Below are 72,089 nucleotides of genomic sequence, written 5' to 3'. Positions count from 1 at the left end.
ATCGCCGGGGGTCGGCATGAATCCAGCCCCCCAAAATTTGCCCCGGCGGAGTCGCGCCGCCCCCTTTGGAGAATGGTGGGGTCCGGCAAGACTCAATGGGCCGCGGGGCTGACCAAATTCGCCGGCCCGCGATGGGCCGAAGTCCCGCCCGTTCTTTGCCAGTCCCGCTGGCGTAAATTAGTGTAGGTCCCTTACCGGCGGGACTTGGCGGCGCGGGCGGGCTCTGGGGTTCCTGGGGGGTCGCGGGGGGATCTGGCCCCAGGAGGTGCCCCCACAGTGGCCTGGCCCGCGGTCGGGGCACACCGATCCGCGGGAGGGCCTGTGCCGTGGGGACACTCTATCCTTCCGCACCGGAGGCTGTACCGGTCCGCCATTCCCGGTGCGGAAACGAAGCCCTCTGCGCATGCGCGGGATGACCCCCAGTGTGCGCTGGCGCTCCCGCGCATGCGCCAACTGTCGCCGGCTGGCGGAGTCCCTTCGGCAGCGGTTGGCGTGGGGCCAAGCACATTTCCCGCCGGTCGGCGGGATGCAAACCTCTCCAGGGCAGGCCTAGCTCCTGAAGGTGCGGAGGATTCCGCATCTTTGGGGCGGCCCGACGCTGGAGTAGTTCACGCCACTCCGTCCCGCCGGGACCCCCACCCCGACGGGTAGGGGAGAATCCCGCCCATTGTATTTTTTTTCGTTTCATGTACTTAATGATCTGTTTGAGCTGCACGCAGAAAAATACTTTTCACTGTCCCTCGGTACAAGGGACAATAAACAAATCCAATCCAATCCAGATACCTCAACAAAACTTATGAAAGCTATGATTTCAACATTGAGAGTAACAGACAACAAAGGGTAACTAAGCACATTGAATACACAAATGCAAACAGGCCCTTTAATACTATATCCATTCTTTCTCCAACTCTTTTCTAAATTCCAACTCGGAGCACTCCCACCAGATCTTTGCCCACCACCTCTTCACTCCAAGGGGTGATTGACTTTGACTGTTCCTCACTCCCTGACAGACGGCCGGCCATCGCCTTGAAATAGAAGAGAGGCCAGTGCTTTCTGACTCACCACTTCACATCCATTGAGATTTACCGAGGCAGGAGCTGGTGTTTTCTCCCTGGAGTGACTAGGGGAGCAGTCAGTCTGGAGCAGGTTGCTCTTTCTGGTTTTTGGGGCTGATCCTGGATGGGTTCTCCCCTCCTAACAGCAGAAGCAACTGAACTTTGCCTGATTAACTCACCTCACAGCCCACATAACGTTGTGCTGATTGCGACTAATGTGTCACTTGTGCTCATTAGAATACTCTCTCAAAGCTCCCCTCCCCTCTTCTCGCTCCAATCGCAACAACATTTTGTTTTGTCTGTATTCACCAATAGTGTCTGGTTGTGAAACAGGTTCTGTCAACATTTTTTCTCTGCCTTCATTCTTTGCTGTGATCCATGCAACACTGATAAGGGGCAAAATCCTCCGTCATCGGCGCAAAGTCCGCCGCTCGGCACCAAAAATGGCGCAAATCCGACCTTCATCACGCCGCCCCAAATGTCGCAAAGTCTCCGGCCCGGAATGGGCTAGCAGCGACGTGACGGGATCCGCGCTTGCTCACGTGCTTCACGCCGTGCAGCATCATACACACCGCACGGCGTGACGGCTCATCAGGACGCGCTGCTCCCCCCCACCCGACCGGAACACCTGACCAGAACACCCGACCGGATGGCCGCCCGCCGCTCAGCCCCGAGGTTCCAGTCACGGGATGTGGAGGTGCTCCTGGACGCAGTGGAGCAGAGGAGGGAGGCCCTGTATCCCGGACACGGCCGCAGAGTTGCCCCACGCCACAGCCAGCGTCTGTGGAGGGAAGTGGCAGAGGCCGTCACCGCTGTGGCCCTGACACCACGGACAGGCACCCAGTGCCACAAGAAGGTGAACAACCTCGTCAGAGCAGCCAGGGTGAGCCTCCCCCCCTGCCCGATATCCATATCCCCCATATCCCCCCTCCCCATATCCCCCATATTCCCCCCTCCCCATAGCCCCAATATCCCCCCTCCCCCATATCCCCCATATCCCCCCTCCCCCATATTGCCCCTCCCCATATCCCCCGACCCATATCCCCCATCTCCCATATCCACTATATCCCCCCTCCCCCATATCCCCCATATCCCCCCTCCCCCATATCCCCCATATCCCCCTCCCCCATATCCCCCATATCCCCCCCTCCCCCATATCTGCCTTCCCCCATTTCCCCAAGTGAATCCAGCCCTAACCTTAACCTCTGCAATACACGTGCAACCGATGGCGTGCATTCATATACCTGCCTCACACTGTTGCCTTTTACCCCTGCCACCACCCCCCACAGGAGAAGCGCGCACACAACACCAGGGAGCTTGTGAGGACTGGAGGAGGCCCCGTTGATGAGAGGCCACTGACCGAACACGAGGAAAGGGCCCTGGAACTGGCTGGCGGACCTGAGGACCGGGAGGTTGCTGATGCAGAGGTCGGGGGCGTACTAGCAAGTGAGCCACCGACAGCCCGTCCCCATATCCCCCCTCCCCTATATCCCCCTCCCCATATCACCTGCCTGCATGTCTAACCATGCATGCTTCATTGTGTATCGCAGGAGCAAACGTCGAGGCACCCATCCCCGCAGATGCAGACCGCCCGTATGATGCCCCTCAGAGGCCACGTGAGACGGAGAGACCCGGACCCTCCGGCATGCGACGCCCGCAGGATGCCCCTCGCACACCATGGGAGACGGAGAAACCTGGACCCTCCGGCATGCGACGCCCGCAGGATGCCCCTCGCACACCACGGGAGACGGAGAGACCCGGACCCTCCGACATGCGACGCCCGCAGGATGTCCCTTGGAGCCCACTGGAGACGGAGAGACCTGGAGCAACAGGGAGATGACGCCCCCGTCACGTGCGGGTGCGACGACGCAGGCTCGTATGTGACGGGGGCCTGTGGCTGCCCCTCTCGTCGCAGGACACCACTACCCAGGACACCCCTACCCGGGACAGCACTACCCAGGAAAGCGAAATACCGGACAGTGACACAGAGTGGATGGGTGGAGACGAACCCCCACCCCAAAGTGCCATGGACTCAGAGTGGGACAAAGAGCACGACACAATGCCACTGCTGTCACCAACACCCTCCACCATCGCAGAAATACTCACCTCGGTTGGGCACTTTAGTGATGAGGCATCTGGTACACTCACTGGTGCGCACAACACAGCCGTCCCGGTACAGCAGGTGGAGGTAGGAGCAGCAGAGGGGCCGGGCGGTCGGAGGGCAGCCCAGCCCAAGCGAACATCTGCCGCCCAGATGGATCCCGGGTTCCTGGAGTTACCACACCCACCCATAGATCCGATGCAACCACCGAACCGGAGATGAGCGAAGAGAGTGACGGCCGGCTTGCGGCGGCTGCAGTCGCAGGTGGAGGAGTCCACCCGCGTCCAGGAGCTGGGAGTGGTGCCGGTCATGCGTGCCACCCAGGCCAACACCGCACGGTTGGCATCCGCGGTGGAGGCAATGGGTGCGACGGTTTCAGACATGGGGAACGGTTTGCGTGGCCTGGGGCTTTCCGTGCAGGCGGCGTCTGTGGCCCAGGACATGGCTGCCCTCTCACAGGAGGCCATGAGCCAGTGCCAGCGCCAGATGGCAGAGGCGCTCAACGCCATGGCCCAGTCTCAGCAGGCCATTGCTGAGGGCATCGGCGCCATTGGCCATGTGCGAGCCGGCGTCGCACAGTCACAGACAGGGTTTGCCAATCCCCTGAGCTCCATGGCTGCAAACCTGCAGACCCCTGTCGATACCAGCACGGGCCTTCAGGACTGGCAGCGCCAGATGTCGGGGGGGCGTCGGATGGCCAGTCCGTTCGCATCCCCCACCCATGTAGAGGCCTGCGGGCCATCGGGCACCCCGAGGGAGGAGGAGGTGCTGTGGTCCATCCCAGGTCCCCCTGTAGGGGAGGTCCCGGAACACTGCGACACCTCGGACTCCCCCCCTTCCGTCCCAGGTGCATCGGGCAGGACAGGCTGGCAGCTCGCCATCCCAGTCGCCCGGGCCGCAGCCTGGCCCATCTAGGCCAGGACGCCCCAGGAAACGGCCGCCAAAGGGATCCCGTGTCAGAGGGCAGGAATCACAGGAGTCCACCTCCAGTTCTGCTGTGCCGTCTGGGGAACCACGTAGACGTAGTCAAAGGGCCCGTAAGGCCAAACAATTAGACACTGAGTAAGTTGGCACGGGTGCAGGGCACAGATGAGTTTTAGGGGCTAGGGCACGTGCATGAACTCCTTTGGTTATTAAAGTCAATGTTACACCTACAGAAGCTGCCTTTGTGCTCTGTCCAAAGCGTGTGGGGGTGTCATGTACGTTGAGCGCAAGTGTGTGTGTGTGTGAGGGGTGGTCTTACCTCAGCCCCAGGTGAGTCTGCCCCCTTCCCCCTGGGCCACCATCAACATCCCCCCGGGCAGAGGACGGGACCATGCGCTGCAGTGTCACAGCTGCATGCAGGGATGGTCCGGGTGGATGGTGGTACTGTGGCCATGGGTCAGACATAGTCCAACGATGTGGAGCCAGGAGCTCATCGCAGGGCGGGTTGTCATCATCCTCCATGGCCTGCAATAGACACGCGTCCACCCGCAACTGTGTGAGCCCGGCCGTTGTGCCGCAGGTGGATCGGCAATGGGGGGGTGGTGTGCATGCGGGTGGGGTGGGTGGAGTTGGGGAGGGGGGTGAGGGTGCTGGGTGGGTGGATGGGTGGGGGGTGCGGGTGGTCGGCTGTTGCCATGGTGTGCGGTCTGTGGCCATACTACCCGATTCCCACGCCCATCTAGTCAGTGAAGCGGGCGGCTATCAGGCTGTCCCGTGCCCGCTGGGCCAGCCGGTAACGGTGGACAGCCACCCGCCCGTGTCTAGCCCGTCTGCCCTGACCATTGCCCCCATCCCCCTCATCTGGGGAGGACTGCGCCTCTTCCTGCTGCTCCTCCACTCCGCCCTCCTCTGCCTGCGGCACATCGCCCCTCTGCTGGGCTATATTGTGCAGGACGCAGCACACCACAATGATGCGGCCGACCCTATCTGACCCCAATACTGGAGGGCGCCCCCAGAGAGGTCCAGGCACCTGAAACGCATCTTCAGCACGCCAAAGCACCTCTCTATCACTCCCCTTGTCGCTACATGGGCATCATTGTAGCGGTTCTCCGCCTCATTGCGTGGCCTCCGTATAGGCGTCATCAGCCACGATCGCAATGGGTAGCCCCTGTCGCCCAGCAACCAGCCCCTCAGCCGGGGATGGCGTCCCTCGTACATGCCGGTGATGTATGACCGCGACAACACGTATGAGTCGTGTACACTGCCCGGGTAACGGGCGCAGACGTGCAGGATCATCATGCGGTGGTCGCAGACCACCTGTATGTTCATCGAATAGGTCCCCTTCCTATTGGTGAACACGGCCCTGTTATCTGCAGGTGGCCACACGGCGTCGTGCATCCCATCAATCGCGCCCTGGACCATGGGGAACCCGGCCACGGCAGAGAAGCCCAAGGTCCGTGCATCTTGGCTGGCCCGGCCAATGCCACGCGGTGACAGGTGCGCCAGCAGGTGGCAGATGTGTGCCACGGTTTCCCGGCTCATCCGGAGTCTCCTCCTGCATTCTCGATCCGTGAGGTCCTGGTATGACTGCCGGGGCCGGTACACACGGGGCGCCCTCGGGTGCCTCCGTTGCCGTGGGGCCGCGACGTCCTCCTCCCACTCCTCGTCCTGTCGGTCAGGTGTCCCTCCAGCCTGGGCGGCTGCCGCCTGCCCCTCTCCGGCAGCCTGCGCCGCCTCTCTGGCACGCTCCTCCTCCTCCTCCTCATCCAGGGCATCATGGACATTAGCGGCTGCCGCCACGGCGGCCAACATCGCTGGATGATCGGAAAACATGACGGCCTGGTTGGGGGGGGGGGGAGGAGGTGGCGGGGGGGGGGGGGGGGGTGGCGGGGGGGAACGACGAACGAAGGAGGGGAATGTCATCATTGCCCATATCCCCTCCTTCCCCCCAGCCAGGTGGCATGGACTGCATGGGTCCAACTGTTGGAGGCTGGCACCTGGCCAGGTGGACCAACTCACTTGCCCCCCCATCCCCCTCCCCGGCACGGACCCCCTATCCTCCTCCCCGGCACGGACCCCCCATCCCCCTCCCCGGCACGGACCCCTATCCTCCTCCCCGGCACGGACCCCAACCTCCTCCCCGGCACGGAGCCCCCCCCCATCCCCCTCCCCGGCACGGACCCCCCATCCACCTCCCCGGCACGGACCCCAACCTCCTCCCCGGCACGAACCCCTCCCCCCCCCATCCCCCTCCCCGGCACGGACCCCCCATCCCCCTCCCCGGCATTGACCCCCCCCCCCCATCCCCTTCCCAGGCACGGACCCCCCCCCATTCACCTCCCCGGCACGGACCCCCCCCCCATCCCCCTCCCCGGCACGGGCTCCCCCCCCCCATTCCCCTCCCCGGCACGGTCCCCCCATCCCCCTCCCCAGCACGGACCCCAACCTCCTCCCCGGCACGGACCCGCCATCCTCCACCCCGGCACAGACCCCACTCCCGGCACTCCCCCGGAGCCCAGCCCACTCTAACCACCCCCCCCCCCCCGCCGCACACACACACGTACACAACCCGAGACACACCTCTCCCCACACATTCAGACTGCGGCCACGCCATCGCCTGTCCAGCGGCCAACCCCCCAGGCCGTCACCCACCTCCACGCTGGTCGGTGTGAGCCTGGAGCACAGGTTCACGCCGATGAAAAGGAGGTTTGATTTACGTCGACGTGAACAGTCATCACATCGACGGGACTTCGGCCCATCCGGAAGGGAGAATATCGGCAGGCCCAAAATCGGCTGCCTTGCGCAGACCCGTGCCATTCTCCGACGTCAGCGGCGCCTTTAACGCCCCGCCGACTTTTCTCCCTTCGGAGACTTCGGCAAACGGCGGGGGCGGGATTCACAGCGGCCAACGGCCGGAGAATGACGCCCCTTATTCCTACAATATAGAACATAGAACATAGAACTGTACAGCACAGTACAGGCCCTTCGGACCACGATGTTGTGCCGAACTAGTCTGAAACTAAGATCAAATCAACCTACTCCCAATCATTCTAGTGCACTCCGTATGCCTATCCCATAACCGTTTGAAAGTTCCTAAAGTGTCTGACTCCACTACCATAGCTGGGAGTGCGTTCCACGCCCCAATCACTCCCTGAGTAAAGAACCTACCTCTGACATCCCTCCTATATCTTCCACCATGAACCTTATAGTTATGCCCCCTTGTAACAGCTACATCCACCCGAGGAAAAAGTCGCTGAATGTCCACTCTATCTATCCCTCTCATCATCTTATACACCTCAATTAAGTCACCTCTCATCCTCCTTCGCTCCAATGAGAAAAACCCTAGCTCCCTCAACCTTTCCTCATAAGACCTACCTTCCAATCCAGGCAGCATCCTGGTAAATCTCCTTTGCACCCTTTCCAATGCTTCCACATCCTTCCTATAATGAGGTGACCAGAACTGCACACAATACTCCAAATGTGGTCTAACCAAGGTCTTGTACCGTTGCAGCATAACCTCATGGCTCTTAAACTCAATCCCCCTATTAATAAATGCTAACACACTATAGGCTTTCTTCATGGCTCTATCCACTTGGGTGGCAACAATGAACAATAAATATACAATCTACGCTCAGCTAATACCAATCTCTACACCATCTCTATAACTATATTCTGCTCTCACTCACACACTAGCTTTCTCCTGTCTCTCTCCCAGCCTTCTCCTGAACTCTCTCCCAGAAGCCTGAGTATCAGTGCTTTATATAGTTTTGCATCTAGCTCCATCTAGTGGTTGATTCTGATATGACATTAACCCTTTCTATTCTGTACATTTTCCATAATGTCACAGGTGTAACATCTTCTGTTTTAGGTTTGAGGAAGTTTGACCTTGGAAATTCTCAAAAAACCGGCCCACATCTCGCTTTGGATATAGACAACAAGATCAAAGTGGAATATTACGCCCATGGCAAACCAATCCGAATCGCCCCCATTGCGACTCAGGATCTGCCTTTTGTTGCAAACAAACTGGATGAGATTAAAGGAGGAAAGAGCACAATTATAGCCTTCACCATATGGTGTCATTTCAACACTTTCCCAGTGGAACCGTGCATCCGAAGGGTCCAGAACATCCGCAGGTCAATCCTGCGATTGCTGGATAGGAGTCCAGACACACTGGTTGTAATAAAGACGGCCAATGTCCAGGCCCTCCCACGGGATGTCAGTCTCTACAATAGTGACTGGTATTCCTACCAACTTGATTTAGTGATGAGAAAGATGTTTGAGGGCATCAATGTGGCGTTTGTGGATGCCTGGGAGATGACCATTGCACATTACCTGCCACATAACCTGCACCCTGAACGAGTCATTATAAAGAATGAAGTAGATGTGTTTCTTTCTTATGTGTGTCCATCCGAGAAAAGTTAAATATTGTTTTAGATCAAGCTTGGTAATGTGGAGAATTATATTGTGTGACAGAATGAAGAGATTAGCAACCTGAAGTGTTTTTGAAGTGTATCTACTATTTTATTTTGAATGTTGGTGCCCTGCAGACTACAATGTTTTTGAAATTAATCGTAAACCAAATGTGAAGAACGCTTTGTATCACATGTAGATTATTGTTTATTTATACTAAGTCACAATGCCTGCTGGAACAATACCTCGAGTATGCCGTGGGTGCTGAAGGTCTGCCAAAGCCATTCGATCGTGGCTCTCCCAGTGGCTGCCTTCATTTGGTGGACTTCTACCCACTTGGAGTGGGCATCCACTACGAGGAACATCAAGCCCTGGAACGGATCCGGCTTCAGGACCTTGGAGGCGGAACCAGGGCCGACCCGGCCATTCCCAAGGGTGGAGGGGCGCAGCCAGTGGCAACGTTTGATGCTCCTGGCACTGCACACATCACTGGGCCAACCACTCGATGTCAGCGGCAATTCCACCCACCAGACATAACTCTGGGCCAACATCTTCATTTTGGACACTCCCGGGTGTCCATTGTGGAGGTCCTGCAGGAGGGGGCCATGCCCATGTTCCGGAACCACGACTCATGTCCCCTAAAGGATGATACCATCTTCGACGCTCAGCTTCAGGACCTTAGTTGTACAGGCCTTTAGGTGGTCTGGCGAAGCCCGGTGTTGGGCCCCCTGGTGGATGATGTGCTTGACCCGGGTTAGTTGTGGGTCTGTCTGGGCCCAACCCGAATGCGAGGTGCCATCACAGGTAAAGTGTATAAAACGTAAAGTGGTGATGACTTCACCGGTGAAGAGCTGATGGAGATGATAGGCCAGGATGTTCAGAGAGAGATGTCAGCATCGCTCCAGCAGATCCACAGCTGATTGGAGGAGTCCCAGAGGCTACTGGCGCAGGGGATGGCGCCAGCAATGAGTGGAACCGAGGCTAACACTGCTAGGATGGCGGCCGCAGTGGGGAGAGCCTGGTGCACAATGTCGGCATCATGAGTGAAGGAGACCAAGGCATCACGCAGTAGGTGAAGGCCAAGGCTGAAGGCCTCAGCAGAATGTCCGACTCGCTGGGGGATGTCACCCAGTACCGGGCTGACCTTGATGACGTTCTGCGGGACATGTCCCACTTTCAGATGGGCATGGCCGAGGCGCAGAGCTGGTCCCAGTCGCAGGCGGGCATGGCTGAGGCACAGCAGAGCATGTCCTAGTCACTAAGGAGCATCGTTGAGGGTGTCAACATTATAGTGCGAAGGGGAATCACCAGGGCTGGCAGAGCCAGACGATGCAGGGGTAGCCAGGGCTCGAACAGCTGTCCCTCTGTCCCATGGTGAACTCCAGGGCCCTATGAACACCGATTGGGAAGAGGGGATGTTGAGTGCCAGGCTGGACCCATCCCATGGAGTGGCGACAGTGGCCACCAGCTCCCCCGAATTCCACCCCTCTGATAAGCCCGTGACTCACCGTCAGCACGTGGGCTCAGGGCGGCACGGCTGTGCATGTGACACCAACAAGTGAGCCAGGGCCCTCCATCCCCAGAGCCCCCAGAGGACGTCCGCCAGGGCAATCGAGGGCCACAGGTCCAAATAAGCAGCTGGCTGTCTCCACCTCTGATGTGCATCCTGGGTAAGTACCTAAACGTAGTGGTAGAGCTAGAAGGCATGTTGAGGATCACTGAGGGAACTGGGGTAGGGGGCATGGGGTGGGGGGGGGGGGATGGTAGATAGGGGGTGGAGAGGTAGGGTTTGGGGTCTGGGCAGTGGGAAGGCGGCACCACCGGGAGTGGGGTATTGTACAGCATATTAAACAACTTTTTGCACAATCCTTAGGATGCCTCTGGCACTTTCTTCCACAATGCAGGCTGACTCCCAGACCCTTTGCCCATCTCTCCAGGAAACCACCCCCCCCCCTCCCTCCCCGTGGCGCACACCCACCCTCCGGCCGTGGAAATGCACCCACAGCAATGTCCCATCCCCTGGGTGTTCGGATGTTGCGCGTGTGCGGTTGCCTCCCGCAGTGTTCAAGCACAGTTTCCAGGCATCAAGGTGTGATTGGGATGCTTGGCAATGAGGCCACATGCTGCATGGCACACCCACACATCCACTTGGCATTTGGCATGTGCTCACCATGATTGCCAATCCCCTATTAGCAATAGCCTTCAGCTGCATGGCCAGAGGCCTCAGCAGTCAGTGGGGGTATGGGTAATTGGTGGGGGAGACGGACAGGGACAAGGGTTGCCCCAGAACCGGTACACATGACCCAGTGGGTTGGCATGGAAGTGCTGCGAGCAATTGCCCCCCCTCCCTGGTGGGCCCCCCCACCCCCATGACGGCCCACTGCTTCAGAAGGTCCTACGCCACCCCCCCCCCCCCCCCCCGCCCCCCCGCCGAGCACTCGGGTGGCAATCCCAGCACCCCCGGGCTCTTTGCCTGTGAGCAAAGATGGCTACTCACCTCCTCGGTTCCCCACAGAAGCCCTTCCGCCCGGTTCACGTTTTTCAAAAGGGTACTAATCGGCGCCAACTTGAACACTTGCTGGATGACGAGAGGCCGTTGGATCTGTCGTTAATTGTATGGAAATAAGGCTTAAGTGGTGATAATTGATTCTTGCCATTGTACGGTGAGATCCTGATTTTGCCTAGGGGAGGGGGCCCGTTGCATCGCAAACTGTTTGCGCCCGGTGCGGATCTCTTTTTTTGGCTTCTCCCGCTATTCACCAACCTCGTTGCGCTTGAGCGAGAACGCAACGAGGCCAGAGACTCGCGCCTCCATCTTGTCTCCCAGATTTCTTGGACGGGATTCTCCATCTCGCCAGCCGGCCAATGGGTTTTCCCATTGTGGCCAGCCCCACGCCGTCAGGAAATCCCCCGGCTGTCGGCAAAACGGAGAATCCCGACAGCGGTGAATCCAGCCCGTTGTGTCCAGTAATAGCATCTGATAGATCTTGGCTGAAATCAGCAATAATCTACATGTGTTTAAATGCACCTGGGACACTGCAGTATTACATCCTGTGTGATGTATGCCAACTACTCATTTCAGGGGTAGAGGGCGACTCTGGGGTTTTTTGAATTTCTTCGAATTGAACTGAAAATACGCTTGCTACGTTTTCCCACTCTACCACCATTTGATAAATATTTAATTTCTACCCTGATGTACGATAGGTTTTCCAATTTAGTATTCCTGGCATGGAGTTTCTCAACTTGGAATCTGCATTGGGAGGCCATACATGATTTTCCACCAATGTACGGGGTACCTTGGTCTCGCTGTTCAAAATTAGAATCCGTAATCCTATCCTGCATCTGCAGTACCAAAGGCACTAAATTATACAATCTATTTATGTAACAGCCCAAGGATACGGAGTACTCTTTTCTCCTGCCTCTCAAACGTCATTACACCATTTGGTTCAAGAAAATTAGAAATGAGAGTGGAATGAGGAATAATCCCTCAAGATTCCTCTGCCATTTAGTACAATCGTGGCTAACCTTCAGTCTCAATTCTCTGCTGGAGGAAGGTTTGTCATGGAGTTGCCCTGAGATTCCTGAGATTGGTGGTCGAACCCCTACTCTTCTTGATGTATATTAATAACCCCGACTTTGGTGTGCAAGGCACAGTTTTAGAACTTGTGGATGACACAATTCTTGGAAGCACTGGAAATTGTGTTCAATTTCAAGATGACCGAGGTATGTTGGTGGAGTGAGTGGGAAATTAGCAGATGGAAATTAATGTAGAAAAACATTAAGTGATTCATTTTGGTAGGAGGACGGAGGAGAGGCAAAATAAAATGAAGAGTGCAGTTCCAAGGGGAAGGTAAGAGCAGAGGAGATTGGATAGAGATATTCAAAATCAAAAGGGGTCTGTAGAGAAAGATAAGGAAAAGCTGGATGGAAGAATCAAGAACCAGAGGACACCAATGCAAGATGACTGGTAAAATAAGCAGTGGTGACATGAGCAGGGACGATTCTCCGGCCGTATTGCGCCTGGCGCAAGTCCCGCCAGGTGGGCACTGCCAAGTAGCGGGCTCTGAAGGGAACTGGATTTGGGGCGAGGGGGGTCTGGTGTCAGTGTTGTGGGGGGGGGGGGGGGGGGGTCCATGTTGCCATTGGTTGGTAAGGTGCCTGATGCCAGTGAGAAGGAGGAGCGCCGGATGCTGGCGGACAGAGGAGGCGGACCTGTCCGGTTAGAATGTCGGGGGTGGGGTGGTGGTCTTTGCTGGCGGGTAGGGATGAGGGCTGGAGCTTTAGTCTGAGATCGGAGACAGAAACTCCAGAACAAGTTCTAAGCTTGAGTGTATTGCGATCTGCATTGCGACGAACCAACCGGCGGGAATCGCACCTCATTTCCCGCTGGAGACCACACTTATTATAGAATTGCAGAATCCCGACAGAGCAGAAGGAGGCAATTCAGCCCAGCACGTCTTCACCAGCCCTTCGAAGGAGTACCCCACCCAGGTTCACACCCCTGCCCTATCCCCATAACCCCACCTAACATTTGTTTTTGACACTAATGGGGCAATTTAGCGTGGCCAATCCACCTAACCTGCACATCTTTGGACTGTGGGAGGAAACCGGAGCACCCGGAGGAAACCCACACAGACACGGGAGGGAAGTCCACACAGGAAACCAATCCAAGGTTGGAATTGAACCTGTTTAGCACAGGGCTAAATCGCTGGCTTTGAAAGCAGACTAAGGCAGGCCAGCAGCACGGTTCAATTCCCGTAACAGCCTCCCCGAACAGGCGCCGGAATGTGGTGACTAGGGGCTTTTCACAGTAACTTCATTTGAAGCCTACTTGTGACAATAAGTGATTTTCATTTCATACCTGGTGCTGTGAGGCAGCAATGCTCACCACTGTGCCACCGTGCCACCCCTTCGAAATGTCTTTGGAGAATTGCACCTGAGGATTTTTTTTCTCTTGTAGTGAGCGGGTAGAATCTGGACTGCACTGCCTGAGGTGTGCAGGAGGCAGGTTCGATTGGGACTTTCGAAAGGAAACTGGATCATTATCTGAAGAGACAAAATATATCTTTGAGTTTTGGGGAAAAGGCAGCGGCACTGCACCAGGTGAATTGTTCTTGCACAGAGCCGGCACAAACACGATAGGCTGAATGGCTTCCTTCAGCACTGTAACCATTCCAGAATTCTGTGACACTATGCACTGTGTCACGACACCTCCATATCTGTAATGCAACTGACAGTTTTAGCACTTTGGATGGACTGGGTTTTGTGCTGCCACACTGCACATTGTGTCCAGTTGGTTAATTGTTTTTTCTGCACACTGAGCCCAAAAAACTCTGAAGACAGAAGATCGACTCAAGTAAAATTAGGGGGTGGATGTGGGTTGTATGGGTTGGTGTATAATTTATGTTCTATAATGATGGGTCATTAAGTTGTCATTATTAACAAAGTGAATCTGCTAATATTAGCTGCTCTGTTATGTTCCTCACACTGTGAAATAAAGCAGATCAATGATTCACAAAGAGCCTGGTCTTACCTCGTGTTAAATTGATACACATTTGAAGAGATCGGGAGAAACACAATGACGGACAGATGTCCTGGTCATTGCGGGTCAGTAGTTTGGACACCCCATGAGTCCGTTGTTTGGGTGATAATTGCTTTGCTACATCCACAATATGGCCTTTAAGAAATTAACTCACTTGCAAAGTTACACTGCGTGCAGAGACAAGGGTCACACCGGCAGCAGCGCGGGTCAAGTGTAGGAACAGACAAATGAGGAGCAGGAGCAGGCCATTCAGCCCATCGAACCTGCTCCGCCATTGAATAAGATCACGGTTGATCTGATGGTAACCTCAAATCTGCATCCTGCCTTCCCCCCAAAAACCTATCGCCCCCTTGCTTACCAAGAATCTATCCACCTCTGCTTGAAAAATATTCAGACTCTGCTTCCACAACCTTTTCAGGCAGAGCGTTCCACAGACTCTCAATCCTCTGACAGAAAAATTGTTTCATATCCGCTCCGCTTTAAATGGGTGACGCTGATTTCTAAACTGTGATATAAGTATAATCCACAAGTATAAATATTATCCACTTTCACCCCATTAAAGAAGTTAACAGAGTCCAACTGAGTCACCTCAACTCTGCAGCACAGAAAAAGGCCATTCAGCTCAGCTGGTCGAGGCTAGCGTTTATGCTCCATGTTCCCAACACCATAATGTTGCCAATGAGACAGATGTATGCAGCACAATGCTGAGCAATTGAATCATTGCATTTATTTTGGAAACCTTCAATTCTGAGCTAACAGGGGCAGAAGGTAACAAATCAACTTGTCTAATAATTGTGAAGTTGTTTCATACTGGAAAAATGTCACAGTTCATATCGTCTGTGATTATGGTGTATATCGCTCCTCATTCTTCTCAACCTCGCTACACAATTTGACACTGCTGCCCACAGCATTTTCCTTTAATTCGTACATTTTATTCTCCATGCAGTCCATTGGATACTCAGTATTTGGCCGCACTCTTGTCGCCATCTAAGATGGACACCTGCAAAGGACCATGGGAATTATGGCCAACCCAGGATTCAGACAGGTACTGAGCCTATGTGTATCTGAAACACAGGTAACCAGACCTGATCGAAACCCCCGCTCATTTGCATTTTAATGGCCCATTTTCCCAGGACAATAGAACTCCAATCAAGCAACCGGTACAGCCACAGACTGATCGGCGCCACTCCCCTACTCAGAAAGCCCAACTGCCAAGGTCAATGACCGCTGAGGACCCGCCCAGCCACCAAGGCACCCGCCCTGTTATTGGCCGAAGTCGAAGACAGTGATCAGAGCCCTGTCGAACTATTGGGTCCAAGGTTAAGGACTGCCCCAAAGAGCATGAAATCCCAGAGGAATAAAAGAGAGCACAGCCATGTGTTCTGTCTCTTTTGGATCCGGCCGGTGCCAACCCAATCGTTGCAGGTACAGCCAGCCAAGTTCAAGACCAACGATCGCTACCTGACGGATGAGCCCAGCAAAGACAGAGTCAGTTTCTTTGAACCAGCCAAGTGAAATCCAGATAAAGGCCTTATCCATTTGCACAGTGCCGGTCGCCCTAAAGTTAAGTATAGGTTATTGTAGCTGATAGGTGTAGTTGAACTCGTAGTAGATATTGTGTTTGCATGTCGAGATAACTCTTGTGTATGTAAATAAACCATCTTTTGAACTAACTAACTGGTTGTGTGGCCATTTGATCAATATAAGGGATGGCTTGGGGTTCACCAACATTATTAATAGAGCAACATTATTGGCGACCACTGAAGGGATTAGAAGTGACTTTGTCACTCCGAGAGAACCCACAAACTTTGAATCCAATTGCGAGAAAGAGAAAGAACCACAAGTCCAAGTCCCATATCGACCAAATAACCAAATTTCGGAAGTGTGTACAAACCCGCATGCATACCTAACAAGAAGAGTACGGTAAACTCGTTAGAATTGTGTACAACTATCGAGGGATTGTGAGCCGGAAGATAGCTTAGGCCATACCTGCTGTTCAAATCGCCGCCTTATTCCCCTGTCCCAAATTAAAAGTAGAGAAAGAGATAAGAGAAGTAATGGCCACTAAAGCAATGGAAAGATTGACGAATCCACAGGAACCCAAGGTCGTAGCGACCAACAGAGCAGAGCAATGCCCCATATCAGAGGAAAAGTTAAGCAAATACTTAAACGGGAAAGGATGGCCTCTTTGGTCGAATTTATGCGCTAATGATGAGTCAGGTCCAGGAAAGATAGGACAAACTTGGTGGGAGAACCTAAGCGAGGTCCAAAAGAAAAATATAGGGAAAGTCAGAAAGCTGATGGCAATAGTGTCCGTTTGGCACAGTTGTGAGGCACAGAGGAGGTTATGAAGACGCTCCGTAGGCAGTTAATTGAGAAGGGAGAAAAGAACGAGGGAAACAGTAACGGAAGCGAGAAGATAATTGAGCAACTCCAGGAATAGTTAGCAGCTAAAGATAAGGAAATGGCTGATGTAAAACGTGCACATCAATCTTGTCTAATTCACCTTAGTAGCTTCCAGACCCAGTACGATAAAGCCTACCAAGATACACAGCACGCAGTCCTGGTAAGAGAGGAAACAGAACAACAGGTCACCCAGCTAACTAGCAAATGCGCAGATTTAAAAGCAGCTTTGAGAGCTCCACAGCTCCACTAAGGAACAGAGGCAGAGTACCGTTGACCATGCTAAATGCCGACAGAAGATAGAAAGGTTACAGTCGCTACTCTCAGTACAGAATGGCTTCAGGTACACTTTTGGGCAGGATTTTGATGTGGAAGATGCTCCCGATTTAGTATCACTTCCTCGTTAGTATAGTGGGGAGTATCCCCGCCTGTCACGCGGGAGACCGGGGTTCAATTCCCCGACGGGGAGTTTGTCATAATTTTAAGATTGCAGATTTTGCGTGTGTGCTTGTGTATTGTTGAAATGGTGGAAAATCAGAACAACTGAACCTTTACATTGTTTGCCCACATTTTTGTACCACCCCAGTGGCCTAATGGATAAGGCACTGGACTTCTAAGCTAGGGATTGTGGGTTCAAGTCCCATCTGGGGTGGTGCAGCTTCAAAGTTGCCAGATACAACACTGTTATTTAAGGGCAGCACGGTAGCATTGTGGCTAGCACAATTGCTTCACAGCTCCAGGGTCCTGGGTTCGATTCCGGCTTGGGTCACTGTCTGTGCGGAGTCTGCACATCCTCCCCGTGTGTGCGTGGGTTTCCTCCGGGTGCTCCGGTTTCCTCCCACAGTCCAAAGATGTGCAGGTTAGGTGGATTGGCCATGATAAATTGCACTTAGTGCCCAAAGTTGCCCTTAGTGTTGTGTGGGGTTACTGGGTTATGGGGATAGGGTGGAGGTGTTGACCTTGGGGAGGGTGCTCTTTCCAAGAGCCGGTGCAGACTCGATGGACAGAATGACCTCCTTCTGCACTGTAAATTCTATGGTCTATGATTGGCAAGAATTAAACGAAAGCACCCAAAAATATGGGAAATCAAAATCAAGCCCCCCAAAAGAAAAAGCACCCGCACCACCGACTGCACAGGCAGCACACACCCCCATTCGACCCCCATGAATCCGGTCACCACACAACACAACATCAGATCAGGATGAGCCTGATATTCGGTTACACTACCCCATAATCCAATTAAGAGAAGCTTGCACTAAAATTAGTCCATTCCAGCCCACCGCAGACCCGCACAGCTTCTTTGAGGAGGTGCGCCAACAAAAAGCTATATACGGCCTAGATGAGAGGGAGGAAGTAAAGCTCATAGTTATGAGCCGTAGCCAGTCCGCAAGATCAGCTTTGCCAGAACCCCAAAATGTAACAGGAGGAACCCTACATGAAATGAAAACAGCCATATTAGATGCCATCGGGTATACAAAGGCGAGGGTTTAAATCCCTGCAGGCGAAAGAAGGGAGAACATCCGACCGCATTTGCTGGTCGTCTACGGACAATTGAACCACGCACACATAAATGAGGAGGACACCACTAAATGGTCTCGCATGCCACAGACGCAGGTCAAAAGGCTTGTGTAAACTATGACCCCGCAGACCACACACACAATGAAGTTTGGGTATTGAAACGACTTTCCAGAGCATGGGAACAAACCCTGCACCGACAGACAGATCAGGATGATATAGAAGCAAACATGCACCCAGTTAGGACTAGCCAGGACCCAGCATGGATAAACGAGGGTAGACACGAGGGACAGCACCCCAGAACACAGGCACCACGAGGTTGTTACAATTGTGGCCACATGGGACATTATGGCCGCGATTGCCGAAAACCCCCGAACCAGCAAGGATACCAACAACCAAACCCCTCACCTAGGAACAATGTTAGTCTATGCATAATGTTAGTGCCCACTCAGACGACTTAGCGTTTAACTCCACAGATTGACGGTGTTCGCACTCCCCAACTTGGGTCTGTGACACACGTTGGGACAAAACAGGCAGACCAGTAGTTGCAGGCTCAGTCCGGGAACATGCAGTCGATTGTCTTTGGGACACTGGAGGATCCCGCACCACTTTAAAGTCCTCCACCATGTTTCAACAGGACAAATGGCCCACCACAGACACCATCACCCCGAGTGGATTCACAAGCCACATGCAACAAGGATATATCACAGCTCCGGTACCCATTCAGATAGGGAACATTAGCACCAAAAACCCCATTGTTTTAGTTGACTTACCCCAAACCGCAGAGCACAGTTTAGGCATTGATTTTATGAGCTCGCATAACCTTTTGTTTGTCCCAGTAAAGAAATGTGTCTGGCGAAAGGCCAAAACAGCTAGGGCTCCCGCTGCACTCACAGTAGGGGATTATGAAAACAGGATTTGTTCAGTAGGGGACTATTCGTTTAATCCGCAAACAATTAGTGCAAACCACACGATTAGAGAGGTCTTCATAAAACACACAGCTTCATTCGCACAACACAAACACGACTGTGGGAAGATCCCAGGTACAGTAATAATTTCAGGTCACGATCCAAAGCCGCAAAAGCAATACACTTTCCCACAGCAAGCTGAGGGTGAGATTTCGAAGGTTATTAACAGTTCGTTAGACCAAGGAGTTATTCGACCAGAAGCGTCCATAAATAATGCCCCAATTTGGCCCGTAAAAAAGCCCGACGGATCATGGCTACTAACGATCGACTACTGGGAACTTAATAAGGTAACCCCTACGCAGCTCCCACTTTTGCCACAGGTCCCGCGTCCATGCTCAAACAGGGAGTACAGGCAAAATATTTCACAGTGCTGGACATCAGCAATGGCTTTTGGTCCGTCCCGTTAGACAAGGCCTCTCAGTATAAATTCATGTTTACATTTCAAGGGCAGCAGTATATGTGGACATGCCTCCCACAAGGATTCCATAACTCCCCCTCCATTTTCCACTGAAAATTGGCCAACGGACTTTCTAAATTTTCCCAACCCGAATGCCTAATACAATGTGTAGACCATCTGCCCTTGCAAACAGTCACAAAAGAGTATCACGTAGAGCTCTTATCGGAATTACTAGTCCTACTCCAAACCATCGGATGTAAGGTCAACCCCAAAAAGGCCCAGATTTTAAAGAAAAGGTTCTTTATTTAGGCACCATCATCACCCACGGGAAGAGAGAAATTGAGCAAAAACAGATCGAGTCCATCGTTAAATTGTCCCTATTCCAAAATGTCACTGCACTCCGGTCATTCCTAGGTTTGGTAGGATATTGTAGAAATCATACAGATGGTTTTGCCACCAAAGCAGCCCCACTCTCAGAGCTCCTTAAAAAGAACACCCCATGGGAATGGCTTCCACAGCACACAGACGCCATTGATGATTTAAAATGCACCCTAGGCACTCCGCTTTACAAGTTCCAGACCCTGACTTGCCCTACGCCATAGAAGTAGCAACCACCGACCGAACCCTATCAGCAGTACTCCTGCAAGATCGACACGATCACTTAGGACCCGTAGCCTATGCCTCAACAGTATTAGACCCCGGAGAGCAAGGATTCTCAGCCTGCGAACGGCACTTGCTTGCAGTCTTTTGGGCAGTACAGTATTTTGCGTACATCACAGGCCTTAACCCAGTCACGCTCTTTGCCGAGCACACACCCACGCAACTATTACTAGACGGTAGATTAAAGGACCGCTCAGTCAGCCAAATCAGAGCAGCTCGCTGGACACTACTGTTACAAGGCAGCGACTGATGTGTTAGGTGTTCTGGATCACATACAGATCACCAACACTTGAAGTAGTGCAACACTCTTTTATTAAAAGGTTAACTATTTAAACATACTTGAACTGTGGGTAAATACGATACCAGCTTTAACAAAAGACCTTGCCTTGTCCTAACCAGTTGATGCACTCAGCACATGGTGAATGTCTGTGTTGCAGGCTGTGAGCTCTGTGCTCCTAGCTAGCTGCTACTCGAATGAGCGGGATCTCTGATGCCAGTGTGCTCTCACTGGTGATTGGCTGCAGTGTTGTGTATGTTGATTGGTCCCACTGTGTGTCCATCAGTGTGTGTCTGCACCATGATATACTGGTGTATATTATGACATCCCCCCTTTTATATAAAAAAATGTGCCTGCGTGACAATAAATAGTGTGTGGTGAATGTTCCTGACTACGTGTGTGCGAAATATTTACAGGACTATGTACATAAAACTAAGCTATTTACATGGGAAGGTGTCTGGTGCAGAAAAAACAGTGTGTCACACAAATACCGAGATGAACACTATATACAAACCTCTTGAACGATTACACGGAAGAACTGAACAGACCAGATAGTCCATTGGAGCACAAAGTTCACAAAATAAGTCTCTGAGGTGGGTGACGAATTCTGGTTGACTGCCTCAAGGGTGGGTCAGGGGCCACCGGCTGAGGAGCGGGCTGGACTGTGTCAGAGTGAGGAGGATGCAGAGTAACCGGAATCTCCGCATAGTCCAGGTCAGGGACAACAGGAGGGCGTGGCATTGGCGGAGGATCACATAGCAAGCGCGGAACGAGACAAAGGGCATGTCGATTACGGCGCAGAATGGAACCATCCGGTAGATGCACCAGGAACGAGCGGGGAGCCACCTGCCGAAGAACCACAGCGGTTGCAGACCAGCCGCGATCCGGAAGATGGATGCGGACGTTGTCATCTGGAGCCAGAGCAGGGAGATCAGCTGCACGGGCGTCATGAGCCGCCTTGTGCTGTGCACGAGCCAGTTACATTCGTTGAAGGACCGGAACGTGGTCGAGGTCTGGGACGTGAATGGTCGGCACCATCGTCCTCAGGGTGCGACCCATGAGCAGCTGGACTGGCGACAGGTCAGTGGACAGTGGGGCCAAGCAATAGGCCAGCAGGACGAGGTAGAAGTCGGATCCCGCATTGGCAGCCTTGCAGAGGAGCCGTTTGACTATGTGGACGCCCTTCTCCGCTTTGCCATTGGATTGGGGATACAGGGGACAGGATGTCACATGCACAAAGTTGTACCTCCTGGCAAAGTTGGACCATTCCTGGCTTGCGAAGCAGGGGCCATTGTCTAACATCACAGTGAGTGGGATGCTGTGACGAGCAAAGGTGTCCTTACAGGTACGGATGACTGCAGACGATATGATGTCGTGCAAGCGTACCACCTCCAGGTAGTTTGAAAAATAGTTGACAATCAGAACATAGTCCCTGCCCAGCGTGTGGAACAGGTCGATGCCAACCTTGGACCAAGGGGACGTGACCAACTCATGGGGCTGTAGGGTCTCACGTGGTTGGGCCGGCTGGAACCGCTGACAGGTGGGGCAGCTGAGCACTGTGTTAGCGATGTCGTCATTGATGCCGGGCCAGTACACTGCCTCTCGATCCCGTCGGCGGCACGTTTCCACGCCAAGATGGCCCTCGTGTAGCTGTTCCAAGACAAGCTGGCGCATGCTGTGCGGGATAATAATGCGGTCCAGCTTCAGGAGGACACCATCGACTACCGCCAGATCGTCTCTGATGTTGTAGAACTGCGGGCATTGGCCCTTGAGCCACCTGTCTGTTAGGTGGCGCTTGACACGCTGTAGCAGGGGGTCAGCCGCAGATTGGCGGCAAATTTGGACGAGGCATTCATCCGTGGCCGGTAGATTGGAGGCCACGAAGGCCACATAGGCGTCAACCTGGCAGACGAATCCCGCTGGGTCACACGGGTGTTGACTGCCCTGGACAGAGCATCGGCTATGATCAGGTCCTTGCCCGGGGTGTATACGAGCTGGAAGTCGTATAGCCGGAGTTTGAGCAGAATGCGCTGGAGGCGAGGCGTGATGTCGTTCAAGTCTTTTTGTATTATATTGACCAGCGGGCGATGGTCGGTCTCGACGGTGAATTGGGGAAGGCCGTACACATAATCATTAAACTTGACGACACCGGTCCAAAGGCCCAGACACTCCTTTTCTATCTGCGCGTAGCGCTGATCCGTGGGGGTCATGGCGCATGACGCGTATGCAACGGGGGCCCATGATGAGGCCTCATCGCGTTGCAGGAGCACTGCTCCAATGCCAGATTGGCTGGCATCGGTCAAACCTTTGTCTCTTTCGCTGGATCAAAAAAGGCCAATACCGGGGCCGTGGTAAGTTTGGTTTTAAGTTCTCTCCATTCGCGCTCGTGGGCAAGAAGCCATTGAAAGTCTGTCGGCTTCCTGACCAGGTTCCTGAGAGTTGAGGTATGAGAGGCGAGGTTAGGGATGAACTTCCCTAGGAAGTTGACCATGCCCAGAAATCGGAGGACCGCCTTCTTGTCCTCTGGCTTTATCATGGCTGTGATGGCAGCCACCTTGTCCGCATGCGGCCGCACACCCAACCGGGAGATGTGGTCCCCTGGGACGTGAGTTCCGTCTGGCCGAAGGAGCATTTGGCTCTGTTGAGACGTAGGCCCTGCTCCCGTATGCGTTTGAACACGCGCTGGAGGCGACTGACATGCTCCTGCGGGGTGGTGGACCAAATGATTATGTCGTCGACATAGACGCAAACACCTTCAATGCCTTCTATCATTTGTTCCATGGTCCTGTGGAACACTTCTGACGCTGATATGATCACAAACGGCATCCTGTTGTAACAATATCTGCCAAAAGGGGTGTTAAAGGTACACAGGTTCCTGCTGGATCTGTCTAGTTGAATTTGCCAGAATCCTTTCGAGGCGTCAAGTTTGGTGAAGAGCTTGGCGCGAGCCATCTCGCATGTGATCTCTTCGCGCTTGGGGATTGGGTAATGCTCCCTCATTATGTTGCGATTCAGATCCTTTGGATCAATGCAGATTCTGAGCTCACCGGAAGGCTTTTTTACGCACACCATGGAACTGACCCAGTCGGTTGGTTCCGTAATTCTGGAGATCACTCCTTGGTCTTGGCGGTCCTGCAGCTGCTGCTTGAAGCGGTCCTTGAGGAGTGCTGGGACTCTGCGAGGTGCATGCACCACAGGCGTGGCATTCTGTTTGAGTAGGATCTTGTAAGTATATGGGAGCGTGCCCATGCCTTCGAAGACATTGCGATGCTGGTCGATGATGGCGTTGAGTTGCGCCCTGAAGTCAGCGTCCTGGAAGGCAGACGTGTCATCAGGAGAGAGTGAGTGAACTCTCTGAACGAGGTTCAGCAGCTTGCACGCCTGTGCGCCAAGCAGAGAGTCCTTCGAGGAGCCCACGATCTCGAAAGGAAGGATGGCTTTTCGTGACTTGTGCATCACTTCGAGTTGGCATGAACCGGTAGCAGGAATGATGTTGCCATTGTAGTCCAATAGTTGGCAGGCCGATGGAAGAATGGTTGGTTTGACACGAAGGCTTTGGAAAGCAGATCACACCATGAGATTGGCGGAGGCACCAGTGTCCAGGCGGAATCATATTTGGGACCGGTTGACCGTCAGGGTGGCACACCACTCATCGTCTGGATCGATGCTGTATACCGACAGCGGCTGGTGTCTTTGCTTCGGGGACAGCCTGTTTTTCATTACGACACCGACTCGAAAAGGCGCCTTCGGGTCCTCGGTGTCACTGCTGTGTGGGAGGTTGGAATCGGACAAGCGTTGAATTGCCCGAACATTCCTGCGGGGCTGGCTGAAGCGATATGAATCGGAAGGCTGAGCTGCTCGACAGCAGGCAGCATAGTGGCCAAGTCTTCCACATCGTAGGCATTGTTGAGATTTTACGGGGCATTGCCGCTTTAAATGGGCGGAGCCACACTTGCCGCACGTTGTGACGTCAGCACGTTCGCTGCGCCACTGCGCATGTGCGGCGAGGTCATGCGTGGTTCACGCCTGCGCATTACGTTCCTCCACGTCGCCGTCCCCTCGTTTGGTGTGTACAAGCGCGGGAGTCCACGAAAAGTGCGTGAAATGGCCGCCCTCATCCAGGCTGAGGCCCTGGAGGTGCTCAATCACTTGGACCCGTTCCGCCTCGTGGGGACCTTGCTGCACCGTTTCAGCCGCTTGTATATGGGAGTACCGACTGGTGGCATTTTCATGTAGGACACAGGTCTCGATGGCGGTCGCTAGGGTGAGTTGCTTTACTTTGAGGAGCTGCTGACGTAGGGCGTCCGACTGAACACCGAAAACGATCTGGTCGCGTATCATGGAGTCGGAGGTGGGCCCGTAGCTGCAAGATTGCGCAAGGATGCGGAGGTGCGTTAGAAAGGATTGGAAATGTTCGTCCCTTCCCTGCAAACGCTGCTGGAATACGTAACGTTCAAAACTTTCATTCACCTCTACGCTGCAGTGAGTGTCAAATTTGAGGAGAACCGTCTTGAACTTCGTCTTGTCTTCGTCATCTGCAAAGGTGAGAGAGTTGAAAATGTGGATGGCATGGTCCCCAGCCGTGGAGAGGAGACGAGCAATCTTTCTGGTGTCCGAGGCGCCCTCCCTGTCCGTGGCTTCGAGAAAGAGCTGGAAGCGCTGTTTGGAAACCTTCCAGTTGGCCCTGAGGTTGCCGGTGATGTGGAACGGCGGCGGCGGGCTGATGTTGCCCATGTTGCAGGATGACGGAATGCTGGCGGAAGGCAGATCACTTGCAGGTAGGTCTAAGAAGTGCTAGTATGCAACCACGCCTGGTATCATGATGTGTTGGGTGTTCTGGATCACATACAGGCCACCAACACTTGAAGTAGTGCAACACTATTTTATTAAAAGGCTAACTATTTAAACATACTTGAACTGTGGGTAAATACGATACTAGCTTTAACTAAAGACCTTTGCCTTGTCCTAACCAGTTGATGCACCCAGCACATGGTGAATCTGTTGCAGGCTGTGAGCTCTGTGCTCCTAGCTAGCTGCTACTCGAATGAGCGGGAACTCTGATGACCCCTGTATTTATAGTGCGTGTGCTCTCACTAGTGATTGGCTGCAGTGTTGTGTATGTTGATTGGTCCCACTGTGTGTCCATCAGTGTGTGTCTGCACCATGATATACTGGTGTATACTTTGACAGGGAAATTGCGGTAAAACGCACGAAAACCATAGACTTCTAGCCGATAATCTCCAATATGCAGGGACCCCACCTGAGTGCCAGGTCATAGCCGCCCAAAACCACACAGACCCTTTATCCCAAAGTCACTACACCCACGAGCAGGCAGTAAGACACAGAATTCCCAAACCACTGCGGATACTTTGAAAATTTATGCAGAAGGTTCCTTCACAATCAAAAATGGAGTTAGAATTACGGGTTGTGGAATTTACGTGGAAGACGCGCAGGGACGCCCACTAGAAGAGATCTCTTTAAAATTGCCCGGCCACCTAGGTCCACAAGCAGCAGAACTCGCAGCCATAGCTTATGTAATTCAGCACCCCGACTCTTTTCCAACTCCCGCAGACATACACTCGGACAGCCTGTATGTGTGCAACAGTTTCACAGAATTCCTATCCCTGTGGGAATCTCAAGGTTTTGTTTCAGCCGGTGGAAAACCCCTATCTGCCCCGTTGTTAAAGCACATTATCAAGACAGCCTCAGATCACACATACGGTCTTAAAGTAAGAAGCCATCATCGCTCCTCCTCACCCGGTAATGTAAAGGCAGACGCCTTAGCCAAAGCAGGATCACGCCATGGTCACTTCTGGCAGCCATCCGAAAGCGAACCAATACACTCAGTCCAGGCTTCCCAGACCAATATTGAGGATCTATCCCAAGCCCAAAAAGCAGACAACACCCTTAAACAGGTTTTAGATGGCAACTTACCAGCCCCCTATGACAAATGGAAGGACGCACTGACTGTACAGGATGGCATAGTTTTAAAAAACTGAATTTATGTGGTCCCCACCCAGGACAGAAACCAGCTCGTTTACCAATTTCATGACGGACATGGACATCAGGGGATAGACAATACCATTTGTGTTGGTGGCACGATTTAAAAAGCGATGTAACCCATTATGTCGAGAATTGCCTTATCTGTGCTCAGAACAAACCTTTTTTTTATATAAATGTTTTTTATTGGGTTTTTGAACAACGCTCAGAACAATCCTGAACGTTACTCAAAGAAAGGACAATTACATCACACCCTGTGACGCTTGGACAAATTTGCAAATCAATTACATTGGCCCCCTTCCCCCTTGCAGAAACGGTTTCAAGTACGTGCTGGTTGTCATCAACACCTTTACTAAATGGGTAGAAGCATTTCCCTCACAGACAAACACAGCATAGGTCACCGCTAAGATTTTGACCCAACAGATATTCACCCGCTGGGGTCTCCCCCGCAGCATTGAGTCAGACCAAGGTTCCCACTTCTCCGGCAGAGTCATGCAAAATGTTTCAACAATTTTGGGGATCAGGCAGAAATTCCAGAAAGCATATCACCCCCAATCCAGTGGCATTGTCGAGAGAATGAATTGAACTTTAAAAGCGACCATTAGGAAGATGGTGCAACAGAACAATACCATGTGGGACACAGTCCTCCCATTTGCTCTCATGTTTATTCGGAACACCGTTTCTAGTTCCACAGGTTTCACCCCCCACACTCTCATGACTGGACGGTCCATGAAAGGAATTGAATATTTATTAGGCCTCGATCTGGCAAGCCCCACAGTAACCGCCCTTACCCACGAAAAAGCCATCCAACAGATTACAGATAACATTAAAGCGGCACAACTCGCTGCAGCTGTCTGATTAGGCGCTAGAAGGAAGCAGAGTAAAGCCTGCTTTGACAAAACCGTCCGCCCCGTAGAGTACACAGTCGGTCAGCAAGTAATGGTTTCACTTTACAACCCCAGTTATTTCCTCTCCCCCAAATTTGCAGGACCCTATTCCATTTCGGACAAAGTGAGCCCCTCCATGAACAAGATAACGTACTCCAACGGTAAAACTGGTTGGTTCCACATCAACCAACTCAAAGCCTACGGATCCCAATATCGCCACTCTCACCACATCTCTCTGGCAATAGGAGACGATTACGCCCTGCCCATCGACAACCTAGTTCAACCCCTATGCCAACCCTCCCCCAGCCATGCCAACATTTATCCCTTGTCTCCGTCCACAGACCCGAACTTGTCTCCGCCCACAGGTATAGACTTCCACTTTGAACTTGACTCCGACGACAGCGAGAGCCTCCCAGATTTCATTACTATCCCTGAACACTGGCGCGATCTCTCTGCCCCCAGTCACCCCAGCCCCCGGAACCACGACTGAGATATCTTTGACCCCCTATATGCCCTCTCCCAGCCACCGCCACAGCCACCACCCAACCACAGTAACTTGCCCTCCACTCCCACCGCCCCTACGCCTCACGACAAACAAGCCCCTCTTTGGCACCGCGACAACTCTTGCAGACTAATAAGGCACGACGATTCGGACCATCCGACACCCACGCGGCCAAGGCACAGAAATGGCAGGCACGAGTCTGGCAACCGGGAGATGGTGATGATTCAGATACTGACTCTCGTTTCGGTAATGCTTTTACAACACTGTTTGGTACAGAACCCTGAGGTGTCCGGATGATGAGAAAGAGATACTGCCTAAGTATTAAGATGTCTAAGTTCTGATGGAGCCTGCCCGCCTTTTTCCTTCTTCTTTTTTCTACTACATGGTTTTAATTCATGTCGCCCAACACACAATTACTCTTCTGATTCGAGGGTACGATACCCAATGTCAGTTAAAGGCACAAGTTTGTCGAGAAACAGATCACGGTTCTCCCAGTCTTTATGCCAGTTTCCACGCAACCGTAAACTCTTACCGTCCACCCAGGTCACCCAGGTAGGGAGTAATGGCACTGATCCCCGCCCTACCTGAGGACCCCAAATTCATCCAGTTAAGCTCTGGTAGTGGAGGAATGGCACTAACACCCGCCCTACCCGGGGATTCCACCCATTCTTATCCTGCAGCGGCCCACACGCACCTCATGTTCCCGTCACTTCATACGCTCTGGAATGGTTCTCTACACTCTGCGTTGCCTTTGGCAGGCCTTAGTTTCACCTTCTCTACTCTCCCTTTAGTTGTGGTATAAAGAATACATTTTGCCACGTTCTGTATGCTCACACCTTCTTTCCTTTACCTTCTGTGACCCCCCTAGTCGCTCCCTACCTACTACTTACACATACGACACAATTGGTTGCTATACATGCTGCTACACGCGAACTTCCTCTGAACCTTGGAACAAAACTTGGAAAAATTCTCCGCACCTTCAGGGGCGAGGCCAACCCGGAGTGGTTGGCACCCCGCTGGCCGGCGGGATAGGGGCTTGGAGCCACGCCAACCAGCGACGAAGGGACTCCGCCGGCCGGCGCGAGTCGGCGCATGCGCGGAAGCGCCAGCACGTGCTGGCGTCATTCCCGCGCATGCACGTGAGGGTTCGTCTCCGCATCGGCCATCGCGGAGGACCACAACGGCCGATGCAGAGAAATAGAGTGCCCCCACAGCACAGGCCCGCCCACGGATTGGTGGGCCCCGATCACGTGCCAGGCCACCGTGGGGGTCACCTCCCGGGGCCAGATCCCTCCCGACCCCCCAGGGACCCCGGAGGCCGCCCGCACCGCCAGGTCCCGCCGGTAAGGGACCTACTCTAATTTACGCCGGCGGGACCGGCTACAGACGGGCGGGACTTTGTCCCATCACGGGCCGGAGAATTCAGGCGGCTCTGGCGCCCATTAAGTCATGCTGGACCCCGCCATTCTCCGAGACGGGTGGCGCGACTCACGCTGGACCGGTTTTGGGGGGTGGGAGAATTGGGAGGACAGCGGGGGCGGGATTCACGCCGACCCCCGGCGATTCTCCCACTCGGCGGGGGGTCGGAGAATCCCGCCCTATAAAACTGGCCGCCCTGAAATTCGGCTGGTTAAGATAAGCCTCAACCACCACTGGTTGCAAGTAAAGAAAAGACTGGTCGAAGAAATTGTCCGACCACTCCCCGCATCGACCACAAGCTCCGAAAGTCTCTGTACTTTCAAAATTTGCAATTCCTGTCTCTTCAGAATGGTATTTCGGGAAAAAAAATGAAGGAGCCACACATGGTGACAATCATAACGGGTAATTGGAGTAAGGAGGGGAAGGCTAATAAAACGAGATATTAACCAAAGATAATAACAGATACTATGCTTGCATCCCCAGGATCACCCGGAAAACAGAAAACACAGGATGAAGCAAGGACTGCTGACATGCGTTTGCATCATCGCTGGAGTTCTGCAACTGTGCGCGCAACGGACTGTTTTAACAAACCCCACACCAGCCCCGAACACTACCACACAACAGGCCCCCACCAGCCCGGACACTACACCACACATAAAGACAGACATCGAAACCCCCACTTGGTGCGAAAACATTGCCAAATGGAACCCCCTTTCATACAGAGTAGAGTCCCTTCTAGTAATTGCAATAATCTACAGTGTAATTCAGACACTCCAACTCCGTAAATGGCGAGCAAAAGCCTCCCGCTCCCCGATATATACAGTCCGATCCCCCATCTTTGGAATTCAACAAAATTAAACTCATGCACCCATCGCTGCTAAAAAATAAACCATGTACCTCTTTAACTTTATTAGGATTAGGTAGAAATGTGACACTGCTGTTTAAATTTTGTACTGTATATAAGTTCTTTGATATTCACCAGCAGCATGAGAGTAGCTTAGGTAGTGTTAGCTAGAGATCAACTGTGCGGATAAATTAAATGTTTTATAGTGACCTAAATTATCGTGACTGTTAGAGATGAATTAATTTATGGATGTATGAATGAAATATTAGGTAAATGTCCCAAACCATAAGATAGACTAGAGTAAAACCTTGCCTACTCTACTCACCTACTTACCTACCCTGTACATCTTTGGGTTGTGGGGGCGAAACCCACGCAAGCACGGGAAAATGATCTTGCGAATGCTCACAATGTTGAGTTCCATCCTGAATCGGGCTACTGCTGTTCCGCTTGTGCCCACCAGGTGGAATACTTGTGTTTCCATGCAGACTTGCCACAGCTGTATTTCAATGTCAATGTACCCGTGCATTGAATGAGATAGTTTGTTTGTGGTAGGCTGTATCATTTATTTTCAAAGATCAGGGGCGCGATTCTCCACTCCCACGCCGGTTGGGAAAATCGCCTGGGCCGCCAAAATTTCCGGGGACACCGGTCCGACGCCCTCCCGCGATTCTCCCAAGCGGCGGGAATGGCCTGGTCGAGTTTCGCGGGCCGCAGGCCGGAGAATCGCCGGAGACACCCAAAATGGCGATTCTCCGGCACCCCCGCTATTCTGAGGCCCGGATGGGCCGAGCGGCCAGGCCAAAACGGCGGGTTCCCCCCGGCGTCGTCCACACCTGGTCGCTGCAGTCGTGGGCGGTGTGTGAACGCTGGGGGGGGCGGCCTGTGGGGGGGAGGGGGGATCCTGCACCGGGCTTCACCTGGAAAGTGGGGTGGCCCGCGATCGGTGCCCACCGGTCGTCGGGCCGTCCTCTCTGAAGGAGGACCTCCTTCCATCCGCGGCCCCGCAAGATCCGTCCCCCATCTTTTTGCGGGGCGGACTTAGAGAGGACGGCAACCACGCATGCGCGGATGACGCCCGTTATGCGCCGCCGGCCGCATCATCTATGCGGCGCCGCTTTTACACGGGCGACAAGGCCTCGCGCGGGTAGATGACGCGGCCCCGATACTGGCCCATTGTCAGGGCCTGAATCGGTCGAGACCGAGGCCGTTCCGCGCTGTCGTGAACCTCGATGGCGTTCACGACGGCGCGGCCACTTCGGCGTGGGAGTGGAGAATCCCGCCCCAGAATCCTGATTTTCACACTCTCTCCCATGTCAATTTGTTTGTGAGCGTGATCTATGTCCCAAAGTCTTGCTCTCTCCCTTGCCGCTAATGTCCTGCTCGGCGGGAAACCTGCCACTGTTTGGAATCTTACCTCGCACAAAGGTTGTGGTGGTTGAAGGTCGATCATCTCAGTCCCAGGACACCACTGCAGGCATTCTTCAGCGTGTGTCCTGGGCGGCGTGGTGGCGCAGTGGTTATCACTGCTGCCTCACAGCTCCAGGGCCACGAGTTCCATTCCGGCTGGTGCAGACTCAATGAGCCGAATGGCCTCCTTCTGCACTGTAAATTCTATTATTCCATTATCTTTAGCTGCTTCATACATAAATGTTCCTTCCATCATAAGGTCAGAAGTGGGGATGTTCACTGATAACTGCACAATGTTCAGCATAATTTGCAACTCCTCAGACACTGAAGCAGTCCATGTCCATATGCATCAAGACCAGGACAACATTCAGACTTGGGCTGAAAAGTGGCAAATAACATTTGTGCCACAAAGATGCCAGGCAGTGGCCATCTCCAACAAGCAAAGATCTATTGCCTCTTTGCATTCAATGATGTGAAGATGCCGGCGTTGAACTAGGTGGGCACAGTAATAAGTCTTACAACACCAGGCTAAAGTCCAACAGGTTTATTTGGAATCACGAGCTTTCGGAGCGCAGCTCCTTCATCAGGTGGCAACGGCTCCGGCCCTACAGGTGTCAGATCCAGAACTCTCTTTTGCACTAGGAGTAATTGCCACAGATTCAACAATTGCAACGGTACTTCTGCAAGAATGCCATGGAAGATTCGGACCGGTGGCCTATGCTTCCCAGTTCCTAAACCCTGTAGAACAGGGATTCTTGGTATGTGAACAACACCTTGCAGTTTCTGGGCAGTACAACATTTTGCCTATATCATTGGACTCAATCCCCCAACTATATTAACAGAGCACACCCCTATCCAACTGCTACTGGGTGGATGGATGACAAAGCCGTGAGCCAGAACCATCTTGCACACTGGACCCAAATGCTCCAAGTCTGTGAAATTACAGTAAAACAGACCAAATTGCTCACCTTTTTAGCTGACAACCTGAGCTATGATGGAGAACCCCATGAGTGCCAGATAGTGGCAACAAATGATCCTAAGGGACCATTTGTGCAAAAAACAAAAGGTGGGGGGGGGGGGGGGGGGGGGGCAAGGAAGGCACAGTAGCCCTTAAATATCCTTGTAGATGTGTCCTCTATGATGGAGGATGGGAATAGGAAGACAAGGGGCGGGATTCTCCGACCCCCCGCCAGGTCAGAGAATGCCAGGGGGCGGTGTGAATCCTGCCCCCGCTGGCTGCCGAATTCTCCGGCACCGGAGAATTGGGGGGGGGGCGGGAATCGCGCCGCGCTGGTCGGCGGCCACTGGCAGCAGCCTCCCGGCGATTCTCCGGCCCGCAATGGGCCGAAGTCCCGCCCGTTCTATGTAGGTGCCGCCGGCGTAAATTGGAGTAGGTCCCTTACCGGCGGGACTTGGCGGCGCGTGCGGGATCCGGGGTCCTCGGGAGGGGGGGGTGCGGAGTAATCTGGCCCCGGGGGGTGCCCCCACAGTGGCCTGATCCGCGATTGGGGCCCACTGATCCGCAGGCGGGCCTGTGCCGTGGGGGCACTCTATTCCTCCGCGCCGGCCGTGTAAGCCTCCGCGATGGCCGGCGCGAAGGTGATCCCACCCCCCCCGCGCATGCGCGGGGATGACGCCAGCAGCCGCTGACGCTCCTATGCATGCGCGGACCTGCGCCGGCGGAGTCCCTTCGGCCCCGGCTGGCACGGCGCCAAAGGCCTTCCACACCGGCCGGCAGGGCGCAAAACACTCCGGGGCGGGCCTAGCCCCTGAAGGTGCGGAGGATTCCGCACCTTCGAGGCGGCCCGATGCTGGCGTGGTTCACGCTACTCCGTCCCGCCGGGACCCCCCGCCCCGCCGGGTATGGGAGAATGCCGCCCATCCTGTGGGATATATGCAGAGGAGAACCAAGGTCAACCCCTGGTGGAGTTAGCTTTAAAACGACCCAACAAAATGAGCGCTCAGGCTGCTGAAGGAGTAGCTGTAGCCTACGTGGCCAGCCACTCTGATACATCCCCCCACCCGCAGACATATATTTGGACAGTTTATATGTCCACATCAGTTTGACCGACTTTCTGCCACTGTGGTGAGCGAGAGGAATTGTCTCTGCAGATGGTAAACTCCTACCGTCTGCACCCCCGCTGAAGTAAATTTTCCAAACTGCTCAAGGAGAGGAATATGGGACTCTACAGGCCAGGGCGCAGCACAGATCGTTCCTAGTCAGGAATGTATGAGCAGATGAATGACCAAGCTGGGTGCCCTAGAAGGGCAACTCCTGATTAACAAACAAATAAATGCCGTCGCTGTCAGCCAGACAAAGATTGAGGATCTTACACAGGCTCAGAGCAACAGGAAGGAACACACCCGTCTCCGACAGTAGGTGGAGGGATTAATTACAGTTGAAGAACAGGCTTATCCTTCAAGACAGACGGTACGTGGTGCCAACATGGGACCATATTCAAATTATATATCAGTGCCACGATTCCCAAAGTCATCCAGGGGCAGAAGCAACGGCTGAACGGATTTAAGGGCTAATGGTTATGTTGGTGGCCAGGTATAGATAAATACATAAAGCACTATGTCGATAACTGTATTGTATGTGCACAAAATTACCCCAACACATGTGCACTAAGGGAGAGTTGAGACATACACAGCCAATATGAAGGCCCTTGGACAAACTTACAAGTCGATTATGCCAACCCTTTATCACCTTGAACAGGAGGGTATTAATACATTTTAGTCATAGCCGACACTTTCAGCAAATGGGTCAAAGCATTCCATACCCAGACCAACATGGACAAAATAACAACAATTAGTCTAACACAAAAATTATTCAGTAGATGGGGGCTCCCACATAGCATAGAATGAGATCAGAGCATCATTTCACAGCTCAAGTAATGCAAGACGTTATGATGTTGTTCAGAATCCACCTGGAATATAGTGTTACCCTTTGCGTTGATGCTGGTATGGAATACGGTAGCAAGTTCTATTGAATTGAACTGCCTGCCCTGATGACCAGACACCCCATGATGGGAATCGTAGAATCATAGAATTTACAGTGCAGAAGGAGGCCATTCAGCCCATCGAGTCTGCACCGGCCCTTGGAAAGGGCACCCTACTTAAGCCCATGCCTCCACCTTATCCCCGTAACCCCACCTAACCTTTTGGACACTAAGGGGCAATTTATCATGGCCAATTCACCTAACCTGCACATCTTTGGACTGTGGGAGGAAACCAGTGCACCCAGAAGAAACCCACGCAGGCACAGGAAGAATGTACAAACTCCAGTTACCCAAGGTCAGAATTGAACCCGCGTCCCTGGTGCTGAGAGGCAGCAGTGCTAACCACTGTGCCAACATGCCGCCCAAGGTTGAGAGGAGAGTGGATAGAGGTATTCAAAAAGCTCCAGGGCATATTGTCCTTTCCCGATTGGTCTTATTTCATCTTGTTTCGTCCACTTTTGTCTCTTCTCGTCTTTTCACCACAGCAAAGGAGTTTATTTTTTTCTTCTCAGTCAATTCAATTCATCTTAGAGCACAGCTTCCATGTCTGCGAAGCTCTGTCTGCTAACAGCTACCAACCTTTCCAAATTTACGAAGAATAAAAGAAATTGACCACAAATCTTCTTATCCTAAGAAGCAGCAAATTTAACATGGGTACATGACCACATAACCCGCTCGCGACTCTGAAATTTTGGGATAAACCCCTCAAAGAAAAGCATCCAGTCAGGCTCGACTTTCTTTATATCTGACACAATTGACATACAAAAATAAGAAGGGAAAGTGGGAAAATTGATTTTTTTTAATGGTTTTGGAGGAAAACTTGGCAGTTAAACACGGACCACCAGTACTTGGCATGACCAGAGGAAATCTCCACAAGCAGAGGAGGGATGGAGGGATGTTTCAGGTATTGATTAAGAATAATTACAGATGTGGTCGCGAGCATCATGACAGTTGTCATCGCAAGCTGGGTAACTGGGATACAGCCTTCGAAGGAGCCAACTGGGCAGGAACTTGCCTACCCCGGATATATATGGTTTACCCCACCAACACGGGCAAAGTGAGGATGGTACCTTATGGGCATAAGCCAATAAAAGGGTAACATTCGGATGTAGCAACCAGCGGGCAATGTGTAGGAAGGCAAATGGGGGCTCAGACTCCTGTTATCTAGAGCGTAAAGCCACAGGCAATTGGTGGAGATTCTCCAATCACGGGTGCACGGAGCTAGGGTGTCTCACTACCGGCCCAGAAAAGGGGTTGGAATTAGGACAATGATGCCCCGGAAAGGTCATACAAGGGAAACACATCCTGTATGAAATAAGGAATGGGCTGAGGGCAACTATAAGTTCACCCTTCCCCACTTGTCCTGAAGCCAAACCGGGTGGCCAAAACGGGTTGGTCCTGAAACACACTGGCAAACTATTATGATAACATTAACTACAAATTGGCAGCTGTGGTGGTGAACTTAGCTGGGACTCAAATGCCAGAGTGATGCCCTCCCCAACTAGAGAATCTATACCTCCACTTATCCCACAGCTTGCTGGGAAGTGTTATTGAAAATATGGAAAGATGTGTCATTTGAAACATGGACGTCTGGCAATATCTGGTCTGAGAGAAACATGAGAGGATACAGGGAAAGATCCCACAAAGGGTTAACTGCAGCTGCAAAGAGCAGCATTGTAAAATGCAGATATCCTTGGTCAAGCAGGCTTAGCAAACACACAAGATTTTGTTTGAAGGTAAAAACAATGGTTCACACTTTCATTGAAATTAACTATCTTAGTAAGCAGCTGGAAAGGAAAGGATGAGGTTCAGTGGAATTTTTAGTATAGGGGGACTTCTAAGAATAGTGGTGAGTTTTCAACAACAGATGGGAAATGGGAATTGGTGAGAGTAAAGACAGACCCAAATCAAAAGAACACAGAAGGAGAGACTTAATGAATGACATAGCAACAGCGTAGAAAGGGTGCAGAGGAGATTCACAAGGATTTGCTTGGGCTGGTGCGTTTCAGCTATGAAGAGAGGCTGTCCAAACTGAGGTTGTTTTCCTTGGAGCAGAGATGACTGAGGGGTGTCGGGGGAAGAGGGGGGGTGGGACGACACCTGATTGATGTGTCCAAAATTATGAAGGACATGAGGTAGAAATGAAGAAATGCAGGGTATCTACCGTCAAAGCCCTCAGTTTGACTTATTTGGGTGACAAATTTGACAAGAGACAATGATGACATCAAGCAAGACAGATCAAATATTTTCCTCAGCAGCAGAAAATACTTTTGTTTTTAAAACGATCCGAGGAGTGGTGAGTATGTTCTCTCAGCCTTCAGAAGTCCCCATTAGGTCGAGGTTGAGGAGAGGTCTAGGGTCTTTTTGTAAATTGTGTAATGCTAAGAATTTACGTTGTGCCGTTATAGTATTCTTTCCATGGCATAGTATTGTTGTGACTATGTTTTATTGACTTGAGTTTGGCTGAACTTATTCTTGAATAAATTATTTTTAAATTAACTTTGACTAGTCTCTCTCTCTCATCGTCCATCCTGGTGAGTCACGAAAAAGGCAGAAGTTAATTCCGGGGTACAGAACCATAAAGGGTGCAAACACTTCATAAACGCTCACTCAAGGGGGTCTACTGGTCAGGAATAAACAGTGGTGTCTCCCTCTCTCTCTCTTGTGAAGCTGTCCCAGTGTGGCACCTCTAGGTTGTATTTCAGTCTCTGCAGGAGCAGACATCCACAGTTATCAGTGGCACCCAAGACCAGTCTGTGTGGAGTAAAAGAACCTTCCACAGGGTAAATATTTCTTCATTTCTACCCTATGTTCTTCATCATTTTGGGCACATCAATCAGGTCCCCCCCCCCCCCCCCCCCTCCTCAGCCATCACTGGCCATGGGCACGGACACCAAATCACAACCCCACATTCCCTCACTACCCCTGCCTCCCCCCCCCCATAACCTGCTTTCTCCCCATAACCCCTGATCCCCTTATTAATTAAGAACCTATCTACCTCTGTCTTAAAGGCACTCAGTAATTTGGCCTCCACAGCCTTCTGTGGCAAAGAGTTCCACAGATTCACCACTCCCTAGCTGAAGAAATTCCTCCTCATCTCTGTTTTGAAGGATAGTCCCTTTAGTCTGAGATTGTGTCCTCTGCTTCTAGTTTTTCCTATAAGTGGAAATATCCTCTCCATGGTCCACTCTATCCAGGCCTCGATTGGCCTCAATGTGCAGGCCAAACAGTTGTTTGGCCTGCCTAGCTGTTAATCGGAAGAGATGTTAGCGTATGGTTTAAAGTGTTGAGTCGGGTGGAAATTTGGAAGATACCTTTTGTTTGAAACTTTGGTTTGGAAACTTTAATCTAGACTAATAAGGTTCCTTGTTACATAACGAAAGCACGGTCTGAGGTAACAATGGGTTTAAGTATCAATGGGAGAACCTGAAGAAACAAAGTTACGGAAAGTTGTCGAGTTGGCGGTTCTAGCCGAGTGAACAATGGTGAGGACTTGAGAAGTTTAATTTATATTTAGCACTTGGAGAAATCGGTTGGTGTCATTTGAGGCAAAATGGAAACCCACATTATAATAATGGACAAGGTCTGAAAACCTAAAGATTAATTCTAATGTTTGGGAACTCAACACATTTTAATCATTTCACAATGAATACTGACACAAGAACCAGAAGTGAAAGTAAATTAACATGCTGTGGTTGGAAACATTTCTTGAATTTTTAGTAATCTTCAGCGAAATTTGCATTAGATGTTGACGAAAGTGAGTGGGGGGTTTTAAAGTATGAAATACATATTTTAGAGCAATAAACGGCTTTGGAATAGGTCAAGTTAAGATCTAAAATATTTAAGGATTCAGGTTTAAGGTCTTATTTAATTTGTTGACTACCAAGCAATCAGGATGAGAGGATTTTTCTTTGGATTGAGAGGTATTTTGAAAATACTGGAGATCTGGGAGATATTATGGAGGGAGAAATAGGTTCCGTTTGTAATGTGTGTGGTTTGAAGCTCAGTTTTCGATGAGATAGGATGTGAACAGTTTGGTTCAATCTAAACCATTGATCCAGTGGGAGGTGGAATTGGTGACAAGAGTATGGATATTTTGGGCAATGTGAAGGAAATGGCTTCAGTCTTCCCAATGTTAGGGGTCATAATTTGAGGGGAAGGGGCAAACCTTTAATGGCTGAGCGGAGGAGAAATTTCTTCACCCAGAGAGTGGTGAATTTGTGGAATTCGCTACCATAACAAGTAGTTGAGACCAAAACGTTGTGCAATTTCAAGAAGGAATTAGCTATCGCTCTTGGGGATAAAGGGAGCAAGGGATATGGGGGGGAAAGCGGGATCAGGGAATTGAACTTGATGATCAGCCATGATCATAATGAATGGCGGAACAGGCTGGAAGGGCCGAATGGCCTCCTCCTGTTTCTATTTTTTTGTTTCTATGTTTAACTGGGGTGACATTTAACTCATCCAGGGTTGATGTCAAATAAGTGGACTGATTCTTCCATCCAGCTTTTCCTTATCTTTCTCTACAGACCCCTTTTGATTTTGAACATCTCTATCCAATCTCCTCTCAACCTTCTCTTTTCCGAGGAGAATACCCCAGCTTCTCCAAACTAACCACATGACTGAAGTTCCTAATCCCTGGAACCATTCTCTTGAATCATTGCTACATCCTCTCTAATGCCTTCACATCCTTCCTGAAGTATGGTGCCCAGAACTGACCTGATTCCATACCTCTATTCGGAAAATCCAGGATCTCATACGCTTAATTAACCACTCTCTCAAACTGGCCCGGCAACGTCAATGTACAGATATACCCACAGGACCCCTCAGGGGACTTGATAGGCTAGATGCTGGAAGGATGTCCCCTCTTAATAATAATAATCTTTATTATTGTCACAAGTAGGCTTACAATAACACTGCAATAGAGTTACTGTGAAAAGCCGCTAGTCGCTACATTCCGGCGCCTGGGGCGTCATTCTCCGCCGACGGGAGTCTCCGTTTTGCCGGCGCCCGGGGGTTTCCCCGACGGCGTGGGGCTGCCCCACAATGGGAAACTCCATTGACCGGCCGGTGTTACGGAGACTCCCGCCGGCCGGTCGGAGCAGAAATGTGGCGGGGCGGGTAGGAGAATTTCGCCCCTGATCCGGAACAGAGGGAGAATTCAGAATATCCAAATTACTTAACAGTGCGGGCAGGATTCTTCCAAAGTGGGGCTATGTCCCCACGCCGACGTAAAAATGCTGGCGTTTCACTCCCCAGTTTCCTGCAAAAAATAGAAGCCATTCACTTACCTGCAGGGGGCCAGCGGGGACCTGGGGAGCATCACGCAGCTTTGGCTGCGGATACGGGCCCCCGCACTTCCGGTTCCGAGTCCGCGCATGGCGGCGGCCTCTAGCAGCCGCGCCGAGGGCCTTGGCGGACTCGACCGCGGGCCAACACACAGAATCTAGGTCCCCCGATCGGCCGCATGCCGTTGCATTGGACCGTCCATAGGACCCCCCCCCGCCGGTGCTCGACCCCCCGCCACCCCCACCAGGTCGGCCGCGGACTGAATCCCGCATTCCATACCACATTAGTTCCGCGCCTTCGGGAACCCGGCCGGTCAGGAGCGGAGTATCGCTGGGAGGGCCTCTGGCAATGGCCCCCCAGCTGCGCGCCGTAATTCGCGGAAGAGTGATTCTCCGGGCCTCAGAGAATCGCCGGAGTGACGCCGGGCCCGATTCGGTCGAGAACTTTGATTCTCCGTCCCCGGATTCTCTGCGGAGAACCCAGCCCCACGGCTTTCAGGGCTAGTGCGAGGAAACTGGAGCACCCAGAGGAAACCCACGCCGACACGGAGAGAACATGCAGATTCCGCACACTCCACACAGACAGTGACCCAGCCAGGAATCGAACCACGGACCCTGGCGCTGTGAAACAACAGTGCTAACCACTGTGCTACTGTGCTGCCCTTATGTGGGGGAGGCTAGAACTAGGAGAACTAGGTGCTAATCTCTTCATTCTGTCACGCAATATAAATCTCCTGATTACCAAATTCAATCTAAAACAGTATTTAACTATTCTTGGATGGACAAACATAAGAAAGAAACACATCTACTTCATTCTTTATAATGACTCGTTCAGGGTGCAGGTTATGTGGCAGATAATGTGCAATGGTCATCTCCCAGGCATCCACAAACGCCACATTGATGCCCTCAAACATCTTTCTCATCACTAAATCAAGTTGGTAGGAATACCAGTCACTATTGTAGAGACTGACATCCCGTGGGAGGGCCTGGACATTGGCCGTCTTTATTACAACCAGTGTGTCTGGACTCCTATCCAGCAATCGCAGGATTGACCTGCGGATATTCTGGAGCCTTCGGATGTACGGTTCCACTGGGAAAGTGTTGAAATGACACCATATGGTGAAGGCTATAACTGTGCTCTTTCCTCCTTTAATCTCATCCAGTTTGTTTGCAAATAATGGCAGATCCTGACTGGAAATGGGGGCGATTCGGATTGGTTTGCCATGGGCGTAATATTCCACTTTGATCTTGTTGTCTATATCCAAAGCGAGGTGAGGGCCGGTTCCTTTTGAATTGCCAAGATCAAACTTCCTCAAACCTAAAACAGAAGATGTTACATCGTTTAGCTTGATTGTGTAGTTAACAGGCATGAAATACTTAGAAACGCAGTACAATAAATTAGAGAGTCTCTAATCTCAGAGTATCTGGATCATCGGCTTCACACCACAATGGGTGTTCAGGTGGGCAACTTAACAGCCAGGTTAAATAATTGAGAAACATTCAGTGGAAGCAGGCAGATAGGATAGTGAACGTGCAAGTAATTGAGGCAAGAGCCAGCAGTTGAGGAAAGAAGCACTGGATAAGTGGGTGAACAGAAGGGCTTAGAACCACCCAGACTGAGGAGCTCTGTGAGCTAGCAAATTCAGAGGCAGGGGAACACTAAGCAATGTGCTGGCAGCTGTAGTGTATTGAAAATTGCATTGTTCATTTTGTCCATGTAAGGCTACCATACACATACAACAGCAGAGGGATTGTAGAAAGGCATAAATGAATCCATGTTTTAACAACACGTGCAGCAGTTCTGAACCTGACTGAAACTTATTATTTTTCCAACAAGAATGGTGAAAAAAAACAGGAAATATTTGCTTTACAAAACATTTCCAAGTTGTTTGCCTATTTTCAGCAAACAACATTGGAAAGTCAGGGAACACATTGAGACTGTTTTGTCAGGAGGCACTCCAATAGCAACAGGTAAGTAGTGGCATTGTCATTGGACTAGCAATCCAGAGGCCCTGGCTAATGCTGTGGAATCCCACCCTGGCACATTGTGAAATGTGAATTCCATGGAATCTTCCGTCTTTGTGACTCCTGATCCACAGCAATGTGGTCGGCTCTGCCATGCCCAGCAAGCCACTCGGTTCAAGGGCAACGAGGGATTGGCAATAAATGCGCAGCCAGCGACCACACCTCCCATCAAATTAAGAGAAAGGGAAAATTCACCAAAATAACCATCCAGTCAAAAAAACAATCATCTCAGATCATTGCACAGCCATTTCTCTTTGCAAGGAACACAGTCCTGGATCGTTGATCAGATATTGTTTTGCTGATCAGTACGGCCTTGTCTATGCCAGTGATCATCTTTTGATGTCCAGCTGGAACGATCAGCGTATTCGAGCTTGGAATTAGAGGATATTTTTGAGACACTGAGCAAAACGACTGCGACTCAGCTCAACAGGCACTCACAACCTATTTCACACCCAAATACAATATGTAAACAATTGTCTTCTGACGCACAAAGCAAGAAGCAAACAAGAGTGACCAATATTGGACATGATTGAGGCAACAAGCAAACCACGTGTGACTTTGGTGATGATGAACATGTTGAAAGGGAAGTCATGGGCGAAATTCTCCCCCAACGGCGCGATGTCCGCCGACTGGCGCCAAACACGGCGCCAATCAGACGGGCATCGCGCCGGCCCAAAGGTGCGGAATGCTCCGCATCTTTGGCGGCCTAGCCCCAACATTGAGGGGCTAGGCCGACGCCGGAGGGATTTCCGCCCCGCCAGCTGGCGGAAATGGCGTTTGTTGCCTCGCCAGCTGGCGCGGAAATGCGGCGCATGCGCGGGAGCGTCAGCGGCCGCTGACAGTTTCCCGGCGCATGCGCGGGAGCGTCAGCGACCGCTGTCAGTTTCCCGCGCATGCGCAGTGGGGAGAGTCTCTTCCGCCTCCGCCATGGTGGAGGCCGTAGCGGAGGCGGAAGGGAAAGAGTGCCCCCACGGCACAGGCCCGCCCGCGGATCGGATCAGATCGCCCCGCGCGCCCCCCCCAGGACCCCGGAGCCCGCCCACGCCACCTGGTCCCGCCGGTAAATACCAGGTTTGATTTACGCCGGCGGGGCAGGCAATTTCTGGGCGGGACTTCGGCCCATCCGGGCCGGAGAATCCAGAGGGGGGGTCCCGCCAACCGGCGCGGCCCTATTCCCGCCCCCGCCCAATCTCCGGTACAGGAGACTTCGGCGGGGGCGGGATTCACGGCGGCCTACGGCCATTCTCCGACCCGGCGGGGGGTCGGAGAATGGTGCCCAAAGTCTGCAAAAAAAAATTGTAGGTAGTCTTTCTAGTCAGTGACACCAAAAAACACTGAAGAAAGACAGAAAGCTGTTCGAGTTAGCAAGATCACCATCGCTCTTGAGCTAATGCATTAGAGTTTCACAGGAATTATCACACTCCAAGCTCAACTCCTGTGAACAGTGTTCATGATCCACCTGCGAGAAAACCAGCTGCAAAGCAACAACAGCTGCCCCATAGCCAAAGCTGCAACAAATCAATGGCACACACCGGACAGTGTCCTGCTACTGGCAAAAGCTTGTGGGCATAGAATCATAGAATCTACAGTGCAGAAGGGGGTCCTTCGGCACATCGAGTCTGCACCAGCCCCTGGAAAGAGAACCCTACCTAAGCCGACACCTCCACTCTATCCCCGCAACCCAGTAACCCCACCCCTTTTTGGATACTAAGGCCAATTTAGCATGGCCAATCCACCTAACCTGCACATCTTTGGATTGTGGGAGGAACCGGAGCACCCGGAGGAAACCCAGGCAGACTCTGGGAGAACGTGCAGACTCTGCACAGACAGTGATCCAAGGTGGGAATCGAACCCGGGACCCTGGAGCTGTGAAGCAACTGTGCTATCCACTGTGCTACCATGCCGCCCATTTCAATCGTTTTGGGCAATGTCCACAGTAGCCACTGGTGGAGAGCGCTGGATGGGGGCTGCTGAGCGTACCGCTGGCATGGGTAACGCCAGCCACCAGTATCCCTGGAAGCAGGTGGGAAGGAGGAGTTTCATGTGGCCTCGTGTTTACTGTCAGCACCTGTCATTGGAGGATCTGCCGGACCGGGCAAGCCGTCAAAGACTCCAGCTGAGCAGGGGGACAGTGAGACATATCTGCCAGATCATGGAGCACCTGGCGCCACGGGGATATAGGGTAGGACACCCGCTCCAAGTGGCCATCAAGGTGACGGTCGTCCTGAACATTTACACAAGGGGTCCTTCCAGGCACCAAGTGGGGACCTGTCCATAATCTCACAGACCTTGGTACACAGGTGCATCCGTGCCATCACAGAGGCCCTATATGCTTGATCTGCACAACACATCAAATTCATTGATATGACAGGCCAATCTTCACAAACTGAAAGGGTTCCACTCGTTGAACGAGTAGTTGGTATTGACCATGTGATACACATCAATCACGTCTGCGCCCGGGCAGTATGCACAACACCTTCATCCTGGCACACACGGCGATTGCTGACTTATTTGAGATGCACCCTGGCTGGGGGGGCTGGCTCCTGGGCGACAGGAGCTATGCACTGCGATGATAGTTGATGACACGTATCCAGAGGTCACAGACCGAAGCAGAGACTCCCTACAACGACGCCCATGCAGCAACCGGGGCATGTTCGAGCAGTACTTCCGGTATATGGACCGCTCTGGATTGGCCCTCCAAAAGAGCGCGAGAGTCTCTCCCATCGTAGCGGCCTGCTGTGTCTTTCACAACATCGCGCATCAGAGGGGCGACGTGCTGGAGGAGGATAATGAACGCTAGACCTCGTGCGACGCAGAGGATACGGGGGAGGGCGAAGATGGGCAGGACACAGCAGGCCGCACAACATGTGCATCTGGATCGGCGCGCATAGGACGCTCTAAGTTCAACGACTCGGGGGCTGGCCATTGGCACGGACATCCCATCCCACCTCCTCCCCGCTCTCCACACCCTCCCATGAACACCCCTCCTGAGTACCCCACCCCCCCTGCAATCCCCTCTGTGATTCCTACGTGCCTCACTACTGGATGTGGGCCATGTGTTGGCAAAATAGCGGGTCTGACCCATGGGATCGAAGATGATGACAACCCGCTCTGCGATGAGCTTTGTTGTACCGTACCGTTTGACAACGTCTGACACCTTCCCATGCTAGCATTTTCCACCGTCCAGCTGGATGATCCCTGCATGTGGGTAACTGGGCAGTGTGACATCGCAGCCTGGAGTTTTAACATCTCCTGAATAAAGCTCTTAGTTTATGTTCAACCTCCACGACCTCCGAAAGTCAATCCTGCGAACACCACCCACCTGGTGTGTGCCACATCAAAAGCTTTGACTAATTGTATTTTTTCAGCAATATGCAAGTACTTTTTTTCCCCTGCGTTCTTGAAATCTTCTTACCTATGAGTTGCAACTATCCCTTAAGAGGTGCGGGCCTTAATGTGGCTAGCAGAAGATGAACTAGATGGAATTCCCACCATATACTAGGCCTAGCCTCAGTGAATTTCCAGAGATAGCCTATCAATGTAACTGGGGCTTAAGCCTTGCATGACGTGGAAACCCTCTAATTGAAGTCCATTCTCTCGAATTGCAATGTAAATCTCTAAAGATCCTACTGACAATCCCTGTTTGTCACTTGTTTTCCCTTTTAATTTCTATTATTCTGCTATTTCAATTTTTGTACCTGGACAATTAATGGGACCTATGCCTTTCAGATTGTATTTATCTTTAATTTAAGAAACAATGGTAAAGTCCAGCAGGTTGGTCTGACATCACTGCTAATACATCTTGATGGACTTGGCTGTCGGCCAATGGACTATTTCAGATTGCCGGGCCTTATCAGACTGCACGGTAGCATGGTGATTAGCACTGTGGCTTCATAGCACCAGGGTCCCAGATTCAAATCCCTGCTGGGTCACTGTCTGTGCGGAGTCTGCACATTCTCCCCGTGTCTGCGTGGGTTTCCTCCGGGTGCGCCGGTTTCCTCCCACAGTCCAAAGATGTGCAGGTTAGGTGGATTGGCCATGTTAAATTGCCCTTAGTGTCCAAAATGATTAGGAGGGGTTATTGGGTTGGGGGATAGGTTGGAAGTGAGGGCTTAAGTGGGTTGGTGCAGACACGATGGGCCGAATGGCCTCCTTCTGCACGATATGTTCTATGGTCTGTGTCAAACATTTCCCCTCTGGAATTTTCCATTTCCCAAAACATAAAGGTGTGTTGTGTAGAAATGCTGACTTTCGGATTCACATTGAGGGAAGAATAATTTTCCTGGATACTACACAAAACTGAATTGAAGTATATGTGATCCATAAATAAGGCAGATTATGTCAAAAACATGAGAAAAAGCTAAACTTAACCTGGTACAAATTCTGTCAAATATTCAAACCATTGGCGTATTGTGGAATCTCCAAAAATGTAAACTTTTTTCCCACAGAGACAGTCTGTTATTCTTGCAGGACTGTTGAAGCGCCGAATGTCACAGCTTGTTGACGTCCATTGGTCCTGGTAATAAAACCCAGATGGTGAAAGCAGAGACCTTCCAGGGACACATTTACCGAGATCTGTGCCTGAAAATAAAGAGAAAAGCATTTAAATAGACAAAAATCATTGCCCTCCGCCTGAAATGTAGGTCGCCCAAGATTTTTCCAATTGGCCAATCCAGTTTCTAGAAAATCCCAAAAGGCCTTCTATAGTTACCAAAGACAGTCAGAAACATGAGGCAAATAGTTAAATGACAATACTGCAAGAAATATTCTGTCATTTCTGCATCCAGCCCTGGTCGCCAAGACGTAAGGGGAAATATTAAGCCCTGGCAATGGTGCACAGAGGAGCACAAAGTCAACCACTGATCAGAGAGGAAGATGCAATGGTGAAAGGTGAGAAAACATGACTTCTTGGGCACTGAAAGGAAATGATTAAAAGTGAGCCACACAGGATGTATACAGTCCCCTGGAGAGTTAAGCACAAAACGTAGACTGACACTGCAGTACAAGAAAATAGGAAAGGTTTGTTTTGAGAATTATTGCAAGATAAGTCACAATTGAAGGACATGGGAGAAAGATACAATCTGGCAAAAGGCAGCTTCAGGACTTACAATAGGAAGCATAGTGTGTACAAAGTGTGATTTAAAAGGTCGTCTCGGTGGGTCTTGCGGACTGAATTTTGATGGAGGATCACTATGGAAGTCTGAGGGAAGTGGCTCAAAGAGCATCCCTCATGTTTGCGACTTGTTGATTAATGCAATATGGATAGCTGTTGTGTCTTGGGGTCAGTGGGTCGAACAGGGTGGCAGAGCGAGGCATGGGTCGAACAGGGTGGCACAGCGAGGCATGTGTCACCGGCAAGACAGCCGGGTCCTCCGGCCCCAGAGGATGCCGGCCAGGGGCATGAACAGCCATAGGGCACGGTAAGCAGCAGGCTGCCTCCACCTCTCATGTGCATCCTGGGGACACACCTCGACATAACAGCAGAGCATGGAGGGCTAAGCAGTTTGAGGATCACTGAGAGGGCATTGGGGGGATGGGCAACACCATCGGTAGCTAGGGACAGTTAGGGTTTTGATTGCACACCATTAAAACACATTACACCCTAGACACGTGAAGCATCTGTCACGTTATTCCATACCACAGGTCGGCCTGTACCCGCCCGGTGCCCTCCGCCCACCCCCCACCCCCAGTCCCAGCCCCGCCGCCCCCGACACGGTCCTAGATCGGAGGCATTCCATATGCAGCAGGTGTCAGCAGGCAGGCAGGAGTCAGACTGTGGCATAGATAATAATCTTTATTGTCATTAGTAGGCTTACATTAACACTGCAATGAATTACTGTGAAAAAACCCTAGTCAGCACATTCCTGCACCTGTTCGGGTACACTGAGGGAGAATTCAGAATATCCAACGTACCTAATGGAGGAGCACCAGAGCTCACCTCACAGTGAGTTATTATCACCCTCCTGCCTTGTATATTGACCCACTGACAGTGTCGACACAGGCCCATCACACTGGAGTGTGATGTTGCACAGACGCTGGGAGAGGGGGACAAGGTGATTGGGGGGGTGGGGAGGGGGTGGAATGTGTGGGGGTGGGGGATGGTTGTTGGGGTGGAGAGATGGGTCATGAGGGGAAAGGATGGGTGGGCGAGGAAGGGAGAGGGGGTGAGATGCTGGACAAAGCCACATCCTTTGAGAAGCGGGCAAGGATGAGGGCCTCCATTGTCCTCGGGGGATGACAGACCCTCGCCGCCGCTGCCTGTCCTCCATCCTCCAGCTGCTCCCGCACATCCTCCCCCAGATTGTCTTACAGCCCCTCCTGCTCAGGCTCGTCATCGCCCTCCTCCCAAGATGAGGCCACAAGTCACCCCTTCCCCACCTCCAGCACGTCGTCCCGCTGCTGTGCCAGGTTGTGGAGGGCACAGCAGACCGCCACAAAGCGAAGACTCTCTGTGGGGTGTATTTCACTGTACCACACAGCAGTCGAGGCACCGGAACCGCATTTTGAGCAGTCTGATGCACCAATGAATGACTACCCGGGTGGCCACATGGGCCTCGTTATATCGTGTCTCCGGTGTCCGTACTGGCATCATTAGCCAAGACCTCAGCTGGTACCCCTTATTCCCCCCAAGAGCCAATTCTTCATCTTGGGGTGTCCCTCGAAGGGGTTGTGCACACTCCCTGGGAAGTGTGCACACATGAGCATGATCTTGAGGTGGTGGTCACACACAATTTGGACGATCAGTGCGTGGAACCCTTTACTGTTAGTGAAGGGCATTCCCTGATGCCCGGTGTGCACAAGGTGACATGAGTGCCTTCTATTACCCCCTGGACCTGGGGCATCCTGGCAACGGCGGAGAATCCTGCTGTCCGGGCATCTTGATGGGCTTGGTCCAGGTTTAGGTTTATGTAGTCGGCCGCCTGGGCAGATCCGTGACTTCACGGATGCACTTGTAATAATAATATGCTTATTGTCACACGTAGGCTTCAATGAAGTTACTGTGAAAAGCCCCTAGTCGCCACATTCCGGCGTCTGTTCGGGGAGGCTGGTATGGGAATTGAACCCGCGCTTCTGGCCTTGTTCTGCATTACAAGCCAGCTGTTTAGCCCTCTGTGCTAAACCAGCCCCTGCTGCAGGTTGGGATATGCCACACAAGTCCCCGCTCGAGCCCTGGAATTAACCTGAAGTGTAAATGTTCAGGGGTGCAGTGACCTTCACGGCCAGTGGGAGCGGGTATCTGCCTTCTCCACGTGCTGCCGAGTCCACAAGGACATGGCACAGGTTCCGCACCATCCCCTTGTTGTGGTTGCACATCCTGCGGTACATGCTGTCTGACATCGGTTGACACCTTCAGCCTCCGTCGACACTGCTGCCGCTCCCTTCTCTGGCAACTGGCCGCCTGGCACCCCACCAGCAGCTGCTGTGGGGTCCACAATACCATCCATAATATTATATCTGTATATCTGGAGAGGGTGAGAGACTGATAATCATTTCCCGGTTCCACCCCGGAGCCCTCGAGTCTCTAAGGCATCCTTACACTTACATTCCCCACCATCTCTTCAGGTGCCATCCAACAAGCCGGCTATACTGGGGGACGCCACCCTGCACTCACACCCCCAGGTACAGTAAGGGCCCCTGGGCATCGGAGCCCAGACCACAGACCCCAGAGTGGACTGGGCTCACGTTCCCTTCCTGATCAACACACACGCACCCTCTGGTCACAGCTGATCTTTTATCTTAGCTCCACATTCCCATACTACCTTCATATCAGAAGGTCCTTCACAGAAGGCCCGAACAACCAAGGGTTTCCACGAAGCACTTCATGAGGAGCCTGTTATTCACCCAGGGAGTGCTCATAGAACAGTGCCAACTCTTTCAGCAGGGCCAGCAACTTCACAGCAGGGCAAGAATGGTTCTGCCAATGGCCTACAAGGTCACCATCCTCCTCAACCTCTATATAACCAGACCCTTCCAGATAGCAGTGGATGACATCTCAGTTCACCGTCCATCGGAGACTGTACACAAGGTGAGGAGAGTTCATCATTTCCTTACTCACCAGACAGAGCAGGAGGAGTGGGAAAATGACTTTCCAGTTTGACATGATTCCCAAAGGAGCTGGAAGCCATTGACTGCACTCCTGTGACTCTCTGACACCCACATGTCAAAGGGGAGAGATCTCAGTTTACAGTCAGTGGTAATCCCTAGTTGATCTGGAGGATATAATGATGGTCATTGTCTGTATGGCACATATGTTACTTGCCACTCATAAGCGCAAGCCTGAATATTGCTGCATGTGGACATGGACTGCTTCAGTATCTGAGGAGTGAATGGTGCTGGACATTAAGCAACCATCAGCGAACTTCCTCATTTCTGACTGTCTGATGCAGGGAAGATCATTGACGACGCTGCTTAAGATACTTGGGGCCAGGACACTTCGCTGAGGAACTCCTGCAGTGATGTCTCAGGACTGAGATAATTGACCTCCAACAGTCACGGTCATCTTCCTTTGTGTTAGGTTAGGTCTGATTCCAGTGCAGTTTTCCCCTGACTCCCATTTGACTCCAGTTTTGCAAGGCTCCTTAATGAAACACTTGGCCAATGCTACCTTGCAGTCAAGGGCGGTCACTCCCAACTCATTCTAGATTTCAGCTCTTTAGTCATTGTTTGGGGAAAGTTTGAAATGAGTTCAGGAGTTGAGTTGTACTGGCGAACCTAACTGAGTGTCAGTGAACAGGGTATTGCTGAGTAAGTGTTGTTTCTGCTCCTGTTGATGACCCTTTCCATTACTTTGCTGGTGATCGAGAATAGACCAGAGGGGCAGTAATTGGCTGGGTAAATATTTCCTGATTTTTGTGTACAGGACATACCTGGGTAATTGTCCACATTGTCGTGTAGAGGCCAGTCTTTGGCTGCACTGGAACAGCTTAGTTGGGGGCATGGCTATTCCTGGAGAACATGTCTATTGCCAGAATATTGTCAGGGTCGATAACCTTTGCACTATCATCTGCCTTCAGGCGTTTATTATGGGCAGCGAATCAAATAGTTTGAAGACTGCAATCTGTCATGCTGAGGACTTCAGAACAAGGCCAAACGCGATTATCCACCCAGCACTTTTGGTTGAAGGTGATTGCAAATGCTGCAACCTTGGGCGGGACTCTCCGATCCCCCGCCGGGTTGGAGAATCGCCGGGGGCTGGCGTGAATCCCACCCCCGCCGGTTGCCGAATTCTCCGGCACCGGATATTCGGCGGGGGTGGGAATTACGCCTCACCAGTTGGCGGGCCCCCCCGGCGACTCTCCGGCCCGCGATGGGCTGAAGTCCCGCTGCTGGAATGCCTGTCCTGCCGGCGTGGATTAAACCACCTTTTGAACAGCGGAACAAGGCAGCACAGGCGGGCTCCGGGGTCCTGGGGGGGGGCGCGGGACGACCTGGTCCCGGGGGGTGCCCCCACGGTGGCCTGGCCTGCGATCGGGGCCCACCGATCCGCGGGCGGGCCTGTGCCGTGGAGGCACTCTTTTCCTTCCGCCTTCGCCATGGTCTCCACTATGACGGAGGCGGAAGAGACCCCCTCCACTGCGCATGCGCGGGGATGCCGTGAGCGGCTGCTGACACTCCCACGCATGTGCCGCCCGGCAAAGTCATTTCCGCGCCAGCCAGCGGGGCACCAAAGGCCTTTCCCGCCAGCTGGCGGGGCGGAAATCAGTCCGGCGCGGGCCTAGCCCCTCAAGGTGAGGGCTCGGCCCCTCAAGATGCGATGAATTCCGCACCTTTGGGGCAGCGCGATGCCGGACTGATTCGCGCCGGTCGGCGGACATCGCGCCGATTGCGGAGAATCCCGCCCCTTGTCTTTGCATTGATGTGCTGGCTCTTCCATCACTGAGGATGGGAATATTCATGAATTCTCCTCCCCCTGTTAGTTGTTTAATTGTCCACCACAGTTCATGACTGGATTTGCCTGGACTTCAGAGTTTAGATCTGATCCAATGTGGTTGTGTGATCGCTTAGCTCCGTCTTATCACGTGTTCCTCGCGCTGCATGACATGCAATTAGCCCTGTATCGTAGCTTCACCAGTTTGACACTGCATTTTTATATATACCTGCTGCTGTCTTGGAATGTCCTCCTGCACACTTAATAAAACCATCGTTGATTCTCCAGTTCAATGGTAATAGTAGATACTGGAGAAATGCCTGGACATGAGGTTACAGGTGTGAAATTCGCCGTAATCGGCGCGATGTCCGCCGACCGGCGCCAAAAACGGCGCAAATCAGTCCGGCATCGCGCCGCCCCAAACGTGCAGAATCCTCCGCATCTTGAGCGGCCGAGCCCTAGCCTTGAGGTGCTAGGCCCGCGCCGGACTGATTTCCTCCCCGCCAGCTGGCGGGAAAGGCCTTTGGTGCCCCGCCAGCTGGCGCGGAAATGACATTGCCGGGCGGCGCATGCGCGGGAGCGTTGCGGCCGCTCACGGCATTCCCGCGCATGCGCAGTAAAGGGGGTCTCTTCCGCCTCCGCCATGGTGGAGAACATGCCGAAGGCGGAAGGAAAAGAATGCCCCCATGGCACAGGCCCACCCGCGGATCGGTGGGCCCCGATCGCGGGCCTGGCCACCGTGAGGGCACCCCCCGGGGCCAGATCGCCCCGCCCCCCCCCAGGACCCTGGAGCACGCCCGCGCCGCCTTGTCCCGCCGGTAAGAGAGGTGGTTTAATCCACGCCGGCGGGACAGGCATCCCAGCAGCGGGACTTCGGCTCATCCGGGTCGGAGAATCGGCGGGGGGGGGGGCCGCCAACCGGCGCGGCGTGATTCCCGCCCCCGCCGAATCTCCGGTGCCGGAGAATTCGGCAACCGGCGGGGGCAGGATTCACGCCAGCCCCCGGCGATTCTCCGACCTGGCGGGGGGTCGGAGAATCTCGCCCCAGATTGTGGTTGAGTACAATTCTGCTCCTGCTGATGGCCCACAGCATCTCATGGTCGCCCAGTTTTAAATTGCCAGATCTGTATGAAATTTATCCCGTTTAGTCCCACACAACATGATAGGAGGATATCCTCAATGTGAAAGAGGTGCTTCATCTCCACAAGAATTACGTGGTGGTCATTCCGACCAATACTGTCCTGGATTGATAGATCTAAGACAGCTAGATTGGGAAGGACAAGGTCACGTCGGCTTTTCCCCCCTGTTGGCTCCCTCACTACCTGCCACAATCCCAGTCGAACAGTTATGTCCTATAGGACCTGGCCAGCTTGGTCTGTGGAGATGCTACTGAGCCACACTTGGTGAGGGACGTTGAAGTTCCCACCCAGAGAACGTTCTGCACTCTTGTCACAATCAGTGCTTTCTCCAAATGGTGTTCAACATGGAGGAGTACTGATTCAGCAACTGAGGGGCTGCGGTTGTGATAACCAGCAGGCAGTTTCCTTGCTCACGTCATGAGAGTTTACAGGTTCCCGGGTCAATGTAAAGGACTCCGAGGGCAATTCCCTCCTGACTGTATACCACTGTGCCGCCATTTCTGGTGGGTCTGTCCTGCTGATGGGACAGGATATACACAGGGATGGTGATGACCCCTAGAATCCCTAGAGTGCGGAATGGTGTCTGGGGCACAATATAAATGCATGAGTATGGCTGTGACAACTATCTCAATTTTGGCACAAGCTCCCGGATGTTAGTAACGAGGAGTTTGCACTGTCGACAGTGCTGTGTGCCATTGCCGCTTCCGGTGCCTGAGTCAATGCGGTTGGTCCATCTGGTTTCATTTCTTTGTTCAGACTTTGTAGCAGTTTGGCACAACTGAAAACTTGATAGGCCATTCCACAGAGCAGTTAGGAGTCACATGTAGGCCAGACCAGGTAAGGACGAAGGATTTCCTTCCCGAAGGAACATAAAGGATTACAATTATCTTCTTCCCAATTTCCAGTCAATGTCTTTCACTTGCAGCAGATACAAAGACTCTGGGTGATTGCAACTGTGATTTACTGGAATCGCAAATAGGACCACCCCCCTGTTGTATAATTTGATAGATACTCACATTTCTGTCACTGCTAAAAACCTCCCCTCTTACAGTGAGCTCAAACTTTGCACTATAATAGTCCCTGTATCAAAGAATTACTCCAACATTCTTCTAACTTCTCCTCTCACACATTAAACCTCTAGTGCGATGGTCATTGTAATAATTGACATTTCTCTTACCTGTTTGAGGTGAGGGCTTTACAATCACATAACCAGCACCATTGGGTAATATAGGCTTCTTGACATTGACCCCACTGAAAATAGATGATTGTTGTTGGTTAAACAATTATATCCATGAATGTTAACAAGTGAAAATGTCCTATGGCAAGAAACCTAGAAATACAAGGGCACGGGCATATTTTATCATTTGGAAGCAGAGTCAGCAAATCACCCCCTCCCAGACCCCTGAGCCATGACATATCCAAGAACGGTTTCCTTTGTCTATGATTAAAAAACGTTTCATCACACCCCTGCCTGGCACAGGACGATTTACCATCTACCATGGTGGGATTTGAACCTGGGACTTCAGAGCATTGCTCTAGGTTTGTGGTTGGCCAGTTCAGTGACCTCTACCACTGGGCCACATCAGGAACCCCGGCTAAGGGTCACCAGCCTCTTCTAGCCGGTCTCAGTCAGAACATTGATTGGTTATAGCTGTGAACAGGAAGCCCAATCCAGCTAATTTATAATCAGGGCTTCTTTCCTTACTAAAGGAGGAATTTTAACTCCCTCAGCCTGATGAACAAAACACAAAGTGGCACAGTTTCCCTTATATACAACCTTTGGCTATTGCACGCTGTAATAGGAAGACTCCCCTGACTCGTAGAGACTGATAACGTTTTAAAAAGAAATGCAAACATCCAGTTAATATCAAAAAGGATGTATGAGAAGATTTTGCATTTTAAACTTAGAATGAGGCCATTTGGCCCATCTTCTCCTTGCCAGTCCTTGGACACCCAGGTGCCCTTTCTAATCCCACCTTCCTGCACCCGGTTCACAGACCTGCAGCTTAGAGCATTTAAGATGCTGATCCAGGTACCTTTTAAAAGAGCTTAGGGTCTCTGCCTCCACCACCAACTCAGACAGGCTCCCACTACCTGCTGCGTAAAAAAGGTTTTCCCTCATGTCCCCTCTACACATTCTGCCACTTATCTAGAATCTATGTCGCCTGGTTCGAGAATTCTCCACCAGAGGAAACAATTTTTTCTGTCCACCCTATCTCTTTCCCTCATAATTTTGTACACCTCAATTAAGTCACCCTCAGCCTTCTTTGTTCCAAGGAAAATAACCCCAACCTAACCAATCTCTCCTCGTAGCCACACTTTTCCAGCCCTGACAACATTCTTGTAAACCTCCTCTGCACTCTCTCCAGAGCAATAATGTCCTTCCTGGAATGTGGCGATCAGAACTGCACAAAATATTCCAGTTGTGGCCTCACCTGTGTTTTATACAATTTACAACTTACTGTAACAAATAGATTAAAAGCAGTAATGACTAAACGTGGGCCATATCTTCCTGATTCCCCAGCATCGGATTTGGGAGGATACCCCAAAGATGTATTACGGAATCCCAGTAGGAAGTTCACAGATGAGGGTTTACCCGGCAATCGACCAGTAACACTAACTTTCTCTGGACAATTGCGTTGCGTGGAGAACCATCCGACAAAGTGATATAAATTGTTAACTTTGGGTTGTTCAGCCAGAGTTAGACTAATAGTTACTCTGAGAGAGTTAAAACAAATAAAACCACTTCTAACTTAAACAGAACTGTTTCAAAAACCCAGACCGAATCCCGTACGGGACCCCTTCCACACTGTGGACTACTCCGCCCCCTCCCCCCAGGGTATTCCCAACCCCGCATCACTACCACTGCCCACCATGGGATTCCCCCAACCACCCCCCTCCCTCAGCCCAACTGAACCTGACATCACCCTCCCAAACCGACACACCTCTCCCAAACTGTTCTCCCCAACTGCGACCTGACCCCCCATTCCCGGTCTGAAAACTCCCTCCTGACCTGATCCTCCCAACCCAAATTTACCCCCCTGGCCCACCCGGACTCCGTTCCCCCCTCCCACTCCATCCCGACCAGCCAAATCCCATTCACCTTGCTTGGTCACTTGTCATTTCCCTGGTCTTTTAACTTCACTGGGCCCTTTATCCGACCTGTTTTATGGTAACCAGTAAGGGGTTGTGGCCTCCCTGAGTTTGCCAGAGGTGGTCTGTGCTGGAGAGTCTTTTGCTGCAGGCCTCAAACAGCTCCAGCCGCTGGAGGTTTGAATGAATTTTTATAGAGCAGGTCACTGCCCTTTAAACTCTTGGAATTCCAGTGGGCCATCACTTTCCAATACTCGTTGGAAGCTATGGGTCAGTATTTTGTCAGCAACTTATACCATAAATTATGGAACAGAACCTTCTGCTTTTATTTTTAACAGAGTGAAACCCACTTCACAGGTATACACTGTCCCTTAAGTGGAGAATCAATATTCCTGGACACAATCCAAAGTGCCACACAAGTGCCAGGCAATGACCTGCACCTACAAGAGAGGATCTAATCATCGCCCCTTGACATTAAATGACATTACCATCACCGAACCCCCCAGTATCAACATCCTGGGGGTTACCATTGATCAGAAACTGAACTGGACGAGCCACATTAATACTGTGGCTACCAGGGCAGATCAAAGGCTTGGAATCCTACGGTGAGTAACTCACCTCCTGACCCCTCAAAGCCTGTCTACCATCTACAAGGCACAAGTCAGGAGCGTAATGGAATATTCTCCACTTGCCTGAATAAGTGCAGCTCCAATAACATTCAAGAAGCTCGACATCATCCAGGACAAAGCAGCCCACTTGATTGCTCCCCCTTCCACAAATATTCAAACCCTCCACCATCGACGAACAGTGGCAGCCGTGTGTACCATTTACAAGATGCACTGCAGTAACTCACCCAGGTTCCTTGGACAACACCTTCCAAACCCACGACCACTACCATCTAGAAGGACAAGAGCAGCCGATACCTGGGAGCCCCACCACCGTGGACCCAGCCTGCCAAAAACTGCCCCCCTCGCCACCCCCCACCAGTCCCCCCTGCCAACAGAAGGGGCCCCTGACGTTGGCGGCACATGGACACATTCCACAGCCGCCATGCGAGGTGCTTGAAAAGTGAGAGGACACGCGACCGATGCCATCGGCAAGTCGGGTTTTTGAGGGGGCGGAGCATCGGGAACGCGATTTCGGCGATCGGAGAATCCCACCCATAGTATCAGTAACGGAGAATCCCGCCAAAGATATTGCTGTCTCCAGTGACGTCAGCAATTCCTGTTTGAGGTTTTGGAACCAAAGCAAGACAGGAAAAGCTGAGTGTCTCTAAACAATCCATGAATATCGGTAACCCCGCTGCAATAATTACTGTTTCAACTGAAGATGTGTCCAAAGAGGCAGAAACTGAGACTGCTCATTTTAACAAGACATTGTAGCATCAGGCGGAAAAGAAGTTAATGGCAGTCGGAGATTCCATCAGAATTAGCATGGTTATATGAAGAATAAATCGTGTTTGACTAATTTGCGAGAGTTCCTCGAAGATGTAACAAGCAGATAATGGTCATTCTGTAGATGTAGTATATCTGGGCTTCCAGAAGGTATTTGATAAGAAGCCGCACAAAAGGTTAATACACAAGGTGAGATCACATGGGGTTAGGAGTAATTTCATAGAATTTACAGTGTAGAAGGAGGTCATTCGGTACATCGAGTCTGCACCTGCCCTTGGAAAGAGCACCCCACTTAAGCCCACACCTCCACCATATCCCCGTAACCCAGCAACCCCACCTAACCTTCTTGGACACTGAGGGCAATTTAGCATGGCCAATCCAATTAACCTGCCCATCTTGGAATTTATTAAGTTGGATAGACGATTGGCTAATTGACAGAAGACAGAGAGTCAGGATAAATGGGTCCTATTCTGATTGGCAAGATGTAACTAGTGGGGTGTCACAGGGTTCTGTCCTCAGGCTCCAACTATTTCCAACATATATTAATGATTTGGATGCAGGGATAAAAGGTGCTGTAGCCAAATTTGTGGATGTCATTAAAATAAGTGGGAAAGTATGTTTTAATGAGGAAATACGAAATTTTAAAAATGGATATACAAAGAAGAAAGAAAATTACAGCACAGGAACAGGCCCTTCGGCCCTCCCAGCCTGCGCCGATCCAGATCCTTTATCTAAACCTGTCACCTATTTTCCAAGGATTTACTTCCCTCTGTTCCCCGCCCATTCATATATCAGTCTAGATGCATCTTAAATGATGCTATTGTGCCCACCTCTACCACCTCCGCTGGCAAAGCGTTCCAGGGACCCACCACCCTCTGCGTAAAAAACTTTCCACGTGCATCTCCCTTAAACTTTACCCCTCTCACCTTGAAATCTTGACCCCTTGTAATTGACACCCCCACTCTTGGAAAAAGCTTGTTGCTATCCACCCTGTCCATACCTCTCATAATTTTGTAGACCTCAATCAGGTCCCCCCTCAACCTCCATCTTTCCAACGAAAACAATCCTAATCTACTCAACCTTTCTTCATAGCTAGCACCCTCCATACCAGGCAACATCCTGGTGAACCTCCTCTGCACCCTCTCTAAAGCATCCACATCCTTCTGGTAATGTGGCGACCAGAACTGCACGCAGTATTCCAAATGTGGCTTAACCAAAGCCCTATACAACTGTAACATGACCTGCCGACTCTTATACTCAATACCCCGTCCGATGAAGGCAAGCAAGCTGTATGCCTTTTTGACCACTCTATCGACCTGCGCTGCCACCTTCAGGGTACAATGGACCTGAACTCCCAGATCTCTCTGTACATCAATTTTCCCCAGGACTCTTCCATTGACCATATAGTCCGCTCTTGAATTAGATCTTCCAAAATGCATTACCTCACATTTGCCTGGATTGAACTCCATCTGCCATTTCTCTGCCCAACTCTCCAATCTATTTATATTTTGCTGTATTCTCTGACAGTCCTCCTCGCTATCTGCAACTCCACCAATCTTAGTATCATCTGCAAACCTGCTAATCAGACCACCTATACCTTTGTCCAGATCATTTATGTATATCACAAACAACAGTGGTCCGAGCACGGATCCCTGTGGAACACCACTAGTCACCTTTCTCCATTTTGAGACACTCCCTTCCACCACTACTCTCTGTCTCCTGTTGCCCAGCCAGTTCTTTATCCATCTAGCTAGTACACCCTGAACCCCATACGACTTCACTTTTTCCATCAACCTGCCATGGGAAACTTTATCAAACGATATAGACACGATAGGTGAACCAAAATTTTGCAGTTGGAGTTTAAAGTGTGAGGTCATCCATTTTGGTCAGAAAAATGGAAAGGAAACTTATTATCTCAATGGAAGGAAACTTCGGTGCAGAGGGACCTGGGTGTCCTTGTGCATGAATCACCGAAAACTAATATTCAGGTCCAGCAGGCAATAAGGAAGGCAAATAGAATTTTGTCCTTTATGGCTAAAGGAAAGCAGGGAAGTGTTGCTGCAACTGTACAAGGTATTGGTGAGACTACACCTGGAGTACTGTGTACAGTACAGGTCCCCTCATTTGAGGAGGGATATAGTTCCATTAGAGGCAGTTCAGAGGAGGTTCACTAGAATGTTTCCTGAGGGGTTTGAGATATTGAGCAGTTTAGGCCTATACTCTCTCGCATTTTGAAGAATGAGAAGAGATTTAATTGACGTATATGAGATGATAAAATGTATTAACAATGTAGATGTAGAGCAGATGCTTCCTCTTGTGGGGCAATCTAGAACAAGAGGTCATAGTTTTAGGATAAGGGGTGTCAGATTTAAAACAGGGATGAGGAGAAATTACTTCTCTCAAAGGGTTGTGAATCTGTGGAATTTACTACCCCAGAGTGCGGTGGATGCTGGGACAGTGAGTAAAGTTAAGGAGGAGATAGACAGACTTTTAATTAGTAATGGGCTGAAGGGTTATGGAGAATGGGCAGGAAAGTGGAGGTGAGGCTGAGCGGAGATCAGCCATGATTGTATTAAATGGCGCAGCAGGCTCGGGAGGCTGCATTGCTGTTGTAGGAATATCGGGGACCATACTGTTGTATATATATTTTATTCCCACGTCTGTTCATATTCTGTCTAAATCGCACAAATGCACAAAAGCAAGTCAGATCTCACTGGCAAACAGGGATGGATTAACTCAGACATCAGGCAGGCAGCAATCAACACAGGCCATCAGCACACACAATGTCAAAGATCTGAGAAACCCATTTTCATTAGCAACACAATCAGGGATACCACGTGGAGACAGCCAGACTCCAAGAAAGGTAATTATCTCCGGACATCCAGGCAGGAGAGGCCGTTAGCACCCTCCCAGGACTGAAACTTCCTTTTGACATGTTAAATGGGGGCCAGAAATCATCCGGAGATGCGATAGCCAGGACTGTTTCAAACAATGTCTGTACTTAACAAAATTATGCGAACCATCTGGCATTCAGTAAAACAAGTCAATATGTTAACATTAACGTAATGTTAACATTATGTTTTTTTCAAACTATCTGTATTCAGTAAACAATTACCAGATCAAAAAGGATCCCTAACAACATTGAACAGTATAACTGACCATTGCAATGTACAATCTGAGATAACCACGGACTCGGGAGAACCTGCAACGTTCAGGGCCGAGATCTGTGTCTCCCACGTGCATGTGATACAATAAAGATTTTCCTTGAAGCTTAACACAGTCTCCAGAACTCAGCCTTAATTCCCTCCAACAATTGCCAACTCATGCTCCTAGTTCTTATGTTCACAGGAGACGAGGTGAAGCAATCTGAATTAACAATATATGAGAAACATAAAAGAAATGTGGGAAAGCAGACAAGACTCGGGGGCAAAAGGCAAAATAACATGAAAAAAATTGTGAACTGACCAAAACTAAAAGTATCAAATTCTCCTGGCTGAGCATTGGAATAATTTTCTGGAATAATCTTATGGAATAATTTTCTGGAATAATTTTCTGGAATAATCTTATGGAATAATTTTACAGAATAATCTTTTGGAAGTTCTTAAAGCAGCTGAAGATTTTACTTGCCATAAAAATGAATTGCTTGCTCAAAATGAGGCAGTGCGAAACTTGCATCCTCTGGAATAAAAACACTGAAGGATTAAACCACGAAAACAAACTTCAAAATAAAATGTCCCTAAATTTAAACAGGATGAGGTGAATTCAATTATTATGTCGGACAATTCAGATGTTTGGCTGGTGGAGATTCTCTTCACAGATTTAGACATTTGGATTATACAGGCATGGACTAAAATGTGGTAAAACATGAGCTCAGGGTCCGTTTTGAAACGTGGAACCCCTGATGACAATTTAGTGTCTGACCTTGAAGAAAAATGAAGGGAATTACTGAATGCAGAGGAAAGAAGAGCTATGACAGAGATTTCCTCCTTGGATTCCAATTTACAGCTAGCCACTGTTGCGGCATCAGATGGTTCACCAGCAATCGGCAGTGTTGTCTGTGACAAGGCTGACTAGACCAAACGAATTATGAAACTTTTCTGCCCATCAAGAATTCTAGCCCAGGATCCAGACTATGGTCAATCCAATCCTGAAGTAACATGAAGGATGTAAAACCATGGTATAATCTTTCAACCAACGACATGGAAACACCATACAGAGTACACAAAGTGAAAAAGGAGATTATTTCTGGAGATTGGACACAAGTGAGTCAGCCAGTAGTGAAAGAATCTTTCATTTGCAAGAGGGATTGATCTTCAACAACTCAGGACAGCACGGTAGCATTGTGGATAGCACAATTGCTTCACAGCGCCAGGGTCCCAGGTTCGATTCCAGCTTGGGTCTCTGTCTGTGCGGAGTCTGCACATCCTCCCCGTGTGTGCGTGGGTTTCCTCCGGGTGCTCCGGTTTCCTCCCACAGTCCAAAGATGTGCAGGTTAGATGGATTGGCCATGGTAAACTGCCCTTAGTGTCCAAAATTGCCCTTAGTGTTGGGTGGGGTTTACTGGGTTATGGGGATAGGGTGGAGGTGTTGACCTTGGGTAGGGCGCTCTTTCCAAGAGCCAGTGCAGATCCGGTGGGCCGAATGGCCTCCTTCTGCACTGTAAATTCTATGAACTCACGGGGTAGGTCTGATGGATTTTGATTGTTTTAATTATCGTCTTGATTTTTCATTATCTTTTATGCCAAATAGCAAATCATGATGGTTGCGTTTTGCAAAATATGTCAATGCATGGCTGTTAAGTTGTTTGTGAGAGTTTGCATGTACAAAGACACGTAAAGGGGAAATGTACCTAGGCTGCAGGACTCTGTGGGCTGGGCACTTACTAAAATTAACCAATGTGGGTAAAACCCCCCTTGCCCGAAACTCTGCATTAGAGTAAAGGTTGTGTTAAATAAATAACTTTTTTTTCAATTAAGGGGCAATTTAACGTGACCAATCGACCTACCCTACACATCTTTGGGTTGTGGAGGTAAGTCCCACGCAGACACAGGGAGAATGTGTAAGCTTCACACGGACAGTTACCTGCGATCGAATCCGGGTCCTCGGCGCAGTGAGGCAGCAAAGGTCATGTTCGGGGCGATCTATTGAATATTAGTGGATTGATATATTTTGAAGTAATATTCCTTCAAGGGATGGTTTTTAGAAAAGATATGATGATATGGTTATGCTGGTGAATAACTATACTCTGCACTATGTGTATCAATGTGCTACATTTTGTTTAAGCTGTATACCTCACATCTGAAATTATGTTTACTGTATTAAGAGATGCCGGATGTAATCGGGCATGATCTACCCGGATGGGAACAGAATCCCATAACACGGGAAATTAGTCAGGTGTTTGCTGGTGCTCGGCTTAGCTCAGTTAGCTGAACAGCTGGTTTGTGATGCAGAGCAAAGCCAAAAGTGCAGCTTCAATTCCCATACCGGCTGAGGTTATTCATGAAGTCCGTTTTCTTAACCTCGCCCCTTGCCTGAGGTGTGATGATCCTCAGGTTAAATCACCAACAGTCAAAGGGGAAAGGAGCCTATGGTCCTCTGGGGCTATGACAGCTTTACTTACTACTAGATCAAACATTCCTGCATCTTTACTCAGAATTTAATCTCTGACAAGAAAGGTGCACAAATTGTCTTTGCAGCTTAAAGACAAATTGCTTTTCTCATTTTTGATTCTTATCACCTGATGCCATTCATACATTGTGATTAGAAACATCAGGAGTAGTTAAGGGGAATCCAACAAGGTCCTGATTGTGTAAACTGCCGATTCTCTGACTTTCCCAAAGACAACAACTTTTTCATTCTCCATGTCCAGTTGCTTTTTTCATAAAAACCCCGAAAGCTATCTCACTAGAGACTATGGCCGGAGAATCTCTGTTCCTGCTGGCAGGGCACCCGGCCTACGGGTTTCCGGGCAATGTGGGATGGCTTCAATGGGATATCCCATAGTTATATGGTAGGTGTAGAGAATCCCACCACCAGCGACCGGCACGCCGCTGGGAAACACACGGCTGGGGTACCGGAGAATCCAGCCCTACACCAGATTGAACAAATTGTATTCCCCCAGCTGTTTCTCCACTCGTTTCAGTGACCTCAAAGTGCTGTTATCTCCAACCTTAAACAACCAGGGGCGAAATTCTCCGGAAACGGCGCGATGTCCGCCGACTGGCGCCCAAAACGGCGCAAATCAGTCGGGCATCGCGCCGCCCCTCCGCATCTTTGGGGGCCGAGCCCCAACCTTAAGGGGCTAGGTCGGCGCCGGACGAATTTCCGCCCCGCCAGCTGGCGGAAACGGCCTTTGTTGCCCCGCCAGCTGGCGCGGAAATTACATCTCCGGGCGGCGCATGCGCGGGAGCGTTAGCGGCCGCTGACGGCATTCCCACGCATGCACAGTGGAGGGAGTCTCTTCTGCCTCCGCCATGGTGGAGACCGTGGCGGAGGCGGAAGGGAAAGAGTGCCCCCACGGCACAGTCCGCCCGCGGATCGGTGAGCCCCGATCGCGGGCCGGGGCAGCCCCCGGGGCCAGATCGCCCCGCGCCCCCCCAGGACCCCGGGGCCCGCCCGCGCCGCCTTGTCCCGCCGGTAAGGTAGGTAGTTTAATCTACGCCGGCGGGACAGGCATTTTAGCGGCGGGACTTCGGCCCATCTGGGCCGGAGAATCGCGCGGGGGGGGCCTGCCAACCGGCGCGGCGCAATTCCCGCCCCCGCCGAATATCCGGTGCCGGAGACTTCGGCAACCGCCGGGGGCGGGATTCACGCCAGCTCCCGGCGATTCTCCGACCCGGCGGGGGGGTCGGAGAATCTCGCCCCAGAACATTCATGTTCCCTGACTAAGAAATTCTCGCTATTAAATGAATCTGCATAACACTTTAGCCAATGTGTTCCACACACTGACAGGGTGCAACCATTAACATGCCACAGTTAAAGGAATCCCCGACTAATTGTGGTAACCTGGGCCAAGATTTAGGCCCGATTAAAATTGGGTATTTTAAATTAAAGAATTGGGCACTTTAAATCGAACCACAGACACTCCAGCACACAGCACCATGGGAATTCGAACTGGCCAAGTTCGAATTCACAACCAACAGATAAGCTGCCAGAACATGTCTGGACCTGCCCCGTCAATCACCCATCAGGAGATCATCGCACCCGATTGATATGCACAAGCCCATTGTCAAAGCCCTGGTCGGGCCAGACTTTCGTTCACCGAGTTACCTTATCTGGCAGCAGGATATGTGCAGACCACACCACCAGCAATGGACACCTGGGGTGGGCCCATGTGTCCTGGCAACAAGTCATCAATCGGCCCATTGGGTAATGTGACCCCTTTCTGAGACCCCTGGAGGTCAGGGGAAATTGCAAAAGGGAGGAAGGATAAAAACAAGGCACCCAACTCACACCAGCAGCGGCGACTCTAGAGACCAACCACCGTGAAGAACGAACCTGGACCATCCAGAGGAGAAGAAGGAAGAACAGACCAGACCCAGAAGAAGAGGATCAGACCAGAGCAAGAGCAGACCATACCGAGGAGACTGCAGAGACCAGCACGTGGATACAGGCCAATGTCTGCTTGGGTACTTGTCAGTCACTCAAAGTTAAGTCAAAGTCCAGCGCTAAGTTTGAATCTTGATTGTTCTGTAAAAGTAACTACCATAACTAATATTAATTGTGTGAGTGAATAAACATTATTGTATTAATAAGAATTCGACTCACAGTTCTTTGTCCACTGTATAAGGGTTAAAAACACATTGTGTGGGAAGACACAACACAATATACTCATCACCAGTCTAAAGCTACTTATGACTAGTAAAATTCTTTCAGACTGATTACTGGCAAGATCCTTAGCCTCCGAATTCTCCGTGTCATGTGTCATTTCAAGAACCCTGCTGATAAGCTTTGTGAAATTCATTGCATGATATCTTGAATCACATCTGAAGCACCTATTAACTATTCCCTGAGCATTCCTGGGATACATTCACTCACTATCACTGCTCCAATCCCGTCATCTGCTGTGGCATCCATTGTCTGCTGAAAATGCCTCCATCCTTATTCCTTTAATCTGTAACTCTTTTTTTGCACCAACCCCTGTCTCCAGTATCTATATGATCTCAAATTGCCACAATCATTGAGCCCTCCATCCTTCGTGACAATGCAGAATGTCCCATTCGCACACTCAAGGGTGCTGAAAGTGACTGCCTGCCAGAGGTTTTCTCAAGACAGCAGACATCTGCTCCAAAATGAATCTCCTTTTGAATACTAAGCCCCTGTCCATAGATTAATCCAGCAATTTAAACGCAAGCAATGAACTTGTGTTTACATATCCATTCCATTCTTCCATTGGTCTGAATGTTCAGACTCTGAGAATATTGGTAGGTGTGTGTACCCTGATAATTTACACTTTCTTTCAGATATTCTTCGCAATCATTGTAATCTTCTGTCAGGACCGCAACATCGGAAAATGCCCGAATCATAGTCCCTGAACTTAGGACGAAACTCCAAACCCAAATCTCAGATTTGATCCCTTTTGCCTGGACTGATGTTGATGGTGCTCAAACTAACCTCAGCACTCTTGGGCTGGTTAAGGTGGAGTCAGTCAGGACTTTTCATCCTGATCAATATCTTATGTGCACTTGCATGGGAATGTGGATAAAGACATATTTGGAGACTGAAACTCAGTCATAAACAAGGGTCAATTAAGGCAGCACAGTGGCACAAAGGTAAGCACCGCTGCCTCACAGTGCCAGGGACCTGGTTTCGAATATAGAGACCCATATTCCAGCCAACAGCTTCAGGAGAGAAGACAATCTTGGTGGAGAATAGAAATCTGCCTGCCTAAAGACAATTGAATCATTGACAAAGGGTGGACAGATTCATTCCAATTCTTGGAAACCTAATTAGATGTCTCGCCATGGGTGCATAATATTAAGCTACCAAGCAAGAATTTACAATGTTCTTGAATTTTATCTCACTCTCCCTCACTCCCTCTCCCTCTGAACTTTGAAGCCTACTTGTGACAATAAGCGATTTTCATTTCATTTTCATTTCATTTCAACTTCATAATATTCCCTAATGGGAAGTAGACCAATTTCAAAGTACCTGCTAATGATGGTCTTCAGGCATCTCTATGGAGTGATCTAGGATAACTTACACTTTGCATTTTCCTCCCACACTTTCTACCTATTAAATTTACAACTGCATCTCTGCCTCTCAACAGTTTCTAATCTCTAGTTGAATGCAACGACAGCCCGGATGTCTCAATATTCATGTTTTAAAATTGACATTAGGTTTAATTCGATAAAGTGCATTCATAATGTTTATTGTGTCACAAGTAGGCTTACATTAACACTGCAATGAGGTTACTGTGAAAAAACCCTTGCCGCCACACTCGGGCGCCTGTTCGGGTACACAGAGACAGAATTCAGAATGTCCAATTCACCTAAGAAGCACGTCTTTCGGGACTTGTGGGAGGAAACCAGAGCACCCGGAGGAAACCCACGCAGACACGGGGAGATAGTGCAGACTCCGCACAGACAGTTACCCAAGCGGGAATCAAACCTGGGACCCTGGTGCTGTGAAGCAACAGTGCTAACCACTGTGCTACCATACCGAATAACAGTATTTTCAAATTTGCTCTCAGCAACAAGAGTTTGAATCAGAGGCATGGATATAACATTTCCAACATATTATCATTCACATGCAGTGAAGCATGAGATTGGTGAATTTACACTCTTCTCAGGGATGTGAAGAAAGGAAAGGAGAATGTTAAGTGACGTACCTTTTGAAAAAATGTTCTTCTTCTGTCATTAGGAGCTTCTTCTCATAACCTCCCATTGCATGGTTGATACGGGCAGAGCACGGAAGCTTCTTTGGTTTGTAACAGAACCAGGGCTCCCCGGTCATGGGATCGGTAAAGTTACAGAGCGGCTTAGTTTGAGGCAAACAGAGATTACACACAGTGGTCTCAGTGGTAGCTCCTGATGCAAAGGTACTTTTAAAATACACCCTTTCTGGCCGATCCTTGCGAAGTCTTTCAAGTGCTTGGATTCCTTCACTGGGATGAACCAGGGAAACAGACACTTCAACTTTCCCCGGCCAAGATAAATTAAAATTTAGATAGTAAAATCCATTTTGGTTATCTATAACTGTTCCGGCTGAACCAGCTTTTAAAGCTGCAGTGTGGATCCGGCCTTGGAGATAGTCACCCCCATATTGCTTTGGGTGTCCTTCCAAATCTTTCATTTGCAGCATCACTTGTAACTGATCCCCAACATAGAAAGTCTTTGTAGAATTTAAAATTAGAAAGCGAACATGTGCTGGGTCGCTGCTTTTCACAAAGGGCACAGAAACGTTGGGTGGTTTTGGCCATTCGATCATTTTCATAATGGACGTCCCCTCTGACCTTTCTTCAGGGGTGAAGCTGTGATTCTGGTAGCCACATTGCAACAGTTTGTCTGTCCAAAAAGATGTTTTATTCTCCTTCAGTTGTATATTTCTGGAATAAATCTTTGGAGGTGAGTACCTCTTCCAATTTGCCTCTATTCCTGAGGCTGATAGTTGTTTGTACTGTGGAAAGGAGCAACTTTGTAAAATAATAAATATAGTTTAATTTCAGATTCACTTTCCGAAACAGACCCACCTCCAGCCAAGAAAGAAGCAGTGATTTACAAAGGGGAAGCCTCCGAGATGTGTTCAGGATCTTTCCGGAGTTTGGAATTGTTCAAAGAAGGTACACTGGAGATTATCCGATAGTGAGGGTATCGGTACGTTTGATGTTCACAGTGAGAAGGAGAACATTGGGATCAGAGACCTGAAATTATCAAGTGACAGGAAAAATTTGGGAAAAGCACAGTTTTTTCAGTGAGGGAAAAGGGGGAAAAGATTGAGTAAGGAACCAAGGAGTTTAAAGCATGCAAACAGGAACATGCTGGAGTATTGATTTTCCAGAATCATTCTGTCCATGCAGCAGGCCCAGTTAAAGTGATGGATGGACAGAAGGACCATGTGGAATTGGAAAGCGGAGAAGCAGCAATAAAGATGGAGTAAAAGCGAGTTGTTACGATCTGGAATGTACTGCCTGAGTGCGTGATGGATACAGATTCAATCGAGCCATTCAAGAGCGAATTGGATTGTAATCTGGAAAGGAAGAATGTGCAGGGCTATGGAGAGAAGATGGGGGAGTGCCAATAAACATGATGGGCTGAATGGCCTCCTTCGGTGTTATAATCATTCTGTCATTCTGTAATTCCATTAACTTGAGGTAATCCAAAATTCTGTTTCCCACATGTGCACCAAGTTTACCCTCCCCTTTGTTTGCAGCAAAATGTGAACTAAAGAGAGGCCCTAAGCTCCAATCACAATTTACAATTGATGCAAAAGGATTGGCTGCGAATTGTGAAAGGAGTATTGGCATTTAAAAAAACCTGCTGCAGGATTCGGCGCTGGTGGGATCCTCCGCTTCACCGGCAGTGCACCCACGCCTGCAGCTTTCCCAACGGAGTGGGATGGGCACAATGGGAAACCCCATTGGCCAGCTGTTGGGACGGAGGATCCGCTGCCGGCGATGGTGCATGGCACCGGAAAACGGGGCTGGTGGGTCAGAGAATCCCGCCCTGATCTCTTCTCAGTCCAATCTAAACCTCCTGATACCCCCGATTGTCTCCAGGATTCGCTGCTTGTGTGAGGCACAGGTGCCTCTGTTGCGTCACTAGAGGTGAGAATGCCGGCCATATTTATGTAAATGATCCTGTCCCCTTGATTTGGGATGGGATCAGTGGCAGATCAGCAGATGGAGGCTTCACATCTTCACAATTCGGTGGGCTTGACACGAACACAGAATTTCTCAGCCAAATGTTCCTAAACTCTGCGGACCAGGAATACCCCATGTTCAATCTCTGGTTGGTGCAGAGTTAACTGATCTTGACTGGATAGCATTAAGAATGATACAATTAGCCTCAGCATAAGTGGGTTTAGAAATTAAGATACCGTCATTAGCCACTGCCTCCAACTCTGAGTGCTATAACCTTGCTGCGTGTTTGTATATCAGCTACAGAAACACTTACTCTTATCTGGAGTAGCCTTTAGTTACATAGCTTGTCAACATTTACTGCCAAATGCTCAAACTTGAATAATAGTGATTTAAGGAAGATAGAAGAGGACAGTAACTGCCGGTGGAATGATATTGCTGCAGAAGAGGCAATGGCATCAGGAGAGGAAAATAGGATAATGAGTGTGAAAGTTGGAGAGCAAGAGAAATCTGAAATAAAACTGCGAACCCTTCCCACCCCCAAACATCACCCTCCTTTCTATTTACAGCAGACGGTCAACATACACACACACACACACACACATCATACTCTGCTCCCCCATCTCAGATTTTAAGATCATCTCCATTTATTCAAACTGTTTTATCATTCTACACACCTTTATGTGATGAAGACTCAGATTCCCCATCAGCAGCAAAGCCAACAGTATCAACAGCCTGAAGAGGACTTGGAAAATAGACCAGGAATGCAATGATTCTTTTCTTGCTTGTTGACCCATACTTGGAGCTCACAGTTCACCAGAGTTCGATCCGGCTGGTCACTTCCTGCTTCTTAACTGTAATGACAAAACAAATAAAATTCAGAAAAAGTTAGACCACAGCTGGCGAATTGAATATGGGCACAATACGTGAATAAAAGATATGCTGCCCTTGAACAAGTAGGTAATGGCTGAATCCAAAAATGTGCAGGTTTGGTGGATTGGCCATGCTAAACTGCCCCTCTTGACCAGGGATGTGCAGGTTGGTTTACAGGGTTACAGGGATAGGGGGGAGTGGGATGGGTAGAGTGCTCATATGGAGGGTCAGTACAGACTCGCTGGGCTGAATGGCCTCCCTCTGACCTGTAGGGATTCTATGAGATCTTCCAGCTGTTCATGCCGGTGGGAACTTCACGTCCAGCCGACAGCATTATTCCTGCTGCAGGTTTCCCGGCGAGGTGGGGAGGATTCAATGGGAAATCCCATTGACAGCAGCAAGACAAGAAGATCCCTCCACCAGCCAACGGCAGGTCGCACCCCACCGCCGAGAAACACACCGAGGAGAGGCCAGAGAATCTCACCCAATATGTTAATAGGGCTCGAAATGTCACATATTAAATTCTAGGAAATGAGGTCAGGAGCTGAGTGACCCTGGCAACATCCAAACTGAGCAATTAGTGAGCAAGGCATTGTTGAGTAAAGTGTCAGGAGATAACACTGTCAATGATCTATCACTTTATTGATGGTCGAGAGTAGACTATGGGGACAGTAAATGGCCAGATTGGATTTATCCTGCTTTTCTGTGGACAGGGCATACCTGGGCAATTTTCCACATAATAATAATAATAATAATAATCTTTATTATTGTCACAGTAGGATTACATTAACACTGCAATGAAGTCACTGTGAAAATCCCCTAGTTGCCACATTCTGACGCCCGTTCGGGGTCACTGAGAGCGAATTCAGAATGTCCAATTCACCTAACAAGCACATTTTCGAGACTTGTGGGAGGAAACCGGAGCACCTGGAGGAAACCCACGCAGACACGGGAAGAATGACCAGACTCTGCACACACAGTGACCCAAGCCGGGAATCAAACCCGGGTCCCTGGAGCTGTGAAACAACAGTGCTAACCACTGTGCTACCGTGCAGGGTATTTACCATTACCATTTACCATTACCGGGTAGATGTAGTCGTACTGAAATAGCTTGGCTAGGGGCATGGTAAGTTCCGAAGTACAAATCTTCAGCACTGTTGCCATAATATTGTCAAGGCCCATAGCCTTTGCTCTTTTCCAATACCTTCAGCCATTTCTTGAAGTCACGTGCAGTGAATCAAATTGGCTGAAGACTGGCATCTATGATGCTGGGGGCAACAGGACTGAAATGCATCATCCACTCAGAAATTCTAGCTAAAAATGTTTGCAAATGCTTCAGCCTGGTCTTTTGTACTGACGTGCTGGGCTCCCCCATTACTGAGGATGAGGGTATTTGTCAAGCATCCCCCAGTTAGTTATTTAATTGCCCACCACTATTTGCAACTGTGTGTGACAGGACAGCAGAGCTTAGATCTGATCTATTGGTTATGGGATCGCTTAGCTCTATCGCATGCTACTTCCGCTGTTTGGAATGCAAGTAGTCTGCATTGCAGCTTCACTAGATTGACACCTCGGGATCGATTCAACTGAGAACAAAGTCACATAGTGAGCACGTTTAGCCATGTGTTTCCCGGCACTCGTAGTGCCACGAAACACATGGCTATACAACGCGACTCGTGTCGTACAAGGGGCTTCAACGGGGAACGCGTGGCCGAGGCTGCACTTAGCACATTTTGTACACTGGGGAGCTCCACTCACCGGTTATCCCAGTGAAACAAGAGATCAAGATGCCATTTTAAATAGTGTCCCGATCTCCAAGGCCCCCGAAGCGATCCCCACCACCCCCTACCCAGCCCAAACACACTATTGAAGGTTCCCCCCCGTGCCCCTCCCTACACGCATGCAGGGCACCCCTGGCCCGACCACACGCATGGAAGAAATGCCAGTTTGACACCTTGGCCATGCCAAACTGGCACCCTGGCAGTGCCCCTGACAGCTGCAGTGCTACCTGAGCAGTGCCAGGCTAGTACTGCACTGAAAATGTGCCAGCCTGGCACTATCAGGGTGCCCAGGTGGTGCCAGAAGTGCCAGGGCACCACCCAGCACAAAGGGCATGCAGCTGTTGGCCTCCAATCCCCTGGGAGACCCCCACCATGCCTTTCCATCTAGTCTCCATTTGTGGGGGCCAGTACTTAATGGCCCTCACCCAAGGTCTCCAAGGCGTAAGGGATGAATCACAAAGCCTCAGGTACCTCAGGAATCTCCACATTAGAGCGAGATTAACTAATTCGCTGTAAAA

The 72,089-nt window shown here is 50.8% G+C and overlaps 1 protein-coding gene and 1 non-coding gene across 2 annotated transcripts; one reads left to right on the top strand and one right to left on the bottom strand.

Annotated features, from left to right (window-relative positions):
• The first annotated feature begins 16,832 nt into the window (after positions 1-16,832).
• trnad-guc (transfer RNA aspartic acid (anticodon GUC)) lies at positions 16,833-16,904 on the top strand. Its single transcript has one exon. It is a non-coding gene; the product is annotated as a tRNA-Asp (tRNA).
• Positions 16,905-39,878: 22,974 nt separating this feature from the next.
• On the bottom strand, positions 39,879-69,765 carry LOC140428737 (NXPE family member 3-like). Its single transcript, XM_072515454.1, has 5 exons — positions 69,595-69,765; positions 66,950-67,737; positions 53,811-53,884; positions 45,998-46,207; positions 39,879-40,919 (listed from the first exon to the last, which is right to left on the bottom strand). The coding sequence occupies exons 1-5, from the start codon at positions 69,712-69,714 to the stop codon at positions 40,366-40,368; spliced, it is 1,746 nt and encodes a 581-aa protein (XP_072371555.1). The 5' UTR covers positions 69,715-69,765; the 3' UTR covers positions 39,879-40,365.
• Between the last annotated feature and the right edge of the window lie 2,324 nt (positions 69,766-72,089).

The sequence above is a fragment of the Scyliorhinus torazame genome, chromosome 8 (genome assembly GCF_047496885.1).
Source record: "Scyliorhinus torazame isolate Kashiwa2021f chromosome 8, sScyTor2.1, whole genome shotgun sequence".
NCBI lineage: Eukaryota > Metazoa > Chordata > Chondrichthyes > Carcharhiniformes > Scyliorhinidae > Scyliorhinus > Scyliorhinus torazame.
Note: the sequence above shows the minus strand (reverse complement) of the source record. Positions and strands in the feature narration are given on the sequence as shown.

Coding starts and splice junctions, on each gene's coding strand:
- LOC140428737 (XM_072515454.1), bottom strand. CDS start 69,714: ATGGGTCAACAAGCAAGAAAAGAATCATTGCATTCCTGGTCTATTTTC. Junction 46,208..53,810: donor AAAGCCCTCACCTCAAACAG/GTAAGAGAAATG, acceptor CTTTATTTTCAG/GCACAGATCTCGGTAAATGT. Junction 40,920..45,997: donor TTTGACAGAATTTGTACCAG/GTTAAGTTTAGC, acceptor CTTCTGTTTTAG/GTTTGAGGAAGTTTGATCTT.